This window comes from Macaca nemestrina, chromosome 8, assembly GCF_043159975.1.
Source record: "Macaca nemestrina isolate mMacNem1 chromosome 8, mMacNem.hap1, whole genome shotgun sequence".
Lineage (NCBI taxonomy): Eukaryota > Metazoa > Chordata > Mammalia > Primates > Cercopithecidae > Macaca > Macaca nemestrina.
This window is the reverse complement of record NC_092132.1, coordinates 113,894,303-113,966,391: the sequence shown is the minus strand read 5'-3', so window position 1 is coordinate 113,966,391 and position 72,089 is coordinate 113,894,303. Positions and strand designations below refer to the sequence as shown.

General features: G+C 39.2%; 1 long non-coding RNA gene across 2 annotated transcripts; it reads left to right on the top strand.

The window, feature by feature from the left end:
* Positions 1-35,045: 35,045 nt before the first annotated feature.
* LOC139355684 (uncharacterized) lies at positions 35,046-62,728 on the top strand. 2 transcript variants are annotated; one of them, XR_011606541.1, is made up of 3 exons: positions 35,046-35,614; positions 41,835-41,992; positions 62,343-62,728. It is a non-coding gene; the product is annotated as an uncharacterized lncRNA (long non-coding RNA). The 2 variants fall into 2 exon arrangements; XR_011606542.1 differs by lacking the exon at positions 62,343-62,728 and adding an exon at positions 61,971-62,104.
* Positions 62,729-72,089: the final 9,361 nt, after the last annotated feature.

Here is a 72,089-nt window from a genome sequence, read left to right as displayed (position 1 = left end):
CGGTAGGTAAACCAAAATGATCAACCACCTGCTTTAGGACTTTTTGTTAGGAGAGAAAAATACATCCCAATTTGTTTGAGCCACCGTAGTTAGCATATACTGTTATGCTCAGGCAGTTGAAATCCTAGCTAATCCAGATAATTATGACAAAAACAGGAACCAGAGGCCAGCATTAGGAGGAATAAGGAAAGTCTGGTAACCGTAAATGATGCATTGCTCTTGCTGTTTTCTCTGAATCTTATAGATTAGTACTTAAAATTTAACCAACTTGAGCATCTTTGCTCCCTTTTAGGAGCCTAACATAGAAGAAGAGAATTATGTAAGCAGGTTGCAGTGGCTGCGTCTTGCATGCTTTCTTTGGACTATAGCTAGTGTCTGAGCAGAGGAAAACATCCTCTCGCCTCTGTCCTCTCTTTGCCTTCTTCATAAGAGCCTCGGAAATCCTGTAAGAGTGGTTAAGTGAAGTGGGTAATCACACTGCTTTGTTTTACTTAGAGCCAAGAGGATCATTTATAACTCTTATCAGGCCTTAAGACAAGCTCTTTTGCTGAAAAGCTGGAGGCCTAGCAGGGAGGAAAATTATACAGAAATACATATAAACTGTTTCCTGGGGACCACTGCGCAAAGTGTAGGATAAATGGAAAACACGTGACCTATGTAAAATTACCCTCTGCTAGCCCTGTCCCGGCAAGAAGCAGCTCAGAGGAGAGACTGGCTCCCCACTAGGGACATAAATGGGCTTTCCAGGTGATGCCGTGTCAGACCTTAAAGATTCTTGTCTGTTACAATAAAGCAAAATAAAAGCAGTTCATAATTTTTCATGCTCCAGTAAAAGAAATGCAAAAGTCCAATTTTTTTTTTTTTTTTTTTTTTGAGACAGAGTCTTGCTTTGTTGCCTAGGCTGGAGTGCAGTGGTATGATCTCAGCTCACCACAACCTCCACCTCCCAGGTTCAATCAATTCTCCTGCCTCAGCCACCCGAGTAGCTGGGACTCCAGGTGTGTGCCACTATGCCCAGATAATTTTTGTATTTTTAGTACAGATGGAGTTTTGCCATGTTGGCCAGGCTGGTCTTGAACTCCTGACCTCAAGTGATTAGCCTACCTCGGCCTCCCAAAGTGCTGGGATTACAGGCTTCAGACACTACACTCAGCCCAAAAGTCCTATTTTTTTGAAGTCACAAATCTATGACTTTAAAAGGCCCTCTCTACCCATGCCCCTACCACCACCCAAATCCGTGTACCCTTGTGGCTGAAATGTAATCTTTTGGTAACTTTCTTTTGTATTAGCCATTACCTTCCTCAAGACATCCTCTTTTAGGATCCAAAGACTCCTGGAAAAGTAAAAAGAGGGAAAGAGGAAGGAAAGGAGTTAATAACATTTATGCAGGGCCTGTAGTGAACCAGGTAGTGTAGTAAGCACTTTATTAAACTGTGCGCTGGGTGTGGTGCAGTGGGACAAATATGTGTGTATCTGTGTGTGGTTGGGGATACGCTGGGTGGGGAATGTGGGAGGGGAAGGATAGAAGAGGGTCTGGCTGAGGTCATGTGACAGGAGAGGTAACAGAGAGTCAGTAGGAAATGTGGAATGGGGGATACGGCAGGTATTGAGTGACAGAGGATGTTACTTACAGGACTCTGTTGGGATGAGTAGACAAAGTCCCAGATCTCTAAGAAAAGAGACATTGACTGAGCATTAAAGAGGCTGAAAAAGAAAGAGAACAAAAATCGAGAAAGTGTCAAAAACATGGACAAATGTTGGCATTTCCCTTTGACCTTGGGGGCAAGTCTTTGTGAATTCCATGACTAGAGTCCAGAGGGCTCTCTCTGAATACCTCCAACACTTTTAAGGGAAACAACAAGCAAGCAAACAAACAAAATGCATAAACATTCCTGGGAGCACATCACTTCAACTTGGCAGCAACTATCTTCACTCCCAATGGGCCATGCTGTTGGGCATATTTAGCTAAAGAAGCAAATCACCGTGGAATAGTTTCTGCTCCAGGAGAAATAGCGATTAGGAGCAGGATCAGTGTTAACTGTCAAAAAGCTTGAAAAATACCTTTACTTAAATCCTACCCTGTGCTGACTTTACACTATTCCCCTCCACCACCAAAAAAAGTTGAAAGAAGTATTTTCACTAACACCCCACCAAGGAAACTAAAATTACAGTAGGCAAATAGCTGCACAAGAAAAACAAAAACACAAAGGATTTGAATGGAAAGCCCAAGTGTCTTCCATTCTTCCAAAGAATACCATCAGAAATGCAAATATCGGCCGGGCGCGGTGGCTCACGCCTGTAATCCCAGCACTTTGGGAGGCCGAGGCGGGCGGATCACAAGGTCAGAAGATCGAGATCACGGTGAAACCCCGTCTCTACTAAAAATACAAAAAATTAGCCGGGCGCGGTTGTGGGCGCCTGTAGTCCCAGCTACTCGGGAGGCTGAGGCAGGAGAATGGCGTGAACCCGGGAGGCGGAGCTTGCAGTGAGCTGAGATCCGGCCACTGCACTCCAGCCTGGGCGACAGAGCGAGACTCCGTCTCAAAAAAAAAAAAAAAAAAAAAAAGAAATGCAAATATCAGGACTTGTAGGGTTATAGATCATAGCTGAGGTTAGCTAATCTTCATAATAAAGAGGCGATCACAAATTTTTTGTTACCTCTGTGGAGCTTCAAGCCTTTTGTTTGTACCATAGAGGTCGTCTTTGGAAATGGATCAACATGGGAAAAGGTAAGTCTTATGATATGGTTAGACTGCGTCCCCACCCAAATCTCATCTTGAACTCTAACTTCTATAATTTCCATGTGTCATGGGAGAGCCCAATGGGAAGTAACTGAATCATGGGGGTGGGTCTTTCCTGTGCTGTTCTCGTGATAGTAAATAAGTCTCATGAGATCTGATGGTTTTACAGTGGGGAGTTCCCTTACACATGCCCTCTTGCCAGCCCTCATGTAAGACGTGACTTTGTCCTCGTTCTCCTTCAGCCATGACTGTGAGGCCTCCCCAGCCATGTGAAACTAAGTCAATTAAACTTCTTTCTTTTATAAATTACCCAGTCTCAGGTATGTCTTTATTAGCAGTGTGACAACAGACTAATACACCTTACTAAGTGTTTTTCTAGTACTTATAAAACACCTTTTGTTTGTTTGTTTTTTCCTGCAACTCAGCTATGGAATTTACAAATCATATCAGGGTAATGTTTAATTCTTCTCCTCTTAAGATAAACATGAAACTATGTTTAGGAATCATGAACAAAATAATAATTATGAAGCATGACATATTTGGATGACTTTGTTTTGGGCAGAGAATAGTATCTTGTAACTGTTAGGACTCTGAAAGACAGAAGTAAAAATGGAGACTTGAATATCTTCTAACATGACTTTTTGCTCTTAGCTATTCATCCCCCAATCTTCTGGAGGCTGTACCCTATGTTATATGTTACAGAGAGAAAATAATCATGTAGAACAAATGTAATGACTTGAAATATAAAAGTGATTTATGGTGAGGAAATTCTTTCATAGGAAACCATTTTCTCAGGAGCTTTCCTGAAAGTCTCTGGGAATTTATGAAACGATTTTGCTGATGAAGCTTATTTTTAGCTGTACCCCATGGCAGTCTCCTTGCAAAAGAAATGGGGATTCTGTTTATGCTACAGAAATTGAAGTTCTGCACAGCAGTCAATAGAAAATAATGGATATCAATTTCACAGCTGGAACTGCTGTGTAACTCTCTTCTCTAGGGGGTCTTTTTAATAAATCCATGGAGAGTGGTGTCATGTATTTAATGAGAAAGCTTCAGTCTTTTATTATATACATAGAAACGAGTAACTAAAGGGAGCTTGACCACCTTACAGTAACTCACATTCCTAAATACATAAAAATTAATGAAAAACAGACAAGGGATGCTAGATCTTTATTGTATCTGGAAGTAGTTGTCTCTTTCTAGGACTTGAAGGGCACTCTCATTCCCATTTTTATCTTTTTTTTTTTTTTTTTTGAGATGGAGATTTACTCTTGTTGCCCAGGCTGGAGTGCAATGGCGCAATCTCGGTTCACCACAACTTCCACCTCCCAGGTTCAGGAGATTCTCCTGCCTCAGCCTCCCAAATAGCTGGGGTTATAGGCATGCACCACCACACGCAGCTAATTTTGTATTTTTGATAGAGACGGGGTTTCTCCATGTTGGTCAAGCTGGTCTCAAACTCCCTACCTCAGGTGATCCACCCACCTTGGCCTCCCAAAGTGCTGGGATTACGGGCATGAGCCACTACACTCAGCCTTTATCTGACTTTTTAAAAGCTTATATTGTTCATCTCTCTTCTCAGAGAGAAGTTAGCCAGATGTGTTGCTTTGACCAAGGTGCATTCCCCTTTCATTTTCTCTTTGATTTGTCTTCTCCCTGGTGTAATTTGCACTGGGCAGGATCTGACTTAGGAAATCTCATCTAATTTTCTACCTTTTCACTGGGGAATAATAAAAGCACCTACGCTCCAGATAAAATTGCCATAAGGATTAAATGAGATAATAAATGGAAAGAATTTAGAGCAATGCCCAATGCATAGAATGTTCTTAAAGATGTTGGCAACAAATCAGCAATCCAAGCCCTACTTGTTCTGCCCCATCTGATCAATTTAGAGGACAATGTTAGTAAAAGCAATCACTAAAGCAGATGTCTTCAATTCTTACAGGAAAAGGTTACTGTGAAATCCAGAGAAGAGAATACACTGCTATCCTTTCCTTTTTTAAAACTTAACTTTCCAGATTTCTCCTGGAGTGCTTCTCTGACTGTGTATACATGAGAATTCTCTGGAAGATAGAGTTGGGGGTGGTGGATGCTGTTAAAAAGGAGATTCTCAAGGTTTTCCCATTCTCAGGAGATTCTTGTTCAAACTTGAGATGAAGCTTATGAGATTGCATTATCAACAACCTTCTCCACTCTGGAATTTCATGCAGGTGGTGCACAGACCTCACTTAGGGAAGCACAGTCTTGGCATCTCGCTTAAGACCTGCCGTTAGGCTCACTGAGCTCATTGAAATGCTGCTGAATTTCATTTTCTCAGCACATAGATAGAATGAGAACTCTCTGCAGTTGAAAAAGTTCCTTAAAGAGATCTCAAAAACGTCTACCTTAGATGTGGACAGTTTTCAGTTCTACCTGATTTTCCTGGAAGAATCCCAAATGGAATACTTACGTCATCATTTCCAGATCCACAGGTTTTCTTCCAAAATGCCCAGGTGGTGTCAACAACTCGCCAGAACCTACTGATCAGAGTTTTGCACCTGCTGGATTGGGTCCTGGGATGACTTCATCCTATAGAAAGCATTTGGATGCTCTAAGTCGATTTTTTTTGGCACCCACAACAGGTGTAGAAATGATTACAGGGTGTCTAACCATGTTTCCTATGTGGGAAATGACTCACAAATTATTCCTTCCACATGCTCCTCTTTTATGCCTGCCTCTCTAAAAGAAGGTTTTAGCCTCTTTATAGGGCAACAGATTAAAAACAAACATGCCTGGGTCTGTTCAGTTTTCAGCCTCTGAAGTGCTAGGGGAGAGTGGTCTTCAGGACGTATTACTGGTTCCCTCAGTCATAGAGACCATCTACTACTTCTCCAGCTTCTGGGGGGCATGTCTACATTTTTTTCTTAGCGGAGATAAAACTGCCTTCTCTTCTCATTCAACAAAAAGTGGAATCAATTGAAAATCTTTCCTGGAGATATGCTGCCAGCTCATAAAATATAAAACATGGCAAGTAACCCTCCTCTCCATATGCACCGTCAACTCCCATAAGCAATAAAGGCACTTAGACTTTTGCACTGCAGGAGAACAGCACCATATGTATTTAAACTGTAAGGAGAAAGGGAAGAGAAATCACTGCTGTGATCTTTGCAATGTTTCATTTTCTGTTCATTTTTTATTTATTCATGTCATCATATAGGTTTCTAAATACAGAAGCATTGCATCTCCTGTGTGACATCTTCCCCGTGGTAAATCTAATTAAACTGCCATTAAAGTCTGTGTTCACTCAATTATGCCAAGGTGACCGCAGCGGCTACTACATGTTAACAGTATCTTTCTTTGCTCACTGCCAGGCATTTAGAGAGAAACCAGTAGCAGTAGTTTTTATAGAAATAGATTTTAACAACGATTTTTTCTTTCTTTGTTACAATAAATATTTGCTGATTTTGAAATCAGTAGAGACAATGAATTCCAACAGGGAAAAATGATATATTTAGGAAACTTTCTTATATTTAATAGAGTTTGATGGATAGTTGAAGCCAGTGTTTTTTCTGGCTTTAGATTTAGTGCTCCAGCCTGTATTTCCAAGATATCCTTGTCTGGGCACCCTTTTTTCCAGGCCTGTTTGCCTGCCTCTGAGAGCACTGCTCCTGGCTTTTGAAAATAGCAAGTATGCTTTCACCATCACGTTTTTGTTCATGCTCATTTCCATTCTTTTTTTTCATCTTAATCCCACTCATCTTCAGGACTAAGCTTGAAATGAAGCTTGTCTTGGCCTCAGCAGCCCAAAGGAATTTTTCCTTCCTCTTAACTCATTTGACAACCCATAGGATCCTTGTCACAGTTCATCTTGCATTGTCATTCATCGTCTGTTCATCAAAAGCATTGTCCGGAACACCGACCTGAGGAAGAAACAAGGGATTTGATCATTCCTGTGCATGTACTTTTTCCATTGCAACGGCGTGCTGTTTTCTTCACAGGTTACTGGAACACAGAGTTTTTACTAAAGTCTTGACTCTCCCAGAAACCAAGAAGGCTGGGGTTTTTCAGCAGCAGGCCTTCTTCCTCTGGTTATTCTCAGTTATTATTATTATTATTTTCAGACAAGGTCTCACTCTGTCACCCAGGCCCAGATTGTGGCGCAGTCTCTGCTCACTGCAGCCTCTGTCTCCAGGGTTCAAGCGATTCTCGTGCCTCAGCTCCCCCAGTAGCTGGGACTACAGGCTCGCGCCACCATGCCCAGCTAATTTTTGTATTTTTTAGTAGAGACGGGGTTTCACCATGTTGGCCAGGATGGTCTCAAACTCCTGACCTTAGGTGATCTGCCTGCCTCAGCCTCCCAAAATACTGGGATTAGGTTATATATATTTTTAACCTTCATTGTCACTTCTCTATTATTGTCATGTTGGGGCTCTACTTGCACTATGCTGCTCTGAACCAGCAGGCTGTTATTCTCCATGACACTTTGCTCCACTCCCAACACAGACACACAGGCACACAGACACACACACACACGCACACACACACACACGCAATGCTGCAGGCCCTCCTGACACAACGTCTGCTCTGTCAGTTCATGCCCACCCTGGCAGTCCCCTCCCTCAGGATGCAGGGCACACAGGACCTGTGGCTCACCAGGGGGGCCGCTGCTAGACTTGATCCCAGCTCGATTCTTCTCTGAGCATCGTTGCACGTCCTTGCCCCTGCTCTTGAGATACTGTTGAAGCTCAGTTCTATTTCTCTTCTTAAATACCTTGGGTACTTGCTGAGCTAGACAGAGAAGCATGGGTTTCTTCCTCTTCCCTTTTTGTCCTTGCCTTCTCTTTTTTGAGCAGTTTTTAAAAAATCTATCCCTACCCCATGGCTAGATTTCCTTCCACCTGGATGTGAAGATTCATGCATATGTCTGTGGCCCCAGAGATGGCAGGAAGAAAGGTTATGTGGAAAAACATTTATCTCACCAATTAGCCTACTCACTTAGCTCTGTGGAAGTCCCTGGGTCTACTGGACTCTAAATAAATATGAGTTCAAGTCAATTATTTCAAAGCTGTCTTGCCCTTACAGCAATTAGAGCTGCTATTTATCCAGCTTCTATTAGGCTGCCAGCTTCTTACCTTGAATTATCTCATTAAATACTTACAGTGTTACCATGTGGCAGGTATCCCTATTTTCCATGTTACAGGTAATGAAACTGAGACTCAGAGAAAGGAAGTCACTTTCCCTAGCCACTCAGTTACTAAGAGTCAGAGAAGGGATTCACATCCAGGTCTTCTGATTCCATAGTGCACAGGATGTGCTTGTTTCTCAGTGAAGAACAAAATCTCTAGGAAAGTTTAAATTTGTAACTCTCAATTTACAAGGCCAGTAGACACTACCCAGTTATTTGCACACTGATCAAAATGTTAACAATAACAGAAAGGAGAGGTGTTTTATTGTTGATTAGCATATATATTTATTTATTTGAAAATTACTTGCATATTTTGGAAAACTTAAGCCATCCTGAGATATTTCCTTCTCTGAGTCCCAGATTTGAGTTTTTATCCATAGATCTGGCTTTTGACCCAGATACATGGAGTACACCACCCCCTCCAACAGTTTAAATTGAAATGTATCTCTCCTAAGTAGGTAATTTGTCAGCTGAAGGTTAATGACAAGGAAATGCTAATGATCAAATGGCAATTAAATGTATCATATTTTTAAACCAAACTCCCTTAAGAAGCATTACTGTATAATTACACTCTAGGAAACCTGTGTCATCTACTAAATTAAAGCAAGGGAAACCTTCCTTCTTAGCAGCAGCATGTTTGTCTTCTATCTTTCTTGATTTGATTTCACAAGTTTCATAAATCATTTAGCAGCTGCAATTGTTGTCAAAATGTTTTGGTTTCAAATGTAAATATTTATAACTATTGTTTTATTTCCCAAAACAAAGAGGAAGAACTGTGTTGAAAACAGCAACTAGAACCGCCCAGGCGTTTAGCTTAACTGGAGCTGAACTGCCAATGCAGGACTGGGTCCTGTTGAAAGCTCTACCCCAAGGCTTCCTTGAGAATACATAGTGGTCTTTGCCAGAATGCCAGGTCAAAAACTGGCGTGCCCATTAGAGGTCAAGGATTTCTGACCCTAACTGAATTGGATGGACTTCGTCCAGCTCTGACAGTACCCTTAATAAGTGGTCTTCAAATGAAAGACTCAAGAGCATTCTTTCAAGGCATTTTACTTTCCAAGATTTCAAGGACATTGAGCATTATTATCATTCCAGTGTTACAATGGAACAGGATTCATACTGGAAAGACACTCAAGAAACCAACAGGCTCGTACTGGACCCTCATTTCTGTTGCCCTCCCAAAGTCTCTCTTCCAGCTGGGACACTTGACTGAGGATGTCCCCTTGTCAAAGGCAAGCTGTGACAGTACAAAGTAGTCACGGGCTCTAAGTGTCCCTCCTTCCACCTTCAGACGAATCAATACATTAAGAAGAATTAATTCAATCAGATTTGTCTGAAAAGTTTGTTTCAAAAAGAATCCAAGGTGACTTGTAATGAAAGTGTACAAATTACAATGATCACTTAAAAAATGAAAACTATAGATGGGAAGGAGAGAAATTGATGTATGTGGGCTAATACAGCTACTATATATGAGCGTTAAATGTTATTCTAAGTTTCCAGAAGGCTCAGAAGAAGAATCACAATGTCATGCCAGTATTCATGTCATCACTTTTAATAGTAAAAGCAACATAAAGACCTTTTTTTAAAATTTGAAGATGAGAAAAGCATAATTCCCTAGACTTTAAAAGCTATATTTTTCCTTCTTTTTTCATATTCAATTTGTCTTTATTTTTGTGAGAATGGCCTTACATTGTTCTTTTCATGTTGTTTATAAAATTTCATATTCTTTTTCTTCTCTCTTCTTCAAAACCCATGTAACCATATGTCAGATGAATTTTGACAGAAACTAGATGACCAAGAGTTCAATATTATCCCTAAGGAATGCCTGGGGTATGTTTAGTGTGTAGCATGGAAGCAGGGGCAGGGCCAGCTCCAGGCTCTCTGGTTAGAGCTGTGGTCCCTGACCTGAATAGGTCACTAAGTCCTTTGAGGCTTAACAGAACTAGGGAAATTCTCTCTAGAAAATGTGCAGTTACACAATCACAGATTTTTTTTCATGCAATTTTAGAAAATTGTAGAGCCAAGACCGAAGGTCTTAGGTACAGAATTAGCTGGAGTGGGGCCTACAAACAAACTGAAATTCTTCTCAAGGCACTGCTCAAAAATAATAGGTAAGACCAGAGATAACTCTTGGGACAGCAGAAAGGGTGACTCTTAGGCCCAGTGCTTTGGGTGTCAAGACGCAATGACTAGAGATATTCTCGAACTGTGGGTCTCAAATGTTTTGGTTATAGGACTTCTTTACACTCTTTAAAATAACTGAGAACCCCAAAAAGGTTTTATTTATATGGGTTATATCCATCAGTGTTTACCATATTAGAAATTAAAGCTGAAAAAAATTTTAATTATGTGTACTTTTTAACATAATAGTAAATTCATGTTAACATAAATAACATGTCTTAATGAAAAAATAACTTTTTCAAAAATGTTGAGAAAGTGGTATTGCCTTACATGTGTACCAATCTCTTTAATGTCTATGTTAATAGAAGACAGCGGGATGCTTATATGTGCTTCTGCATTCAATCTCTTGTGTTATGTTGTTTTGGTTGAAGAAAATCCAGCCTCACAGTGATATGTAATCAGAAAAAGGATTAATATATTAGCAATATTTTCAGATAATTTAGAATATTCCTCTTTGATACTACCCCCAAAATGTGACAAGTGGTAGTTTCTTAAAAGGAACTTACCAGTGATTAATGAAAGTGCAATCTGAAACAATTTAAATGCACTTTTTTCTTTACTCCATTGTATTAAAATCCACTGCTCTATCTTGGACTTTCAATGCTTATTTTACCCAGAAATAGTTTTGACCTCTCAGACCTTCTGAAAAAGTCCCTGAGACTGGAGGCCTACAGAGATCCAATCCCACAGCACCCTTTCCCTTCAGCCTATGCACACAGCAAGTTCTACTTCTGTAAAGAATATGCAGAAAGCACAGGGTGATTATTCTCATGGTCTTTAGCCCCACAGGTTTGCCTGTGCAAGTCCTAGAGGTAATGGGACAGGGTTGGAGACATGGTTTGGAGTGAAGAAGAGAGAGAGGGAAAAGAAAATGAGAAGGAAGGCATATTTAAGGATCAACCATAGCAGAAGGGACTCTGCCTTGAATGTGTATGTTGGTATGTTTTCCTGGGGATGAGGGTGCAGGTGTCACGACAAGTGGGACACAAAGTTTTGAGAGAGAAGCACTAACAACAGAGCTTGCCTAATGCCAATCTGGGTGGGAAATGCTACACAGAGTTAAAAGCAATGCTTATAACTATTTTATGTGTCCCAACTCCCAGTTAATTGCAAGGCAATGGGATAATTATTAGAACAATAACACTACCATACTACCTGGATAAATGTTAAGCAAAGCTCTTTCAACGAGATTTAGATTCTTTTCTGCCATGAAAATTCCTTTCATCTTAAACATTAAAAAAAAAAAAATACTTGGGTTGATAGTCTCTGTTGAAGACAGGACAATCCCTAATTTCCACAAATTAATTCAGCACTGGCATTTTCTCTTTCCTAGATGTAGTTACAATACTGGATTTTCAAATCTGGTCTTATAGAATCTGGAAGGTTTTCATCCCATTACACTTAGTAACAATCTCTGATAAGATATTAGGAAGCTTAAGCCATGCTTGTCAGATTATTTTTTAAAAGATCCTTTTAGGAGAGTCTTACCCGTCAGTCACAGAAGACAGGGTGGTGACTGAGCTAATCAGAAACCAGGTATTAGGTGGATTGAGAACACCTGATTCAATGTTCCTGCTCCAGACCTGCTTCTGTGCTTCTGTATCACTTTATTCCAAGAAATTAACCCCTCTCAACATCAACACAGATCAGGCCTGGCCAGGAAGTCCCTGGATTTTTAGAGCTGAGGTCTCTAGTCTTTAAGTGGCCTTGTTACTTCTTTGGTTTTTTTAAAATTCTTTTAACAAGAAAAAAAAAATTGTATGGAGACAGGGGTCTTCCTATGTTGCCCAGGCTGGTCTTGCACTCTTGGCCTCAAGAGATCCTCCCACGGTGTTGGAATTACAGGTGTGTGCCACTGCACCTGGCCATGTTACTTCTGTAAAAGAAAAGCTGTTTTCACAATGAGGCTGATGATCATTCTTGCCAAAGCCTTCTGAGGCAGAGCTACTTATTAGTAAATGACGAGTTGATGGGTGCAGCACACCAACATGGCACAAGTATACATATGTAACAAACCGGCAAGTTATGCACATGTACCCTACAACTTAAAGTATAATAATAATAAATAAATTTTAAAAAAAAGAAAATAGTTAAAAAAAAAAAAAAAAAAAGAAAGTCAGATTAAAGGAAAAACCTATTGTGAGATGGTATCTACAGCCACATCCATAGTGCGGAGAATCTCAGCGTGTGTTGCGTAGGTGCCGTTATGACTTTGCCTTCAAATGCCGCACTCTAGCTCCAGGAGACAGGAGGACCCAGGCTGGGTACACCGCAGGCTCAGTTCTGATTGGTGGGAAAGTGGAACACAGCCGGTCTCTTGAGATTTAAGCACCTTACTCACTAAGCTCGCCATCCCTTCACTTTTCAAGGAAGCGGGTACTAGCTACTGGCACTTTATATACAAATGAACTACTTCAAATTCCTCTCCAGTACCTTCCATATCCCTGTTATGCAACTAATTTCCCCAAAGGAAACATAGCTTGAAGTGTCTGGGGCACCTGAAGAAACAAGACAGAAAAGCACATTCCATGTGAAAGCCAAACTGGCTCCTGTTCAACAGCATCCAGGCGCGGGGAAATCTTGTGTTTCTTCCAGATGGCTCCAGGCTCCAGGGACACATTTTTGGTCTCTGCCTCTGTCGAGTTCTCCTGTATTTTTACTGTTAATGACTCAAGGAGGGGGCAGGGGGTGATGTGTTGGCAAAAAAACATGATGATAAATCCTGCTGAGGCACCTTTTCTGGAAAGAGCGGGCAGCTGTCTTCTGCTTCATATTCCAGGCATGCCTGGTACCTGTGCTTTTCTCGCTTCCCCAGTTCCCTGGTGGGAAGGAGTTGGCGGCATATGCAGGGCTCCCAAACACCTTAATGAGAAGAATGCTATTGCAGGGCAATCGTTATTGTGAACATCTGTGAACTGTAGCGTTTAATTGCGCTATAGCTAATGCTTATCGTGTGTAGAAAGAGTAGGGGATTAATGGTGGTTTGATTTTCTTTAGATGGTTTCTTATTATCTTTTTCTTTGTCTTGTGATGTTTTGGCAGAAGTTACAAGGAGAATTCAAAGCCCCAAGACCAGGCATTCAAATTGTCCAAAAGTCTTTGGATTTATAAACAAAGCAATAAGGGGAGTGGGGTTGCTCTTGCAGCCTTCCTTAGGAATATATAGTATAAAATTTAGAATCTGGTTGAAAAAGCAGGTAATTGGTTAAGAAAAACACTCCTGTCCCTATAGCAAAGACAGACTTTTAGGAAAATTTATTATCATTCTCCAAGTAATAGCAACTTTATACTTTTATTTCCAAATATACTTATCAGAAACAAACTGAATTGAACTGGGGATATGAAAATATGTGAAGGATTTTTCGGACTAAATGGCAAGGCTCAAAAAACTTTTTGAAGACAAAATAATAAATCTTTCTTTCTTTCTTTCTTTCTTTCTTTCTTTCTTTCTTTCTTTCTTTCTTTCTTTCTTTCTTTCTTTCTTCTTTCTTTCTAGATGGAGTCTCACTCTTGTTGCCCAGGCTGGAGTGCAATGGCGTGATCTCGGCTCACTGCCACCTCCACCTCCCGGGTTCATGTGATTCTCCTGCCTCAGCCTCCCGAGTAGCTGGGATTACAGGCACACGCCACCATGCCCAGCTAATTTTTGTCTTTTTAGTAGAGATGGGTTTTCACCATGTTGGCCAAGCTGGTCTTGAACTCCTGACCTAGGTGATCCACCCACCTGGGCGTCCCAAAGTGCTGGGATTACAGGCAGAGCCTCCATGCCCGACCTGTTTAATTTTGACAAACCTGAATACAAATAAAGTATCCATGATCTTGGCTTCCTCTGGGTCCTTCTTCTTCTGCTGTCCTCTGGGTTTGCAGAATGCCATTCTCTGTATTCCTCTGTCCCTGAAAAATGTCTCAAGGCTTAATCCCACAGAACAGGCTTTTCCTACTACCTCCTGAATTCCATACTGAATCCTTTGTATGTCTTAAACCTGGAGCTCAGGAGAACAATTTCTGAGTTGCTTTTCAGTAAGAGCATTCCACGCATCTGGCATTTTAACTTCATTTTCATAAGGAATTTGGGTGTATATAAATGTTCCAATTCTATACGGGAGGCCACTCCTCTGTGACATCAACCTCTGCTCACAGCTGCAGAGAAAGAAATTTCAGTGTTCTTGGCAATTAATCTTCTAAGAGCTACCTTCTGGAAGAAGTCTGTGGAAAACATGCCTACAGATGTGTGCATGAGACTTTGCTTCTTGCCAGGTGAAAAATACCCTGCAAGGAGTATGCCAAGGTAAACAGCTCTGCACAGGGCTAAAAGACCTGGTTAACATCCACATCTTGCTCTCATGAGTGATTGGGAGCAGCGGCCTCCATCCACATCCATGGCAGCCCTAATTCAGTCCCTTCGGACCGTCACTCTGTTCCTCCTCCAGGTATTTCCTGCAGATCAGAAATAGCACCTTTCTCAATGAGGCCAGGTGATTCCTCCATGTTTCACCCCAATCACAGGACACTCAAACAAAAAGAAAACACAAAAAGAAAAGTAAGATAAAATCCTTTAGGATTAAATCCCTTTGGTCAAACTACATATTTTTTCCTTTTGTCCTAGCAAGCAACTTTCTTAGAAAAACCTGAAAGAGAAAAAAGTGCTGAAAAAGACATATGTGATTGAAATTAGCTTTTATCTTCAGGATGCCACTGGATTGCACATGGGATAATGAATTAAATGAAGTAGAAACCATGGCCTGAACTGGAAATGTGCTTTGTGCCTAATGTAATTAATCTCTATTGAAACAGCTAAGCCATTTAATTTGTGTTGCATGAATAATGAAATGAAAGGGGCACGTATGAATTAACTTCTTAACCAGCAAAGAAGATGAAACTTCCAGGTTTATAAATTGATTGGGATTTGCCTTACAACTCTTTAGGTCTATGTTTATCAGTTGCAGTTCCTTTCTCCCTTGGTTGGTCAAAGATTGATCTTGCTTTTTAAACCATTTCCATTTTGTCTAGACATTTTGCAAATCTATATCAGAAGGACATTTTTAGACTGTGATCTAAAGGGTATGTATATAATCCAGAAAGCTACTAGCTGCATAGTCTTTTCTTACAAAGTATTTAGCCTTCACCTTTCAAGATTTCCCTCCTCTCAACATTTGGAGAGGACAGAAGAATAGATATTCTAATGCTATTTTCATATTGGTCTGTGCTTTTGAGATCACCATTCTCCTTTGAAAATCCTGATGGGCACCCTGGCCTCTGTAGAATAGCAATGCCAGGAAGGCCTTTATCTCCTGATGGCTCATGCTAACCATAGAAAAACAGACCCACCCCTCTAAATTTCTTTAGCTTTTGACACAATTGTGCTAAAGACTTAGCAATAGCACATGATGACTAAACAGCTGACCCTGGAACAACACAGGTTTTAATTACGTGGGCCCACTTATATGCAGATTCTCTTTTATCTCTGCCACCCCTGAGACAGCAAAACCAACTTCTCCTCTTCCTCCTCCTCCTCAGCCTACTCAAGATGATGAGGATGAAGACCTTTATGATGATCCACTTCCACTTGATGAATAGTGAATATGTTTTCATTTCCTTATGTTTTTCATAATAACATTTTCTTCTCTGGCCTACTTTAATGTAAGAATACAGTATATAATACATACAACATTTAAAAAAATATGTTAATCAACTATGTTATTGTTAAGGCTTCCAGTCAGTCATAGGTTATTAGTAGTTGCATTTTTGAGAAAAGATATGCATGGATTTTTGACTGCATGGGAGATCAGTGCTCCTCACCTTTCTATTGTTCAAAAGTTGACTGTAAATAAGGGCTTAGTACTAAATACCCCGGAACCTACCTACTATGCTCCTCCACCGACTCCCCTGGTGCTATTTCCTTTTCTTAGCCTCCCACCATGTTGCCGGCACTAGTTCCAACATATCCTGTGTCCACATATTTGGGCAGAGGTGGGAGGATCAGGAACTGAATAATATTTCTCAAAAACAAATAAGAATTTTCTAGGACAATTCAGTCCAAATTCATATTTACAAATTTAGAGAAAAGGTTATCTGAAAGGACACTGTTAATGTTTGTAACTTATATAGAAATATGCCCTTTTTAGATAACCTTTGTTTCTTTTAGCCATCCATCTCTTTTCTTGTCTTTTTCTTCCGTCATCACCAAGACAAAGACTCACTCACTGCTGAATCAGTGAACAGAACAGAGCTCTGACTATCACAGTCCAGAAAAAGTATAATCGTAAAGTGAAAGCAATAGAGGTCAGAGGCAAAAAAACAAGCAAACAAACAAAACAGAGAAAAAGGGAATAATTTTGTGAATAATTTTATAAGCACAAGTAAAATTGCTATCCATTATAGTTCCAGAGTACAAGTTATTGAGTGGCTTTAGCTAAATAAAGAAAGCAACTTTTGAAGGTATAATCTGTCAGCATTAGTCAGAAATCTGCATTCTAGCTGAAAAAGATTTTTTGCTTGGCTAAACTATAGTCAACTTTCTGAAACTTCTAGGCCCATCTGTGCACTTCCTGGTAAAATCTAGTTTTAGCAAAATGACCTTGCTAAGTCAGTTTAGCCAGAACCCCCTATCCTTGATATCTGATCATCCTCAATATCTGAGGATGTCTGTCTTCAGCAAGAATCCTGTTATGTTGGTTTAGCCAGAATCCCCCTTATCCCTCATGTTTCCTCTTAGTAATTTTCCATGCACTGACCTCCACCCTGCTCCTTGGCTATCAACTCCCACTTGCTTATGCTGTATTGGGAGTTGAGCCCGATGTTTTTCCTCTATTGCAAGACCTCCTTACAGTGGCTCCTATACCTATGGCAACAGCTATGAATAAGTTCTTCTCTACCGGGCTTTAACAAGTATCACTGAATAATTGTTTTCTTTAGGAATTACTGTGCCGTGACTTGGTTAAGATCAAATTCATTATTGGATCCCCAGGCCTCTTACTCAGGACCCTAAATATGTACCTTTGAAGCCTTTGTCCTCACTCCTAACTGACTGATTGGAGGTTCACTAGTGAGCAGGCTCCTGAACCATTGCTCCAGACAAATGCCCTTGAAGTTGGTCAGGACAGATTTTGATCCTTAAGGTATGAGTATGTGTATTTGATCCTTAAGGTACGAGTATATGCTCTGAAGCCAGGCTTCATGTGAAAGTTTTCCCTGCCTGGAAGGTCATTTTTCTGGCTCCTTGTTCTGAGTTGGGATTATTTCCTGATTCCCTAGGCTGGAAGTCCTTCTTCCTAGCTGGCTATGAGGTCACTCTATTGCCTCTGCTGTCTCTACTGGATCCTGCTTCTCCCATGGGTACATCTCTGTCATGTAAAGCATTTCTTTTGAACCCCTACTGATGACACGCTCTGCCAACTCTGTCTACTCCTTGTTATGATTTTGCTTTCCAGTTCTCTTGAATCCTTTGGCATGTCCCCCTTCAAACCCCTACCTCCTCCATCTCTCCATCCACCCCTACCAGATCATTTCTTTACCCACTCCAGCCCCTCAGATTGTTGAACTTAAGGCCCTCCTCCTCTCCATTGTGGGCTTTCAAGGGACTCAGGGTCCCTCTCATAAACAAACATCTAAACTAAAAAGAGAGGGAAACTGGGAAAATTAAAAATCTGAAAAGGCTTCTTCACAAATGTTGGTAAAAAGCTTTAGCCCTTGTTGCGTAGGTAACTTCAACCTGTGCCATTTTCATCAGAAACACAGTTTGGATAAAAATGTAAGTGAAGATGAACCAGTGAGTTTACATTACTGTGGTTTACTGCCTCATGACTAAAATTTTTAAAATGAAAAGCCATAAGATTTCATTGCATCTATCTGTATGATTAAGTATATGTATGTATGTATGTTTGTAGCTTATGTGGATGTTATTTTTTCTACCTACAATGATATTACCAAATGAAAATACTCAAATTGATTTAGGGATAAGTGAGTACTTAAACAAATTAAGTATTCATAAAATTCTCAGAAACAGAGAAACTGACCCTTTTTTTTAACATTCATGTGATATGGAATAATGTTGGGTAAATAAAAGATGATTTTAAAATTGTTGGTAAAATAAAATAGGAGTGTCTTTAGAATTGACAGTATGAAATATAATACAGACATACATTTTTACCTGGGTGTGTTGGTCAAATAGCTTTGTATTGTCTCTGTTAGATGATTAAGGCCATAAAACCATGAATTCAACCTAAAATCAGAATGCACAATGAAAATGAATTGTTTAATTGCTTGATTCATGTAAGTTGCAAAAGAAAAATAAAGAAAAAAATGAGGTTGTAAAAGGGTGAAAATCTTGTCTTCAGTGGGCAAAGTTGATTGCGATCAGATAGACTCATTTATAATATTTTATTAAAATTTGTTTTAGTAGTACATTGATGCAAAAGTAAAATTTGGTCTTCTCTGTTAAGATAACAAGGTTATTTTGGAGTATTGGTCTAAGAATGTGAGTTTTTTGTTTGTTTGTTTTAAGGAATTGGCCTTGGAAACAAAGATTTTGTGTTTTATCAAGATGGCTTCTTGTGCATAATGTTGTCTTCTATTAAGCCTTTGATTACTTAAGAAAACTGAGTCTTCTCAACATTAAAAATCTTCTTAACATTAAAAGAACTAAATTTTTGTTCACAACTGTGAACCCTACTGTATTTGCCTTTAAAATCTTTTATTGTCATTTTGATTAATTAGGTACCCAAGATAATATTTAATTATTTTAAATTTTTTGACATTTTTGACATATTTCCCAAAATCTAATTCTAAATTAAGTCTTTTTAACCTTGAATTAACTTTGAGATTTTTCAATTAGGCCCCTAAGAAGATCAAAGGATGTATCTCTAAGCTTGTAAAAGAGAGATATTAAACAATTAAACATATTTATTATGCTAAATTATATAAAAAGCATTGTCAAATAAGTGGTGCTAAACCTTTTTAAGGTTATATTTACGGGCATATTATTGATATCAGTGTTCCAAAATTGTATGTGATTCCTAAATATATATTAGTGATCATTTTGGTTATTATGTTAAGAGGTATACCACAGAAATAGCCAGATTTTTTTGTCAGTTGCATCATTATTATAATGAACTCATCAGATTTTAACCATGGACATTTTAAGTCTTTTTCTTTCATAGACGGTAATTGTTTCACTTTAATTTTTCTCTAAAAGCATTTGCAATTAGCTATAGTCCAAAATGCTTCTTCTTCAAGAATATAATTGGAAAACACTCTGACAAGTATTCTTGAATACAGATTTCTGATACCTCTAACCACTGGATTGGGTAAGAATTTCCAGATCTCTAATGAAGAAACTGATGATTTCATAAAACTTCAAACAGAACAAGAATTAATTATGGGATTGAATGAAATGATGAAGAGAATTATTTAAATGACTTTTTGTTTGAAACATTGCTGTTTCTTCAAATGTTTTGTTTTCCTGATTTAAGGAATTTCTTTTCCTTTTAAGCTATCTATTTGCTTATAGCAGTTTGGTAAAGTATACTTTTGTGAAAAAATTTGAAGCATTTACTTTTTCTCCTTACCAGATACCTTCAGAATTTAGGAACTATTCAGAGTATTCTTGTTTTTATGGCAGTGCAGTTATTTGCATAAATTCAATAAGTATATCTTTTTCTTGTAATAGTAAATTGGAAACACTGGTTATATTATGAGATATATATACACACATATATATGTGTGCGTGTATATATATATATATATATATATATATATATATGTATATAAACTGGGATATCATATTTTCAGATATTACCAAACATTTTTAAGAAACAAAGGTTGACAGCCAATAAACCTCTTCTTGGAAAAACTTTTCTGAGAGTTTCCAGTCTCATAGGTGAGTAAGGAATGTCACTTCCTGGCAGGCTCACTAAACAGGATATTTTGGGGATCTTATGAAGACAAAAATTGACTCAAATCTATAGATGTTACAGACACAGTCTCATGGCAAATCCTTGGTTTGATCTTCTAGCCTCAAGAGGCTTTTATAAGTCCAATTTAAGATTTCTGATAAAAAATCCCAGCCAAACAAACTTTACAAGAGCCAGTATGGCCAATCACTATTCTTGTCTCACCTATGTAAATGAGGAGGCCAAGATTAATGAGATAAACTTATTTTGAAAACAAATGAGTCTGACTTTATTATCTTAATTAGAAATGGGAGTGACTGTAGAGAGAAAAAATGTCTTTCAGAACAAAACTATAGTGTACTCCCATGTGTTACTGGGAGTGGATCCCAATCTCTCTCCCCAGCTGCAAGACCGTGTTGCAGTGGTCCCTATACCTATCACAATAGTCCTGAATAAACCATTTTCATTGTGCTTTAACAAGTATTATTAAATAATTTATTCTTGACACTCAGGAAAGTCAGGATATTTGGGGGATCTTAAGAAGAAAATAATTTACCCAAATCGATAGGTGTTACAGACACAGGCTCATGACAAGTCCTTGGTTTGATCTAGTCTCAAGAGGCTTTCCCAAATCCAATCTAGATTCGTTATCAAAAATCCCAGGAAAACAAACTTAAAAACAGCTGATATGGCCAATCATTATTCTTGTCTCGCCTGTGTAAATGAGGAGTAATTCAATTCAGTGTAATGGATATAAAAAAGGCTGAGACAATCACCAACTGGATTTCTGGACCAGAGTGAGAGTCTATTGTTTCCAGGGTTCAGAGAGTTTCTTCACACCTTTTTAATATTTTCTCTTTTCTCACCAACAGCTTCAGAGAAGAGAAATCACTTTAGCACTTTCTGTCCAATTTCCTTTTTAGTACCATTCGTAGCTTCTAGGCATCCATCCTAGGAAACCAAAGTGCCCTAATGCGCTTCCTTAACTGCCTTAGAGTCCCACACTGTGTCCTTACCAGCATCCACTTCCTCATCAAATATGATTTCTTTTCAACTAGCTATTGAGCAGAATAAGACGGAAATAAATGTATCAATACTACGGTGTAATTTTTTTTTTTTTTTTTTTGGTTTTGGTTTTGTTTTGTTTTTTTAGAGACCAAGTCTCCTATCTCCCAGGCTAAAGTGTAGGGGTGCAATCTTGGCTCATTAAAGCCTCAATCTCCTGGGTTTAAGTGATTTTTCTGCCTCTCCCTCCTGAGTAACTAGGACTGAAGGCACACACCACCATTCCCAACTACCTTTTTAATTTTTTTTTTAATTTTTATTTTTGAGATAGAGTCTCACTCTGTCACCAGGCTGGAATGCAGCGGTATGATCTTGGCTCACTGCAACCTCTGCCTCCTGGGTTCAAGTAATTCTCCTGCCTCAGCCTCCCGAGTAGCTGGGATTACATGCCCTTGCCATTACACCCAGCTAATTTTTGTATGTTTAGTAAAGACAAGGTTTCACCATGTTGGTCAGAATGGTCTCGATCTCTTGACCTTATGATCCGTCCGCTTTGACCTCCCAAAGTGCTGGGATTACAGGTGTTAGCCACTGTGCCCAGCCCCAGCTATCTTAAAATTTTTTTTTTTTTTTTTTTTTTTTTTTTTTTGTGAAGACAGGGTCTCGCTATGTTGTCCTGGCTGGTCTGAAACTCCTGGCCTCAAGTGATCCTCCCACTTTGGCCTCCCAAAGTGCTGGGATTACAGGTGTGAGCCACCGCACATGCCTTAAGCCATTTTAAAGATAATTCTCCTTAGTCAAAAGAAATGAGTTACCAAATGCAGCATATCAGGCACTAAGACTGGTTGATAAGGGAGAAGGTTTGAAAGGAAAACAGGAAAGAGCTTTGTATCCTATCTCACTGCTCAGGCAGGTGATCAGCCAAGTATCCTCAGTCCTAGACATACACTTGTGTCAGTCTGTTTTCATGCTGCTGATAAAAACATACCAGATAATGGGAAATGTATTAAAGAAGTTTAATGGACTCACAGTTCCATGTGACTGAGGAGGCCTCACGATCATGGTGGACGGTGAAAGGCATATCTTGCATGGAGGTAGGCAAGAGAGAAGTGAGAGCTAAGTGAAAGGGGTTTCCCCTTATAAAACCATCAGGTCTCATGGGACTTACTCACTACCATAAGAACAATATGGTGGAAATCGCCTTCATGATTCAATTATCTTCCACTGGGTTCCTCCCACAACACATGAGAATTATGGGAGCTACAGTTCAAGATGAGATTTAGGTCGGGACACAGACAAACCGTATCAATACTCTTCATCAGAAATCCACCTGTGGAAGGAAGTCTCTGGCCTTCTCAACACACTTAGTTCTGTTCTTTCTTCATCATCGAATGTATAGCTTTTAAGAAGAGGTCGTAAAAGACAAAAACGTGTTTTTTAAGTTGCTGAATAACTAAGAAAAATACCAAAAAAATAAAAAATACATAATATTATGCAAAATTATACAAATGCAAATATTCTTTCTTATTTTGAAAGGATTTGAGGCAGCATTATGATTCATTTTATTTGTTCTAGGAATGACTAAATTTGGTATGGCACTTTTAAACAGTATATTTAGTTGTCATTTTATGTCACATTGTGACACAACAAACTTTGAGTTTTCTTTAGATTTAAAAAATGAAACATATATTTTTACCTTCACATTTTTTGCCTGCTTCTTCTAAACAAGAAAAAGCTATCAATGTTATATTAAAACAGAACTTACTAATAGCGTGGAATATTAGATTAAATAAAGTAAGTTACATGTGACTGAAGTTTATTAAATAAAGTTTATTCTCCTTTACTTTTTCGGTTTCTTTTCTAAAAATGAGTGTTTTGTGTAGTTATTCAGAACAACGGAAAGCACTAATAGTGGTTTGGCTTCATCAGAACACTGAAACCTTGCTTGAATTATAAAGCAAATTTTCTCCCCTTCAATTATGGTGTGTTTCCAGATTTGGACTAAATAATTTAATTATCCCTAATTTTATTCCTCATTTGGAGAAAATGAGGAAACTGCAGCAAAAATAAATCAAGTGAAGTCAAGAACTGGAAGCATCCAAAGCTGTCCTGCTATGTCAATAGGAGGCACTGGAGCAGTGAAGCCCATTCTGTTCCTGGGGATTCCACACATTACCAGTCTGTGCACTGTTTAGTAAAATTCAGTCATTCCGTTATTATTGTGTTATTCTGGATTATGCAAAATGTTAAAGTTTCCTCCTAAACAGCATAGTCTAAGTATTCTATTCTTTAAAAATCCTAATTTGCATCTTTATAATAGAATGATGTATATTCCTTTGGGTATATACTCAGTAAAGGGATTGCTAGGTCAAATGGTACTTCTGGTTTTAAATCTTTGGGGAATCACCACATTGTCTTCTGCAATGGTTGAACTAATTTACATTTCCACCAACAGTGTAAAAGCTTTCCTATTTCTCCACAACCTCACCAGCATCTGTTATTTCTTGACTTTTTAGTAATAGCCATTCTGACTGGCGTGAGATGGTATCTCATTGTGGTTTTGATTTGCATTTCTCTGACGATCAGTGATGTTGAGCTTTTTGTCATGTTTGTTAGCTGCACTTATGTCTTCTTTTGAGAAGGGTCTGTGTCCTTTGCCCACTTTTTAATGGAGTTGTTTGTTTTTGCTTGTAAATTTGCTTAAGATCCTTTTAGACTCTGGATATTAGACCTTTGTCAGACGGATGGAGTGTAAACATTTTCTCCCATTATATAGGTTATCTGTTTGCTCTGATAATAGTTTTTGTTTTTGTTTTTCAGGAAAAGAAAACCAAATACCACATGTTCTCACTTATAAGTGGAGCTGAACAAGGAGAACACATGGACACAGGGAGGGGAACAATACACACTGGGTCCTGTCAGGAGAGGTCAGTGGGGCAGAGCATTAGGAAAAATAGCTAATTCATGCTGGGCTTAATACCTAGGTGATGGGTTGATAGGTGCAGCAAACCACTATGGCACATGTTTACCTGTGTAACAAACCTGCACATTCTGCATATGCACCCTGGAATTTAAAATAAAAATAATTTTTAAAAATCTAATTTATATATTCATCCACATTTCTGTTTTTGAATCTTAGAATCAGGTAATTTACAGCAACTTGAAAAAGCTGATGTACTTTTTAATTTATCCAAAACTTAGCAGCTTAAACAATAATACAAGTTTATTCTCTCACGCAGTTTCTTTGGGTCAAAAATTTGGTAGCAGCTCAACTAGTGGCCCTGGCTCCAGGTCTCTCATGAGGTTGCAGTCAATATGTTAGCTGGGGATGCCATCGTCAATGGCTTGACTAGGGCTGAAGGAGCTACTTCCAAGGTAGTTCACTCACATGGCAGTCAGCAAGAGGCCTCAGTTCCAGGCCATTTGGACCTCTCCCTCAAGTGGCTTGTGTGTCTCATGACAAGGCAACTGGCTTCCCACAAGTACTCTGAGAAAGAGGGGTGCAGAGCAGCAATGTTTCTTATGACATCATTTCGGAAGTAACAAACCATCATTTCTGCAGTATCTTATTGTTTACACTGGCCATCTGTATTGAATGTAGATTTTAGAAGCACAATATGTCCATATCTCATTACCACCCCAAAAGGATCTGGTGGTAACACTTATCCTAAATCCATTAAAATTTCTTCTGCAAAGAGAGGAATATTCTTGGTTCAGTTTTAGGATTTTTTATACCTAAGGATTTTGAGATTATGGAGAAGGTATTGCAGGTCTGCACAATTCACATCTCTTTTTCTTTTTCCTGTATATAGGTCCACCTCTGAGTTATCAAGCTACTTATTTTACCCTAAGTCACTTAGAAAAAAATACAGTCTAGTCCCAATGCCAAGTCTGCTATAGAGTTTTACATAGAATTATTTTATTATGTAAATATTATAAATAACTTAAAGGTATTAATAAATATAAATGTTTAATACATCTTAAATGTTTTAGTCAGCATTATAAAAACATTAAAAATCCAAAAGTATTTAACTATTAAACAAAAAAAAAACCTTAGAAAAACTAGAGCTCTTTGTCTTGACATTTTCCAGGCTATCACACCTTTAATTATAGTCCAAAGATGTATGTCACTAAGTATAGCTATTCAAAGCAAAAACAAAGAAAGTATACACTTGACTTGGAAGCAGTAAAAGCTACTTAGTTACAATTAGGAATGATTCAGGTGAATGATATATTGTTGGACAGTACTGTAGACTTTATAGTAGCAGGTCAGAGTAGAATAATTATGTGCTTTTTGTCACAGGGAGCAACGACTATCTAGGCCTGTGGTTGGGGGGGGGCGGTAAAAGAATTTAACAAGACAGTTGTAGGTAGAGAAAGGGAGATTTGTTAAAGAAAGTGAGAAAGTATGTTGCGAGTAGGCAACGGGTTGGGTCAGCAGAAGAGAAGTGGAGATTGTATAGAACAGTGTTTATGATGCATGCTGAAGAGGGCTTTGTGCAGAACGGATAATGCCAAGGTGGCAGTGAGCTAACATGCAGGTGTTTGGTGATACTTGGGTGCAGGAAGACTGTTAAGTTATTTGTGGAAAAGGGCTATGTGTCCTGGACCATGAAGAAAGGTCAAACATATAGCTTATCTGCTTCTTCTTTTCACTTTTCTGTGTCCCTGCCAGCCTGACTTTCTTTCTGTAATTAGGACTCCACACTTTGGAGTCAAGTGGGTACAGCTATGAATACTTAGTTATGTCTGACCTTCGACAAGTGACAACTTCCTTGAACTTTCTCTATAGACAGGAGATGACGTTTAACTTTCTGGTTAATTAGAAGAAATAGAAAGAATTTTAGTAGTGTTCGTAATGCAGGTTCTGCCAGCTTGTATGGACTCAAAAAGTTAGCTTTTATTGTTATTTACATAATAATATTCCTGAAAATTTGGGTATATGTTAAGTTTCTAGATACTGAATCATATCTAAAATACATTTAGCAATTTGCCTGTAATAAAATTCTTTGTTAATTTTTATTTGGAAACAGGACAATCCTTCAAGTGACCAATGAGTTGGTCTAGAAATTTTAAAATATTAGGATGAACTTCAGTGGGGGACAACACACCCATGCCAGCCATGGGTATCTGTGGTCCTCATGAAAGAATAAAATAAAAGTTTTCCTAGCCTTTTGCTCTGCCCTTTCAGATTCAGTTACAGATAGAAGGGAATCTGGGCTAGTGCCAGTGACAATAAACATGAATTTATCCTTAGATACAGTGCAGTGTGTACAAGGTTAGATGTCTAGCACAGGATTTTGACATTATGTGATACAACTTTTGCTATGCTAATGGACCTCATTCATATGCTGATAAGAGTTCCATGGCTGGTGGCAGAAGAATGCCTTTAAATTAATATAAAGAGCTGCCGTAAGTTTTAATTTACTACGACCTGCTCAGCCCAATGTATGTGCTATTCTCATCATAAATTTAACTATGGTTACATTGCTTGAGTAGATAATTAGAATGCACACCATTACCCTTACACTGAGTACAATATGCATTTTGTTTTCAGCCATACTTATTTTAACAGTCTAATAAGTAAATGAAATTTACAATGCAGTTTTCATCAAGGTGCATTCAGTGATATTCCATCTCAGCAACAGAGGATGTTGGAGATTATCTGGTTCCACCCCTTCATTTTGCCAATAGGAAAATTGCTCCAAAGAAGAAAGGGGATTTCCCCAAGGTCACACAGCTCCTGAGAAGCAAGCTGAGGCTGGAACTCTTGTGTCCTGCCTCCCAAGTTAATTATCTTTCCTCTTTATTTTATATCAAAATAGAGAAAATGTGATAACATTAAATAGGGGAGCTCAAGTTTCTTTTTCTCATCCACTCACACTTTCTTTTAAATAATTTGAAACATTCTGCCAACTTTCCCATGGAGTATAAATTATCTGCTGAATAACCAAGGGATTGTTGAAGGGCTTTGGGATAGAAATTTCTTCCTTTCTTTTCATGCTCTCTAGGCTAATTCCACATTATCTCATGCAAAGAGTATTACAATGACCTCATCTCCCTACTTCTGGTATCTTCTCCCTCCATCCCAACCTGAAAAATAGCCACGATCAATTCATTCATTCAATTCCATTCCAGCTATCTATACTGGATGAGGTGCTGTTATACTGATGGCCATGCTGCAATGAACAATAAAGAAACCAGGTGCTGTGTTCTCCTTGCAGAATCCCGAAGGCTTCTGTCCACAGCAGCCCAGCCCACTCCTCTTTTGCAATGCAGTAACTACATAATTTTGGTTTTTAAAATTTTTTTCCTAATTATATTCCTGGTTGTCATGTCAAGGCACTGAATCAAAATCATTGGTTTAAAAACTGCATTTTAAACAAGCTGACCCCAGATGATTCTTAGGGAAGTTTGCAATTCACAAGTCTACAAAAATCAATGCCTGTGGCATTCACTGATCACTTACCACACAATACCATTTTACTATTTGTCATTTCACAAGTGAATAAAATATTTTGTATATTGCACAGTTGGCTTCTTCTTCTTTTCTTGACAGACAGGGTTTCACTCCGTCACCCAGGGTGGAGTGCAGTAGTGCTATTGTGCATGGCTCGCTCCAGACTTGACTCCTGGGTTCAAACGATCCTCCCACCTCAGCCTCTCCAGTAGCTGGGACTATAGTTGTGCATCACCATACCCAGCTAAATTTTTATTGTTTGTAGAGAATTTTTATTATTTGTAGAAAAGGAATCTCCCAATGTTGCCCAGGCTGGTCTGGAACTTGTGGGCTCAAGTGATCTTCCTGCGCTGGCGTTCCAAATTGCTAGGATTGCAGGTTTGGGTCACTGCACCCAGCCAACTTCTTAATGATAGTGGCTCTCATTTCACACTTTTCTGTATGTTTCCCTAGCACCTAGCACCACCTATTAAATAGATTAGCTATCTGGTTTATTAAGTGACCTTATCATTAAATGTGAAGGAATATTATTTGTTCTTGATACACATGTTCCCCAGGAAAGCAGCACAAACTTCTATTTTTTTGTTTTTACGGAAGTCTACTTCACAAAGATGTCAAATTTAATCATCAGAAGATCTGTGAGAACACAAATGAGGCTACAGTACCATGGTTATAACTTATCAATATCATCCCTCTTCTCTTCCTATCCACCTGGGTTTATTGGATTGGATAGCTCTGTTCCTTGCCCTCAGTTCATGGGCTTTGTCCTCAGCTGATTATACCCCTGCTCTAGAGTAGTATATGTGCTTCAGGACTAAACTAATCAGCATGATCCTGTCTCCTGGCCTCAGTATATTCAGGGATGCATGTTACTCAGTTACAGACGGTGAGACACAAAGACAGATTGGTTGGGACCTGCCAGCGGGTGAAGCCTTCTGCATACGGAAGAGAAAGCATGTAACCTTGACAGCAACTAGTCTTATCGTTAGCAGATGCTGTGGAAGGCAGAGCAGAGATGGAAAGAGTCCCTGATGATCCCAATGAGTAGATGAATCAAACCATTCCTGAAGCCTACTTTATCCTGGACTTTTCTCATTGTAAGACAATTATCCCCTTTTATTATTTAAGTCACTTTGAGCTGATTGTTCTGTTACGTGACTGAAAGCATCCTGAATGACACAGATAAGGACCGTATTTATCTTTTGCACTGCTATGTCCCCAAGGCCTACATGGTACATATGCAAAGTAGGTAGTTAAGAAATATTTTTGAGTGAATATACATTCTTGTCTTCCTGGTGGAATAAATAACTACAATACATTCAGAACTTGTCATAGTTTGCTAGAGAGTACGGCTCATGGAGTCTCATATACTAAGCTACGTATTCATGTATTGAGTCCATCCTAAACTCCAAGGGCTGTGTTATTTCTGGAAATATAGAGATTTTTAACAGGGAAGATGAAAGGAATTCACACTTGCTGACTAATTTTAAAAGTTCAGGCACTGTGCTAGGTGCATTTATATACATGTTCTCAATTAACCCTCACACACACACACACAAAAAACAAAATTATCTCAGGATGATTAAGTGCTTTGACCAAAAGTTACCTAGCACTATGTGAGGAAGTTGACATTCAAACTCAGGTTCCTGCCCTTTCTCCTATGCCACAGTTTGGTGTCTGTGTCCAAGAACCTCAAGGGCTTGTCAACCCTCACAGGGGGGCTGGCGAGAGAGAGAGCACTGTGAAAGAGGTTGGAAGCTTCACAGTTTATCCTCTGCAGCAGGAGCTCAGTCATTCTTTGTTCCAAGGTCGTTGAAGGGGAAAATATAAGCCTTTGCCTCAGAGAAATAATGATGTTTGTTAGTCACAATGCTTTTGTCCTTCTTTTAAATTTTAATTGGAGCTAGTTTTTAGCTTCTGTGACTGCCAAATGACCATGAGGTCAGTTGCCCTGCTGTGGGGTTTTCAGCCAATTCATGAGGGTTATCTTACCTGACACGGGTTCCGTTATAATGGGAAGGGTTGTCACATCCTATTCATATCCTGTTTTTGAGCTCACTGAAGCAAATTTGGTGAAACTACTCCCCTGCCCTCAATACTGTCCCTTCCCAGATTTTTCTTTCAGCAGCCCCACTTTGATATGCAGAGAGAGCTTGTCCTGGTCAAGCTGTTTCCTGCCTCATTGGATTCCCCCCAACACCGGAATGTGCTCTTCAGCATCCGTCAGCATGGGGAGTGCCAGATTCCGCAGCAGCTGCACAGCCAGCTGCTGAAGGATTGCAGGCAATATGGGTGAGGACCTTGTCAGACCTGGCTTCACAGCCATCACCACCAAACACCCTCTCGTGTTCCACGAGGCTGTTATGTGCTGTGCTGCTCTACTTAGCAGTCGCTTTAATTTCTTCTCAGCAGCAGACACCACTGTTCAGTGGCAGATAAATGTCTTGAAATGAGTCTCCGGGCAGCCCTGCTCTTGAGCGAGAAGGCATATCCGCTTGGAGTTCTTTTACCGGGGGGGAAGCAGGGCTTGATAACTTCATTAGCACTTAGAAGCGACCACAGAGCTTGGGGATCAGAGCTGGGTGAAGGCATGGACAAAGAAAAAGAATGAATGGAAGTGGGGATATTCAAAAAGAAAGGAGAAAACTAAAGAGCAAGGAGGGCGGTAAAGAAGTCATGTGACTTGCAGAGGTATAGGAGCATGACCTCCATGTGCGTAGGGTCTCTTATTCTCTCTCTCAATTGCAATCATTCACGGCCTTTTCACTCATGTTTGCCACCCAGTCTGTTTTCCGCACTAATCCTGAGGCTTACATCACAATTAGAAACCTCATTATCATTGCAGCTGAGGGCTGGAATTGGTCTCAATTTTGTAGGGCCATGTTCCAGAGATGAGCCTAGGACTTCCCAACACTCTTTTTCCCATTTTTGAAATTAATTAATTTATTTTAGGGTGTTTGTAAAAAGTTCAGACATGTAATAATTGTAAATGTTTATGGGGTCCAGAGTGATGTTTCAATACATGTGTACATTTGATGCTCTAGCTTCCCCCAGACCCTCACCAAGTGTCTCAGTTCAATGTCTAGGTTTCCACCTTAGCTGCCTCTTCTGAGCTCAGCTACTGAACGGCACTGAGGTCCTATTTAGATTCCTGGATTAGTAGCGCACACAGCACTACACAGTTCCCGTTTAGATTCCTGGATTAGTGGTGCACACAGCACTGCGCAATTCCACATGGTGCCCTTCGTGCTGCAGTGCATGTGAATGTTGTTTTTGAGAGTTGCACTTGCACCAACTAAGTGATCTTCAGTGACAGCCCTCTTGCCAATATCCCAATAGTCCTATTGTAGGAGGGGGGTTATGCTTCTTCATCCCAGAACTTGGCTAGGTCCTGTTGCAACAAATCACATGTCTACCTCACTTATTCATAGAAGTGCTGTATTGGGCCTCTCAGATTAAAACCTTGCTTCCAGATTATGGAGCTTAGCCTGAACCAGGCAAAATCCTCTAATATCCTTGGACTGCTGCTCCCCACACCTGGACCTCCCATTAGGAACATGATACTATAGCTAAGTTCTCCTCTCAGCTTTGCCCCATCCAACTGTGAGTCACTCTTGCCCAACAGCTGGGTCCTGGAGGCTGCAGTAGGACCCGGAGCCCAGTCTGGCCATGATGTTCTCTTCTCCACCCCAAGGCCCCTCAGTGGGCAGAGCATCCTTCGCAGCACAGATGTCCTCAGGCCGCTCCTCTGCTTCAGATTATTCAGTGGCTTCCTACTGCCCTCAGAAGGAAAACAAATTAAAAAGATGAAATCAGAGCAAATTTAAAAACTGATCAATTCCAATCAAAAGTAGATGCTCTAACAAATAAAAGTGAAAAATATCTGGCTAATTTACTTAAGAAAAATAAGAAAGTACAAATATAGAAAAATTTTAATATGTATCATGCTATTATAAAGACACATGAACACATACACTTATTGCAGCACTATTCATAATAGCAAAGACTTAGAATCAGCGCAAATGCCCATCAGTATTAGTCTGGATAAAGAAAATGTGGCACATATACACCATGGAATACTATGCAGCCATAAAGAAGAATGAGTTCATGTCCTTCGCAGGGACATGGATGAAGCTGGAAACCATCATTCTCAGCAAACTTACACAGGAATGGAAAACGAAACACCACATGTTCTCACTCATAAGTGGGAGCTGAACAATGAGATCACGTGGACACAGGTAGGGGAACATCGCACACCAGGGCCTGTCATGAGGTGAGCGGATAGAGGAGGCATAGCATTAGGAGAAAGAGCTAATGTAGATGATGGGTGGATGGGTGCAGCAAATCACCATGGCACGTGTATACCTATGTAACAAACCTGCACGTTCTGCAAATGTATCCAAGAACTTAAAGTATAATAAAAATAAATAAATAAATAAATAAAGTGATGCTAAATAAGAGCTAATAAACTTATAAATATATTAAAGGAATAATACCCTTTGTCAGGTAAGGTTTAATCTAAGAATATATGGATAATTAAATATTAGAAGACTTATGAACATAATGTATGATATTAGTAAATTAAAAGAAAAAGTATACATTTGATAGAGTTTTATTCCAGTTTTTTTAAAATTATTAAAATAGGAGTCAGTAAATGTATCCTTAATATGATAGAAAACAATCATAAAACAATGGTGAACATCTGAAAACAATCATAAAACAATGGTGAACATCTAACCTGGCAGTGAGAATTCTAGTCATATTCTAAGTCAGATATAAAATGAAAAAAGCTCCTTTTACTGCTGCTATTATTATGGACATTTTAGCTACTGTAAAAAGATAAAATAAATCTAGATTTCTTTAAAAGAGAGCAATATTATCAATTCTTATGTTGAGTTTTCTAGAGTAAGGAATCGAGCACTTTTATTATCTGGTAATAAGAAAGTTTATGATAAAACATTTCAGACAGTTTGGTAATGGATATCAAAAACCTTGGAAATACATATAAAATTCTTCAATTTCAAACCAGCCAAAGTATATGTGAGCATTTACTTAATTCAGTGTTTTCAATATTTACATAGGTAGAAATTGAGATGCTAGAGCTATGTATGTGGATATGTGGGTTGGGTTATAGAGAGACAGTAGAATACGGTGACATGTTAATAGTGGTTGCAAGTAGTGGAACTGCTGAAGTAGAATTTTCAACAAGATGAAAGCCATGACTCATGAAAATACAAAATAAACACATGTCCAAGATTTCGTTCCAATTGTTAAGCAATGAGGGCGCCAGTAATCTATTAAGACTGGTTCAAAGAACATTTGAGGAGCTAGGTATTCTTTATAGGTAATTGAATAAAGGAATTCTAGTATATTATTGCTGGGCTGATACAAAATTGGCTAATAATGTATAACCCAAAATGATTATTGGTATTTCTCTTTCCTGCTGGACAGACCTTATTTGTATCTCTACTGGGAAAAAAATCAACAAGTTAACTTGTTACTTCACTAGTCTGAGGACCATAGTGAACAGTGAGTGGAACAAAGTTCTTTCCCTTGGATTTATGTTGTCCATCATGGCAGCCACTAGTAATATGCAGCTTTGGAACATATGGAGTAGCACTAGCCTAAGCTGAGCTGTGCTGTAACTATAAAATACATATGGGATTTTAAAGACTTGGTACCATTAGGAAATATAAAATATCTCATTAACAATTTATTCTCTCTCATATATTAAATTGATAACATTTGGGATATATTGGGTTTCATAAATTACATTATAAAAAATTTGTTTTACTTGCTTCTTTTTATGTTTTTAATATGCCAATTAAGGAATTTTGGAATTATGTGTTTTTCTCTTATGTTTCACATTATATTTTTATTGGTTTATTATAGCACCATTCACAATAGCCAAGATATGGAATCAACCTATATGTCCATCAACAGATGAACAGATAAAGAAAATGTCATATATATATATGTGTGTGTGTATGTGTGTGTGTGTGTATATACATACACACACACACACTGTGGAATACTATTTAGCCATGAAGAAAGAATGAAACCCTATCATTCAGAGCAACATGGATGAACCTGGAGGACGTTTCAATATGTTAAGTGAAATGAGTCTGGCACAGAAAGAGAAATACAACATATTCTCATTCACATGTGGGAGCTAAAAACAATTGAGCTCATAGAAGTAGAAAGTAGAACTGTAGTCATTAAGGGCTGTGAAGAATAGGAGAGAGGAAGATAGGAAACAGTTGGTTAAGGGATACTAAATTATCACAAGAAGGGAAGTATAAGCTCTAGTGTCCTGCAACACTAGAGCTGAGTGAGTGTGGTTAATAATAATTGATTGTATGCTTTGGCTGGGCGTGGTGGCTCACATCTGATCCCAGCACTTTGTGAGGCCAAGGTGGGTGAATCACCTGAGGTCAGGAGTTCAAGACCAGCCTGGCCAACATGGAGAAAACCTGTTTCTACTAAGAAAATACAGAAATTAGCTGGGTGTGGTGGTGGGCGCCTGTTGTCCCAGCTACTTGGGAAGCTGAGACAAGAGAATCACTTGAACCCAGGAGGCGGAGGTTGCAGTGAACTGAGATCGTACCACTGTACTCCAGCCTCTGCAACAGAGCAAGACTCCATCTCAAAAATAGTAATAATGATGATAATTTATTATATGTTTTAAAAAAGGTAAAAGAGAGGATTCTGAATGTTTACCATGCTAAGAAATGATAAATATTTGAGGTGATGGTAATGCTAATTACCTTGATTTGATCATTACACATTGTATACATGTATAAAATATCATTCTGTGTTTCATAAATGTGGACACATTATGAATTATGAAGTGTCAACTAAAAATAAAAGGAAACTAATACATTTCAGATTTGAAAGAGCTAGTTCAACAAAAAAATAAAATAGCTCATTATTAATTTCTTCTATCTCTTACATATTAAATTGATAACATTTGGCATATATTGGGTTAAGTAAGTTATTGCATAAATATTAGTTTTACTTGAATCCTTTTACATTTTGAATATGGCTATCATAAAATTTTAAATTATGGACCAGACACAGTGGCTCATGTCTGTAATCCCAGCACTTTGGGAAGCCAAGGTGGGCAGATCATTTAAAGACATGAGTTCAAGACCAGCCTGGTCAACATGGGGAAATCCACCTCTACTAAAAATACAAAAATTAGCTGAGTGCAGTGGCACACACCTGTAGTCCCAGCTACATGGGAGGTTGGGGCAGGAGAATTGCTTGAACCTATTATGCAGTTTCTCAAGTCGTCCTGTGTTTCACATGATACTTGTACTGGTTCTAGAGAAACCTTGAGTGAGCTGTCTCCCTCACATAATGTTGGAAAGATATGCCACCTGGATTTCTGGCCCATTTTAAAGTTTTGAATATTTTGTTCTTCACAGAAATAGATAATTTTAATTTTCTTTATTTTTTATAATTTTACACAATTTCTAAAGCAAATAAGCATTCATTTTATAATCTGAAAAAGATTATTTTTCAAGTCCTTCTGAATATTGGAACAAAGCACCTAAGTCAGGTTAGGAGATAAAACGCACATAAAGCAGGATTGTGAAAAGGACTCAGGGCCTGGTGTGGTGGCTCATGCCTGTAATCTGAGCACTTTGGGAGGCCGAGGCAGGCAGATCACCTGAGGTCTGGAGTTTGAGACCAGCCTGGCCAACATGGTGAAACCTCATCTCTACTAAAAATACAAAAAATTAGCCGGGCATGGTGGCGGGCACCTGTAATCCCAGCTACTCGGGAGGCCGAGGCAGGAGAATTGCTTGAACTTTTTGAGGGTGTGAGGGCAGAAGTTGCAGTGAGCTGAGATGGCGCCGTTCTACTCCAGCCTGGGCAACAAGAGCGAAACTCTGTCTCAAAAAAAAAAAAAAAAAGAAAAGTAAAAGAAAAGGATTCAATGGCACTTTCAGCTATGTTAGCTCAAAAGTCCTCCTGTGAGTTATTTTCACTAATGATGTTTTGCAGCCAAGCATCTCTTAAAGTCTATTTCAGAGAAAATGAGAGAAGCCCCAGGCGTGAACTGTAAAAGCATTGTCTGGATGAAAAGGAGCTTCACTGTATGTCTCTGAGGAAAACACCCTCCCAACTAGTTATCAAACTGGACAGCCTAGGACTAATCCTGCAGGTAAGTCAGGGAACCATGTGAGCTTGAGTGGCAGAGTTGTGGAGAAGGTGGAGAGATCCACAGATGCTAAACAAGGTTCCTGTAACGTTGGAGGCCGCCTGAGATTCCTAAGGGTCCTCAGATCCCAGAGTTGTTGTATCTCTATCTGGTTCTACAGTCTATACATAACAGACCTTGCAGATTCTGACCAACTTCTATGGGTAACACCTGTCCCAGAGGTAGCCTCTTTAAGGGTAATTTCATTTTGTTGGTATTTGGGTGAAATTCAGGTATACAAAAGCCAAGACACTGAGATTTGTGTTCTAGCCTCCTGCACTTGTGTTCCCTATGATTGACAATGTAAAACTTCTCCATACATGAAAATAAATGTTACACATTTAGAAGTCAAGGTCACTCATCATCTCAAATCTAATCCATTAGATTTCCCGAGCTATGAGCATTTTCTCTAAAGTAGGTAACATACAAATAAGTAATAGGATCCCTAACCACTTGGGTCTTCAGGAGGGAGGACATAACTCAGGCAGAAAAAATAGTATTTATATGAATTGTAAAACTAAAGTGGCAATTTCTTTGAAAAATAAATGATCGTCTCTATTTTTTTTTTAAAGGGAGAGTACAAATTCTTTAGTTAGACATAATGGCAAAAGTAATTTATTCATGTGTCTTCTCTTTGATTTTTGAACTTGAATCAACTGCCAAGATTTTCAAGTTCACTTAGCAAAATGTAGACTAGCTGAAGTTGAAACTACTTCACCAAGATGTGTTTAATAAACAAACTAAAAGGACGGTGTTCTCTCTGTCCATGCCCCTGTTCTTGGGAGCAGAACAGAGTAGCTCAAGCAGCAGTTTTTGAATTGCATAAGCTCAGCTCCACGCAGATTGGTTGAACACGCTTTGCTTCCTCTTACTTCTATTTTCACTAGCCTAACTCCATTAGTCCTGTGGGCCTCTTCCTTTCTCCTAGCCTTTTATGGAGCCTCTATCTTCCAGTGTTCTATTTCTGTGGTTCTCAAAGTATGGCCTAAAGACTTTTAGAGTACCCCAAATCCTTTTAAGGACCTTTGAGAGATTAAAAAAATTATAATAATATTAAGATCTTACTTACTTTATCCACTGTGCTAAAATTTGCCCTGAAAGTGCAAAAACAGTAGGAGTGAAACTGCTACCTATCATGAATCAAAGTAGTGGTCCCAAACCATGCCAATAGTCATTGCATTTCTCACTACCATGCATTCCACTTAAGAATGTTCTGGATGAAACAGTAAAAATTATTAATTCAATGAATGTTGACCCTTAAGTACATTTCTTTTAAATATTTCATGTGAGGAAATAGGAAGTGCACCAAAGCACTTCTGCTGCATAACAAAGTACTACGGTGGTCTCAAGAAAAAATATATGCACCGAATATTTTGTCCTGGTATATGAAAATCCATTAGTTTATACAGACCGAAATGTAGTAGTCTACTTTGAGTGGGTCTTTGACTCACGTTCCACATTTTGTAAAAGCATGCATTTGTCATTTGGAAAATATTGGTTCACAGAGTTTTACAAGTCTTCAAAATGTTGACTCATTAAACTTGAGATTCCGTGAGTTTATCTATCACTGATAGAATTTTTGTGGAACAATGAGAGAGAAAATTCACAATTATATGAAAGGGTATTAAAATCCCACTACCTTTGCAAGCTATATATTTGTGTACATCCTCATTTTCTTCATATATGTCAACCAAAAGAACATAACACAACAGATTGAATGCTGAAGCAGATATGATCATCCAGATGTCTTATATTGTTAAGCATCAGGCAGATAAAACTCATAAACAAATGACTCTAAGTCCTCAATCATTTTTAAAATTGTAGAGTGGTCTTTAGACCAAAATGTTTGAAAACTTATGATCTGGTCTAATCCTGTCTCATTCTGGAGACCGTTGTTCTTGCCTCCTCTGATGTTATCCAGCACAATGCTTTTTGAACTTCAATGTGCATGCTGTCTACCTGTGGAAAATGCTAAATAAAATGTGGATTCTGATGCAGTCCCTCTGGGCTGAGGCCTGAGCTCCTGCTTTTCTAACAGCTGCCCCAAAGATTCCAATGCTGCATGGCCATAGGTCCTACCTTAAGTAGCAAGGGTCTAACACATGCTGCCTGCATCCCTCACATAATCCTATCATTTCCAGCCTTGTGACATTTGAGTTACCTTACTTCTATTATTATTATTGTTGTTGTCATTACCACCATTATTATTGTATCTTATGAAAATATTATCAAATTGTTGTCAGAAACTGGGCTAAGAACCTTATATGTATTTTCTCATTAGTGCTTACAGCATTCCTGTGACATAGGTTCCATTGCTATCTACAGCTCAGGAGACTGAGGAAAGGTAATTTGTCAAGATCTGATACTACGCCCATTTGACTCCATGGCCAATGCTACTAACCACTACATTATAGGAACTTACATCATTTTAATTCCTGTAATTTACTTTCATTTGTATATACCTTGCTTGCCTTTCAGTTTAGATTATATGCTCCATGGGATCAAAACATAAGTATTATCTCAGCCATCTCTACATTTTGCCCAGTGGTCTGTTCAAATGGTGATGAACAAATAAATCATCATGAATGCTCATGTAACCCTGGGAATCCAAAGTTGTTCCTGTTTATCTATCTTTAGTAGGATATAAACTCTGGATTATTTATTTATTTATTTTCAAATTTTATCTGTTTTTTGAGACGGAGTCTTGCTCTGTCGCCCAGGCTGGAGTGCAGTGGCGCGATCTCAGCTCATTGCATGCTCCGCCTCCCGGGTTCACACGATTCTCCTGCCTCAGCCTCACTAGTAGCTGGGACTACAGGCGCCCGTCACCACTCCCGACTAATTTTTTGTATTTTTAGTAGAGACAGGGTTTCACCATGTTAACCAGGATGGTCTCGATCTCCTGACCTCATGATCTGCCCCCCTCGGCCTCCCCAAGTGCTGGCATTACAGGGGTGAGCCACTGTGCCCGGCCTGGATTATTTAAATATTCAGTAGTGATGCTGGATCTGATGAATTTCTATCCTTTTTCTCTAGCTCCTTTGGCCCAAAATGTAGGTCCATGATGTCTTATAAAGGTATTTCCTGAGTACACAGCATGGTTGAACATTTACATTTCTTCTTAACTAATTAATTAATTGGTAATATGTAAAAATGAGGAAATTTTACAAAAAATCCAGATCAATCACTGTGGCTGAAATGGAGTCTCAATTCCATTTCAGATGAGTTGACTGTAAATGAGAAGCAGTAGCTCTCTTTAGCAGGTTCATGCTCTCCTGCTTGGTACAGGGCCTGGTTTCACCATCCTTGCCTCCACTCCTCAAGTGTCTTCAGTCATTTAAATTTGTGTCCCCAATTTTAGGACACAGGCATGCTTTCATAAATATTTTTCTTTTCACCACCAGACAAAACATAAGTCAAAGAAGCAGTTATTATATTAAAGTCATTTCTACAAAATTCCTGACAGTATTTTTTTTAAAGATCAGCTTAAATCTTTTCTTGTTGAAGTTTCACAATCGCCATGTTCTTCAAGGTCTCTGCAGAGGATCCCTAGCAGCCAATTCTCCTCTCGAGGTTTTGCCTTGAGAGGGAAGGAAAATGAAAGCAGAAAGAAAATTATCACCAGGAAGACTTAAGAAGGGACTAAAGTTTGGGAAATGGCATGGAATGACAATGGGAGATGAATGAATGAAGGAGAATAGACAGAGTGTTTCAAAACTGGGTATTTTTGAAAGTTATCCCTTCTTTTCTTTTGAAGTTCAAAATCATGATTTGTAGTTTGTACCTGAAAGAACAGTTTTTTGAAGGCCCAGGGTCAACTTTGCCTTTCTCTTAAAAGCTTCATCAGGAGAGCCAAGTGTACCCTTAAGGGGGAAGAAAATAGCAACAATTAGCATTTGTATGGGCTTCTTAAAGTTTATAGAGCTCTTTTACTTACCTTAACTCATTTGATCCTCACTACAATCTAGTGAGTAGGTATTATTACCTTTCTATTATAGATAAAGACACCAAGGTTTGAAGCTACGTCTCACTGGCTCAAGGACACTTATCTATTAAGTAGATAGAATAATCTAACCACATCCCTTGCTCGTTCAATTCTCCACAGTAGGTTATTGGCATAAAACCACGATGAATGCATACAGTTAAGCTGCATATTGGACTAGAGCTCATTGAGATTAAGAACACTAACTTTTAACTCTGAATCTCCATGAAAACACTTAGTAAATATTTAATTAATTTAATCTAGGTATTACATTTAACGTAATTCTTTTTGTCACTGCAGTTAACTGTACTTAGGGAGGCTTGCTTATTCTCAGTCCATCTTTGCTTGAAGTTATGTTTATTTCTTCTATACTTATGTTTATTAAATAAATGATATATAAGTGGAGAACCAATGGCAACTTCGTTGCCTTCTAGTTTTTAGTCCTGTTTCTAATGAGGGTGTGTGTATTGTGTGTGTGTGTATATTGTGTGTGTGCATATGTATGGGGTAGAGGGAGATTGAAGCCAAAAATCAAGCTTTATAGATATGCATGCATTTACCCTTATTAGAATTTGGCCTATAGCGTTTCTTTTTCATGATTAAAGTTCGAGACTACCCTAGCCAGCGTGGCGAAACGCCATCTCTACTAAACATATAAAAATTAGCCAGGCATGGTGGTGGGCACCTGTAATCCCAGCCTCTTGGGAGGCTGAGGCAGGAGAATTGCTTGAACCCAGGAGGTGGAGGTTGCTCTGAGAGGAGATCGTGCCATTGCATTCCAGCCTGGGGGACAAGAGCGAAACTCCTCAAAAAAACAAAAACAAAAATGAAGGAAATTCTGGGGTAAGATAAAGGATTGTGGAGACTCAAGTTCTTATTTGCAGAGGAAGCCTTCAGGTAGTAGGGCTTCAGGGAGAAGAGGCTGTAAAATGTTTCTATCAGACTTAAAGTCTGTGTTGATGTTAATCCTGGAGAGGTATAATGAGGCATCATATCCAACCCCACTTCCCATGATGACCTGAAACAGTCTTTCAGGTTAAATTTTAAAAGAGCCTTGGCTTAGGAAGAAGCTCTTTCAGATGGTTGGGGGGTCTTAGAATTTTATTTGTGGTTCACAGTGAGGAGAGGGCCTTGCCTCCCCACCCTTATTCAATCTGTGTCTTCTATTCCTTCATATGGACAATTAATACTTTCTAATAATTCATAAATTTATGTGCACACTTAATGGCAATTTCTTAGATCCCATTTCTTACTAAATTGCCATCCTTAGGGCTCTTCTGTAGAAATTTTGGAGTCCAAATTTTCTTTAGTCCCAAATGGAAGCTCAGAGACATAACTGTGCATCTTCCTACGGCTGCCACCCAGGCTTCCTGAGAAATTGCCCCTTTCATATGGCTGTGTCAAGGACCTCATTACAAAACCACACACGGATCTAGACGTAACCTTAGAAGGTCTGAGTCTGGCAAAATCACATTGTACCTGTGCTACTCTTTGGGCTTAAATTTTTTCCCCTTTCCCACACCTCGTTGATAAAATTGCATAACATTTAGCAAATGTTTACCATGTGACAAACGTTTTGCGTACTTTGTCTCTAATCCTCATAAAACCCATGCAAAAATATAATTATCCCTGAGTTATAATGACAGAATTTAGATTCAGAAAGGATGAATAGTTAGTTCCAGAACACGATTTGACTCCAGTTCTGCTCCATTCCCAATCATGTGTTTTTCCTAATATATCATGCTATTGCAGCTTTCTGGTCTTTTTCTGGCTACAATTAACATCTGTGGACCCAAAGCAATTCATCACCAGTAAAATCCAGAGCAATCAGCAGATGCTTCTTCCCCAGAATCAAGGTCTATCTAGCTTGCTTACTGACTATCCTGCCTCAGGCCTCCCTGCCTCTCTCTGCTTTACATGAAGAGACCCAACCTATTCCTGGGCATGGTGCTTGGATCCTCTGCAAAAGCTGGAATTCTGGCATTGGCTAGCATGAGTTCATTCTGAACACACTTTGCATAATGATGATCAGTATGATTGATAACCAGCAGTTAACAGGAATTTCCTAGGACACTGCACTTCACTCATGTTTCATCACACAGGTCCTCACATAAAAAATGCCAGTCTTTTTCCATGAGATTCCAGATTTTTGAACAGGAGTAAACCCTACAAAATTATTTCTTCTGACCCTTTACTCTGTAGATGACTAAACCAAGGCTTAGCGAGGTGACTTGACTTTATTCACATGTGCTGAGTAGACAGTGGAGGAGGACTAGAATGCAGGTCTCCCAGCTCACCATACAGACCTCTTTCCAGAAACCACACTGAATCCAGAGGACTCCTGTGCAGCCTTCGCCCCGGTGAGTCATCTCTGCCTCTCTCCTAGTCCTCGCTGAACAGTCAACATGGCCATGAGATTTTTCCCAGTCTGAGTGGAAAGCCTGGTGAATGATGAATGTTGATCTAGAGCCCACTGTCCCTGATGAAACTGGAAGGTACCCTGCTGTCAGACAACCTGGTTAGCAATCCAAACAGCAGGGGATACAGGGTCCTGTCAGCTAGAGACTGTCCTCCTGCTGGCAAGCTAAGAGCCTGGAGGCAGTTACATTGTATTTTGTCTCAGAAACAAACTTCCAAATGATCTGAAGCCAAAACTTACTGAACTGCAGAGCGAACAGTGCAGGGCTCTAGTTTAGACATTTTTCTTCTCTTGTCACTGAGAATTTTGAGGTTGGTTTAAAACAAACAAACAAACAAATCTGGAGGAGCAGGAGTGACAGTAGCTGGGACTCATTTTGAAGAAAGTTGGGTGAGAGAAGAGCCCAGTGGAAGACTTGCTTTTCATCTGTGACTGGGGACTTGGGCTGTATTCAGGTGGCCCTCATTTTAACTGCGGGATGCTGGAGAGTCAGGTCACCTCTTCAGGCTGTAACTTTTTCAGTGACAGAACGAGGAGCTCAGGCCAAGCCATCACTAAGATCTTTTCAGATCTTTGGACATAAACCAGATAAATTAAAAAATTTAGCCATATAACCCAAAATGTATCTGAGACATGTCTCCATCAATTTAGAGGTTTATTTTGCCAAGGTTAGGGTTCACTTGGCAAGGTCAGTGACACACTCTTAGGAGGTCCTGAGCACATGTGCCCAAGGTGGTTGGGTTACAGCTTGGTTTTATACATTTTAGGGAGACAGAAGTTACAGACAAACACATAAATTAATATATTTAAGGTATAGTATGTATTGGTTTGGCCCAGGAAAGTTGGATATCTAAAAGTAGGTGGGGGGATAGGGGTGGACAGGGGGCTTCCATCATAGATGGATTAGAAGATTTCCTGATTGGCAATTGGTTGAAAGAGTTAAGCTCTGCTTGAAGAATTGAATTCAGAATAGAAAAATGCTTGTGTTTAGACAAGGCGGTGGTGGAAGCCAGGGTTCTTGTCATGTAGATGAAGCCTCCAGGTAGCAAGTTTCAGAGAGAAGAGATAGTGAATGTCTCTTATCAGACCTTAAATGTGTCAGACTCTCTGGGAAAGACTGGTAAAGGAAGGAGATTCTTACAGAATGCAAATTTCCCCCACAAGAGATAATTTGCAGGGTCATTTCAGAATATGTCAAAGAAGTATGTTTTGGGGTAAAATACTTCTATTTTCTTCAGGGCCTACCATCTGTCACATGATCCTAGACCAGAGTCAGGTTGGAACTCAGTGTCTTATTGCTACAAAGAGTCTGTTTTGTTCATTTTAAGATATCTGTTTTAATGTTAATGCTGGTCAGTTGTGTCTAAACTCCAAAAGGAAGAGGCTATAATGCTGTATATTTGACCCCTAATTCCTGTCATGGCCTGAACTAATTTTTCAGGCTTCTTTGGGGAAGCTTTTGCAAAAAGAGGGGTCCATTCAGTTGGTTGGGGGGCTTAGAAATTTATCTTTGGTTTACGACCAGTATCTTCCACTTGCATTTCATTTTCACTCGCACCCTGCATGTGCCCCTTCAAACCTCCAGACCTTTGTAGCTTCCTATCCTCTCTCACCTTCCTGACCAACCTAAACAACTCATCAATATTCTCAGACACCTTACCGTAACATCATCCTTATGTCCCAACAACTTCATTATTATCTGACTAGTTTAGTCACCCATTCCTGAAAAGCTAAGTCTCAATGGAAAAAAAAGATTTGTCTGGGTGCTGTGGCTCACGCCTGTAATTCCAGCACTTTGGGAGGCTGAGGCAGGTGGATCATGAGGTCAAGAGATCGAGACCACCCTGGCCAACATGGCAAAAATCCATCTCTACTGAAAATACAAAACTTAGCTGAGCGTGGTGGCATGCACCTGTAGTCCCAGCTACTTGGGAGGCTGAGGCAGGAGAATTGCTTTAAGCCGGGAGGCAGAGGTTGCAGTGAGCCAAGATTGTGCCACTTTTGTTCAACATAGTACTGAAAGTTCTAGCCAGACTATTAAGCAGGGAATAAAAAGTCATCCAAATTGGAAAGAAAGAGTAAAATTATTTCTGTTCACTGGTGATATGATCTGATAAGTAGAAAACTCTAAAGGCACCACTAAAAATTGCTAGAACTAATAAATTCAGTAAAGTAGCAGGATAAGAAGTCAGCACACAGAAATCAGTTGCATTTTTATACACTCACAATAATCTAATGTCAATCAAGAATCTGTTTTGAAAATGTTAAGTTTGAAATTCTTACCCTATAACCAAGTAGTGATGATGATAATTTACATAAATATACAGCCTATGATTCTAAGAAAAGGGTCTGTTTAAAGACATAGATTTGGAAGTCATTGAGGTATAGCTTGTAGTTAAGGCTCTTTGTGTCAAATTCTATCAATTTCCTTTCCTTCCATGTAAAATGTAACCTAATTTTCACCCATCCTAACTTTCTTTGTACTAGTCTAATAAGCCTTTTTCCTTTCCAGTATTGCATATATTCACAACCCGTATTTTCCAATGCAGCCTCTATAGCCACATTTAACTCACATCTCATCTTCAATATGTCAACCCTATGTCTAAATTTTCTCTTGTGTCTGATTTCTTATTACAGGTGTAGACATCACTATTTTACTGCTTTTCCTCAGCTAAAAGCTCATTCATTATTGATTCTTTCATTGCTTCCACCTGTAGCATTCAACTGGTTGTCAACTTTTGCCATATATGGCCTTATAGTGATTCTCATATCTAACCTCCTCTGTGCTTCTCATGACCTCCCAAATCTTAAGCTTGAGTCTGGTGCCTTAGACCAATCAGCCCTCCTGACACTTGACCTCCCAAATCTTATTCAGAATTATATAGCTAACAGTTGACTCTACCAGTCTCCCATCCACCCTAAATTGCAATTCTGTTAGCCTGTGTTCCGTTCCAGAAGCATTCCACTTTCCAGGTATTTAAAATTCCCTAGCCTCAAGTATGTTTAAATTCCATGGTACTTCATGAATTATCTCCAGTATTACCTCTTCTGGGGTACCTTCCTTGACTCCAACTCAAAATTAATTTCCGCTATCCACTACTTTTATAGTACTCTGTTTATCTATGTTTGCGTTTGGCATAGCCTGACTTTATATCCTGGTATGCATACTTGTGTGTTTCCTTCTCTCTTTGGTGTAAGATCTTTAAGGATAGAAACTATTCTTACTCATCATTGTCTCTTCAAGAACCAACAAGGTAGCTGGCAACTAGGTATCCATTAAATATTGATCCAATTTAAGTTATATATGTGATATGGCTTGGCTGTGTCCCTACCCAAATTTATCTTGAATTGTAGTTTGTGTAATCCCTGCATGTCATGGGAGAAACCAGGTGGAGATAATTGAATCATTGGGGCAGTTTCACCCATTCTGTTTTCATGATAGTGAGTTAGTTCTTACGAGATCTGATGGTTTTATGGGAGCTTCCCCCCTCACTAGACACTCATTCTTCTCCTTCCTACTGCCATGTGAAGAAGGATGTGTTTGCTTCCCTGTTTGCCATGATCGTAAGTTTCCTGAGGCCTCCCCAACCCTGCAGAAAGGTGAGTCAGTTAAACCTCTTTCCTTTATAAATTACCCAGTCAGTCTCAGGCATGTCCTTACAGCAGCATGAGATCAGACTAACACAATATGTAATTTGGGTTTTTGTAACAGATATTTCCTAAATAACAAATGACATTCCCAATTCCTTACTAAGTTGTTCTTTCTCATAGTTTAAGTAAGGTTTATCCATCTGACTCCATGCTGGGAAAGAAAACACGAATCCTGGCCAGAGGCCCCTTTAGTGTCTAGAATAGCTTGATGGATGTACTTTTCCACCATCTATGAGAAAAGAGGGCTCTCTCTTTTGCTTTGAAGAGGTGTCTTATCAAAAACATTTCTGAGGGATTACCCATTAACTTCAGAATGTTTTATTATTTCCTCTGTGGACTGATTCCAAATTATCCCCCCCACAATTTTCTTGTAGTTTTTTCACCTGATAATCTCTAGGTATTCTACAGTCACCCTCACTATGAGAAGAATAAGTGCTGAAAGTAAGACAGAGGTCACACTCCCAGAAGTGAGGACTTATTCATGCAATATGCATTGATTAAGTGCTCATTGTATATAGAGTAGAATACTAAATGCTGTGGAGGACCACAGAAGAAATAAAAGATGAGGGTTCTGTCTTCATTTATTTTAAAAAATGGATTTGTAGGGGAGACAAAGATAACATAGATTAAAAACTTGAGAATGACATTGTATTAGTAAATTACAAAATGTACTTATAATGTAAGTAATGCAAATGATGGTATTTGAAAGGATGATCCCATCTCAAGGTGATTTGTTGTTTTTTCTTATGTCTTATGCTATGCCCATTTGTCTGCCTGTCCCAGTGCTTCTCCCTTTTACCAACATTAAGTTTATTTTAGATTCTTCCAGAAGACTTCTTTGGCTATTCCAGCCAACAGTTGTGTTCCACTTTTCACCACTATAGTACTTATTGCCTGTTACTCTCAGTTGGCTGTCATCGTATAATTCCTTATTATCTTATCCATATGCCAGTAAAAATCGTCACTGTATACCGAGGTCCTATTGTGAGGGCTACTGTGCGTTAAGCATGGCAGATGGATTATTTCTTGTAAATGCCACAAGACCCTGTGAGGTGTAATTGTTTTGACTGTTATTTTACAAATGGAGAAACAAAACTATTTAATGTACCCCAAACTTCACAGATCTGAATTCCAGTCAATCTAAATCCTAAAAACATACCCTAAATGTACTTCTCTGGAATAGTTCTCAGCATTTTTTGGTGGGTGATGGTAAGGGGAGTGTGTCACTCATCCCACTGAAAATTTAATAAGTTTGATTGCCATTTCTCTCAACATATGATTGCATCTTTTGGGCATAAGAAACCCAGAATAAACTCAACTAAAATCAAAAGAAAATAAGTAATAAAGATGAGGACAGAAATAAATGAATTAGAAAATAGATACAATAAGGTATATAAACAAAGACAAAAGTTGGGTCTTCAAAATTTGAAAAACAAACACATGTACACACACAAAAGACCCTGGATAAATTGATTAAGAAAACAAGAAAAAAAAGCAAAAATTAAGAATTTTTGAAATGCAAAGGAGGATGAAATTATAAAAATTTAGAAGAAACATCAGAAATTTAAAAGAAAAGTAAGCCTACTATAAATAATAATTTAAGTAAATGATTTTGAACATAAATAAAATGCACACATCCATAGGAAAAAATCTAGGCTCAGCATCATGGTTCATACCTGTAATTCCAGCCCTTTGGAAAGCTGAGGTGGGAGGCTTGCTTGAGACCAGGAGTTCAAGACTGGCCTGGGCAACATAGGGAGACCTCATCTCTACAAATAATTTAAAAAATTAGCCACATGTGGTAGTGCCTGTAGTCTCAGCTACATTGGAGGCTGAGGTGGGAGGATTGCTTGAACCTGGGAGGTCAAGGTTGCAGTGAGCCATGATTGTGTCACTGCATACAAGCCTAAGTGACAGAGCAAGACCCTGTCTCCAAAAAAAAAAAAAAATTAAAATAAAAAATCTAACCAAAATTGACTCAAGAAAGAATAATAATTCTATAATCACTACATATATTGAACCCTGAATTTAAAAAATTTCCACCAAGAAAACATCACAGTATCTAACCAGTGTGGTAAAATGCCATCTTTAAGGAATATATTCCAATCCCATAAAATTCTTTCAGAGGAAAGTATGTAATCCTCCCAAACTTATTTTATGACGCTATTACTATCATAATGTAAACCAGTGAAGGACAGTCCAAAGGAGAGAAAATGAGATGCCAATTTCTCTCAAGAATACAGGTTCAAATGTCCTAAACAAAACACTAGCAAACCTGATCCAGCAATGTTTAAAAGAAATGCATCTTGACCAAGTTAGTCATGATGTCAATTGATTTGACATTAGAAAATATATCTATATAAATTCTTACATTAATATATTAAAAAAGAAAAATGATGTAACTCAATTGAAGCCAAAAATTAAATGTCATAGCCATTCATGAATAAAAAAACAATCACTAAACCCAGAGCAGAAAGAAAGAAACTTCTTTAATCTGATAGTTTTAATTAAAAAACACTACAACAAAGATCATATTTAATTTTGAAATGATTAAAACATTTCCTTTTAAAAAAAGAATAAAACGCAAGAATGTCTAGCAGCACTGCTGTTCAGCATGATGTCTCATCACCCACGTGAAAACCCAGTTCCCAGTCCCCACTGCCTTTAAGGTAAAATTCAAGCAGAGATGTCTGAGTGACATGAGCTCTCACAGACCTACCCATGCTCATTCCTGGGTCCTTTCAATCTTTCTCTATGCCCCTTCCCAATTTTTCCCTGAGCAATACCCTAAATAATCCACTGGCATCAGCTCTAACTTAGTGGATCTGCTAGGTAGGTCAGGAAGGACCACTCAAACTCACCAGAAGACCGTCTTCTTCATCTCTAAGTGCCAACCCTCTAGACTTGTTTGGAAGTCTCCTAACATGGCATGTGGTTTCAGTCACCACTCTGTACCTCTGCCTGTGCCGTCTCCTTCACCTCCTGCCTTCTCTCCTCCCTTCTGCATCATGAATCTGCCACACCCTTCTAAAATGCAATTGGGAAAGTGATCTCCTGAGTGACTGTGTCAATGACTGTGGGGGCAGTTACCAACAGCAGGGAGGAGCAAGCTCTCTGGTGACTCTTCTTTTTTTTTTTTTTTTGTCTGAGACAGAGTCTTGCCCTGTTGCCCAGGCTGAAGTGCAGTGGTGCGATCTGAGCTCACTGCAACCTCCACCACCTGGATTCAAGCAATTCTCCTGCTTCAGTCTCCCGAGCAGCTGGAATTACAGGCAACTGCTACTATGCCCGGCTGATTTTTTGTATTTATAGTAGAGATGGGGTTTCTCCGTGTTGGCCAGGCTGGTCTTGAGCCCCCAACCTCAGGGGATGCACCCACCTTGGCCTCCCAAAATGTTAGGGTTACAGGCATGAGCCACCACGCCCAGCTGACTCTTCTTACAAGGGCACTAATCCTAGCTGACTTGGGCTTCACCCTCATGACATCATCTAACTGTAATTTCCTCCCCAAAGCCCCGCTCCCAAATGTAATTTGACTATTAACTGAAGAATCACTTCATAAATATACAGCCTCCCAGAGTGACTGAAGGATAGCAAGTATTTGGTTGCTTTTTTCCTGGCATGTTTATTTTTGAAATAATCCATCATTTCCTCAAAGCCATTTCCAATTATACACATAAAATAAATTTATCTTTTTTCTTAATGACCATAGTACTTCATCTATGCCTGACTGAAAACCCTGACTGCTCTTTATCTTTTATTATAAATTTTTGTCTGTAAATCTTATCTTTCCTATTAAGCAGTAAGCCCCTTATCTAATCTACCTTTATATATCTCAAATAATCTTAACAAATATGTCAGTCTCTCCTGAAAGAAATGAACGAAAATGAACAAAACAACAGATAACATATCAGATACTTAATATGTTCTCTGTGTTATGATAAGCACTTTGCATGTATTATTTAATACACACATGCAAAGCATTCTAAATGGATTCCATTAGTAACCCCTCTACACAAATGAGGAAACAGAGACTCTGAGAGGTTTTGAAAAAAAAAAAAAATATGTCCAAAGTCACATGACTGTAATGATCAAAACCAGTTTTGCAGGTGGGGGTATCACACAGCCAGTAAGCTTAACTTCTGTGCTCTTATGTCTCCCTACAAACAGTCCTGTAAGAGACAGCAATGAATATAGGAAAGCCTCTGGTTTGGCAATGAACTCTTGCTTTCTTAGTCTGCTTAGGCTATCATAAAAAAATACCATAGATTAGGTGTCTTAAACAACAGAAATTTATCTCTCACAATTCTTGAGGCTGGGAAGAAAGTCCAAGATCAAGGTGCTGGCCAAATGGTTTTCATTCTGGGGCCTCTTCTTTCGACTTGTAGGCAGCCACCATCTCTCTGTGCACTCATGTGACTTCTCTGTGCATGTGGGGCTGGTGGGGACAGCGGGAGGAGCAAGCTCCCTGGTGACCCATCTTATAAGGGCACGAATCCTAGTTGACTTGTGCTTCACCCTCATGACGTCATCTAACTGTAATTTCCTCCCCAAACCCCACCTCCAAATACCATTATATTAGACGTTGAAGCTTCAACAAATAAATTTTGGGATTTTGAAGGGACACAAACATTCAGTCAATAACCTCCCTTCCTTATTTTATTTATTTATTTATTTATTTATTTATTTATTTATTTTGAGACCAAGTCTTGCTCTGTTGCCCAGGCTGGAATGCAATGGTGGGATCTCGGCTCACTCCCACCTCTGCCTCCTGGGTTCAAGCGATTGTCCTGCCTCAGCCTCCCGAGTAGCTGGGATTGCAGGTGCCCACCACCATGCATGGCTAATTTTGTGTGTGTGTGTGTTTTTAGTAGAGACAAGGTTTTACTATGTTGGTCAGGCTGGTTTCAAACTCCTGACCTCAGATGATCCACCCACCTTTTTTTAAACAATCAACATTTACTTTCTTACAGTTCTGGAGGCTGGAAATCTCAGATCAAGGTGTCAGCAGGTCAGGTTTCTCTGGAGACTTCTTTCCTTGGTTTGCAGACAGCCGTCTTCTCACTGTGTCCTCACAAAGCCTTTTCTCTATGCATGAGCACCGCTGGTCCCATAACACTTGCAATTAAAATAAAAAAATAAACAAACAAAAACCTGAATGTTTAACCCAGTTCTTCCTGCTGAGAAAACTCAGGAAATCATTTGCGTCTCAGCCTCAGTCTTCCAAACTGTAAAATAGATGTTATAGGTGGGTTTGAAGGTTGCTTTTACTCTGTGATTTTGTGTGCTATCAAACTTGTTTACCATATTTCCTTAATACAAACACCCTCTTGCAGAGATTCTTTACCGAACTTCCTATGTGATCTAGTTCAACTCATCTCTATGCCTTTACATTCTGTCTTTCCAATTCAAAGCACCTTGTCCCTTGCTCTTGGCTGGTCCAGTCCTACTCTCCTTAAAGACACCACTTCCATCCTGCCTTTCCACGAAGGCCATGCCAGCCCACACTAATTACCATCCGCCCAGAGGAGCATAGCACTTTCTCTTTTACATTGTTCATTAGTCATTTATTGCATGTTGTTTTGCTGTGGCATTTGATAGAAGTTCCTTAAGTTTAAAAATTGTGCCCTTTTTAAATGTTCTACAGCATGTACCACAACCATGGATGCACTATAAAAACATTTTATTATTTACTTGGGGAAAAAAATGTCCAATGCTTAACGAAGAGAGAACACTGTGGGAAAATCTAAAGAGTTTACAGGATTAGTTAGAAGCTTTGGTATGACATTGTCCAAGGTCACGGTATATCAGGAAATCAGAATGAGTTATATTGAAATCATAAGCATAGGGTAGACCTCTGTAAAGGTCTTCTGTTGACACAGCTGCATAATACAAGACAGAATGAGATTCATGTCTATTAAAATCAGCATTCGTTACTACACAGGCATACAAAAGAGCGAGATCATGTTCTTTGCAGGAACACGGATGGAGCTGGATGCCATCACCCTTAGCAAACTAACCTAGGAACAGAAATCCAAATACCACATGTTCTCACTTATAAGTGGGAGCTAAACTATGAGAACACATGGACACATAAAAGGGAAAAACACACACTGGGGCCTACTTGAGGGTGGTGGGTGGGAGGAGGAAGATCAGAAAAAATAACTATTGGGTACTAGGCTTAGTATCTGGGTAATGAAATAATTAGTACAACAAGTCCCCATGACATGAGTTCACTTATATAATAAACCTGCACATGTACCTCTGAACCTAAAATAAAAGTTAAAAAAAAAAAATCAGCATTCCTTGAAAAAAAAAACTGGCTTTTTTTTTTAAAGGAAAAAAACAACATCAAAACCCCAAAAACAAGTAAACTACAAGCAATAACACAACAATGACAAAGCCTGTCAACCATCAAAAATGTCAGGAAAATTATAGTTAAAGCAGTGATGAGCACAGATTTTCTTTCCCAAGCATGATCACTGGTGAGAGCTGGAGAGAACTGACAGACTGGGCTGTTTGAACAAGCTGGTGATTGGGTCATTTCTCTTTAGCCCTGTCCGGTTGGATACTTGCCCATGATTCGTAGTCTCCTCTCAAAATACAATCATCTCCATCTCCTCCTCTCTTCAATTTATTCCTGTATGTTAGCCTCACTTCCTGCTTCACCAAGAAAAAAGAAACTAAGAGAAAGGAGCTCACTCAACTTACGTAGTTCTCCTTTCTCTGCTGCCTCATCAGGGACTCCCTCCCTAATTATTCCCCAGATCTCAGGTATGGTCACCTCTACCATCCTATTCTCTCTCCTAACAGCACTTAAAGAATTTCAAAATCTCTTCTATGTGAATAGAAAAAAAAAAAAAAATCCCTGCATCTCATTTTTCCTACCCCACCTCTTCTGACCTTCAGCGCCAAACTGCATTAAAAATTGAACTCTCTGCTATCTCTCTCCTTACCTCCCATTATCTAGTTAACCAGTTGCAGTCTGCTTCATAACATCATGAACCCTGAAATAATAAACAGTGCTCTCAAGGTCATTAAGCACCTAATTTGTTGTCAGATTCTGTAGAGTTTAGAAGTGGCTTTGAGCTCAGAGGATCTCGGGTGTGACGCCTAGCTCCTCTGTTTACCAGCTGCTTGACTCTTTGCAGTTGCTTAACTTTAAACCTCATTTCCCACCTATGTAAAATGAATATAACAAATTCTTCATCAGAGAACTGTCCTGATAATTAGGTGAGGAAATGTGTCTGATGACCTTGACCTGATTCCTGTCTACTGTTGATTTCTCTACACCTTTGATCCTGTTGTTGCCCTCCTCCTTCTTGACCTCCTGTCTCTTCTTAGCTTTTAATGTCATGGGTTGTTTTTGCAATGCTAATCATATCCTTCTCCAATGGTTCCCAAAAAAATTTAGAAATGTAATAGAAATCATATCAGAGTCGGCTGGACACGGTGGCTGGTGCCTGTAATCCCAGCACTTTGGGAGGCCAAAGCAGGTGGATCACCTGAGGTCAGAAGTTCGAGACCAGCCTGGCCAGCATGGTGAAACCCTGTCTCTAATAAAATACAAAAATTAGGCCGGGCGTGGTGGCTCATGCCTGTAATCCCAGCACTTTGGGAGGCCGAGGCGGGCAGATCACGAGGTCAGGAGATCGAGACCATCCTGGATAACACGGTGAAACCCCGTCTCTACTAAAAAATACACAAAATTAGCTGGGCACGGTGGCGGGCACCTGTAGTCCCAGCTACTAGGGAGGCTGAGGCAGGAGAATAGCATGAACCTGGGAGGCGGTGCTTGCAGTGAGCCAAGATCACACCACTGCACTCCAGTCTGGGCGACAGAGCGAGACTCTGTCTCAAAAAAATAAATACATAAAAAATAAAAATAAATAAAAATAAATAAATATAAATAAAAATTAGCTGGATGTGGTGGCAGACGCCTGTAATCCCAGCTACTCGGGAGGCTGAGGCAGGAGAATTCTTTGAACCCTGGAGGCGGAGCTTGCAGTGAGCCAAGATTGCAAGGCTGCACTGCAGACTGACGACAGAGAAAGACTCTGTCTCAAAAAAAAAAAAAAAAAAGGAAAAAGAAAAGAAATCAAATTAGAGTGAATATGTTAGCTTAATTGCAGGTTGAACTGTATTAGAGACTTCTTGTATGGCAAAACTGAGATTTCTGTCACTTTCCTCAAAGTCTAAAGGAGTTTGGACCCACATGAAATCATAGCTACATCTGACCCAGCCAGTTACACTTTTCAGTGCAGACCTCGCCACCTTCATCCCTCTTCCTCATCACAGGCAGCTGGCACTTACCTTTTTTTCTTGGAATCTTTTTACTAAATCACTTTGTTTAGTTGTTTAAGAAATATTTTACATATGCACAACCTGCCAAGGCAGATTTTCCCACAAGTTTTATGTTGTGCAAAAATTCCGTAAACACCTTTACACTAGGTTTTCACGGCTGAAATGCAATACATTTTGACCTCTATTCTCTTGTTTTGTTTTTGCAAGTCATGGGAAAATACTTATGTAACAGCTTGTTCTTTATAGAAATTATGCTGATGGAGCTCTGATCTTCCAGCCATAGGCTGGGTCTGGCTCCAGCCAATGTACAGTAGCTTCCCCTTACCCACAGGGGATACTTCCAAGGCCCCCAGTAGATACTGAAACTGTGAATGACATCGAGCCCTATATATACTATGTTTTTTACTATACATACATATTTATTGCTGTGGTTTGGATATGGTTTGTTAGGCTTGATCAAGTCTCATGTCACAATTTGATCCGCCATGTTGGAGGTGGGACCAGATATGAAGTGTTTGGATCCTGGCGGAGGATTCTTCATGAATGGCTTGGTGCCTTTCTCCTGGAAGCGAGTGAGTTCTCACTCAGTTCTCATGATAACTGATTTTTTCAGAGTCTGACACCTCCTCTTGTCTTTTTATTTTTTCTCGAGCAGAACGCCTTTTCTCCTTCTGCCTTCGAACATCAGACTTCAGGTTCTTCAGCCTTTGGACTCTGGGACTTGCACCAGCGGCCTCTGTGGGGCTGTCAGGCATTTGGCCTCAGGCTGGGGGCTGCTCTGCCAGCTTCCCTGCTTCTCAGGTTCCACCCTTGGGCTGGCTCACTAAGTTTGTGGGGCTTTTCATGTTCAGAACATCATGATGCTCATCACATCATGAACCCTGAAATAATAAACAGTGTTCTCAAGATTGTTAAACACCTATTCTGTTGTCAGATTCCGTAGATATTGGAAGTGGCTTTGGATTCATATACTCTCGGATGTGATCCTAGCTCCTCTGTTTAGCAGCAGTTGGCTTCTATCATTCCCCACTTGCAGAAATCATTTAAATCTATCTGGTGGTGGGATCTTACCTTTACGGTCATGTGAGCCAATTCTCTTTAATAAATTCCCTTTCAAATATATGTTTTCTATGAATTCTGTCCCTCTGGAGAAGGAAGCCTGACTAATACACCTACGATAAAGTATAATTTATAAATTAGGCATAGTAAGAGTAACAACAATAAAAAATAATAAAATAGAACATTATAACAATACACTGTAATAAAGTTACATGAATGTCTCTCTCTCACGACATCTGATTGCACTATGCTCACCCTTCTTGTGCTGATGTGAGAAGATACAATGCCTTTGTGGTGAGATGAAGTGAGACAAATACTTAGAAATTGTGACGTAGCATTATTAAATAAAATAAGGGTGACGTGAATACAAGCACATCATAGTTCATGATAAGCACTGCCGTATCATGACCATTGATCTGATAACCGAGACAGTTGCTAGTTGACTCATGACATCTGATGACATCTATAGTGTGGATTTGCTGGACAAAGGGATGATTCATATCTTGGGTGTGACGGAGCTGGACTGGGAAAGATTTTATCACTCTACTGAGAACAGTGCACAATGTAAAACTTACGAATTGTTGATTTCTGGAATTTTCCAATTAATATTTTCAGTCTGTGGTTGACCTTGAGTAAATAAAACTGTGGAAAAGAGACAACTGTATTAGCTGGCGGAGAGAAAAATGAGACTTGCTTCCCTGAACAGCCCCCACAAACTTAGCGGAAACCATAAAATTTCTATGTTGCCCATTCATGGACACTCACATGTTGGGTAAGGGTGTGAGGCTTCTGGAGTTTCCACATATACAGGATAGTCCAGGAGCTACCTCTACAGGACATGGCAAGACAAAGGCAGGAGCAAGTAAGTGTCCTGTGCAGGACCTTTGCAAGCAGTGGGCACTTGCTTAAATTTTACCATGTGATTTCAAAGCCAGTCCCACATTCCAATTGTACTGTTTGTTGTTGTTGTTGTTGTTGTTGTTTCATTTTGCTTTCAATAGCTTCTAAGCAGGATACTAATTCTGTAATGAACCAATTCTTAGGCTATACAATAATAGAAATAGTTTCTATTAGAGGGATGCCTCACTGGCTGTGCTCCAAAGAAGTTCTGTTTGTATCAGAATTTTTCAATTTGAAATATGTTTTATTTTATTATAGATTCAGGAGGTACACGTGCAGGTTTGTTACATGGGTGTGCTGTGTCATGCTGGGGTTTCAGCTTCTAGTGAACCCATCACCAAAATAGTAAACCCAATAGGTGGTTTTTCTAACCCTGGTCCCCCTCCCTCCCTCCCTCCCTCACTGTTTTTGGAGTCCCTGATGTCTATTGTTTCTATCTTTATGATAGTACTTACCCATTGTTTAGTTCCTGCATGTAAGTGAGAACATTTGGGCTTTTTATCTTGCATGATTTCTCTGAGGATGATAGCCTCCAGCTGCGTCCATATTGCTGCTAAGGACATGAACGTGTTCTTTTTTATGCCCGTGTAGTATCCGCTGGTATATTTGTTACACATTTACTTTATCCAATCCACTGTTGGCAGACACTTAGGTTGATTCCATGCTTTTGCTCTTGTGAATAATGCTGTGATGAACCTATGAGTGTGTGTGTCTTTTTTATAAAACAATTCTTTTCCTTTGTACCCATTAATAGGATTACTGGGTCAAATGATAGTTCCATTTTTAGTTCTTTGAGAAATCTCCGTACCCTTTTCCATAGGGGTTGAACTAATTTGCATTCCCACCAACAGTATAAGCGTTCCCTTTTCTACATAACCTCACTGACATCTGTTATTTTGTGACTTTTTATTTTTATTTATTATTATTATTATTATTTTTTTTTTGAGACAGAGTCTCGCTCTGTTGCCCAGGCTGGAGTGCAGTAGCATGATCTTGGTGATCTCGGCTCACTGCGAGCTCCGCCTCCCAGGTTCACACCATTCTCCTGCCTCAGCCTCCCGTGTAGCTGGGACTACAAGCTCCTGCCACCACGTCCGGCTAATTTTTTTTTTTTTTTTTTTTTTTGTATTTTTATTAGAGACAGGGTTTCACCATGTTAGCCAGGATGGTCTTGATCTCCTGACCTCGTAATCCACCCGCCTTGGCCTCCCAAAGTGCTGGCATTACAGGGGTGAGCCATCACGCCCGGCCTACTTTTTGACTTTTTAACAATAATCATTCTGGTTGGTGTGAGATGGTATTTCATTGTGGTTTTAATTTGCATTTTTCTGATGATTCGTGATGTTGAACATTTTTTCATGTTTGTTGACCACTTGTATGTCTTCTTTTGAGAAGTGTCTGTGAGATGGCATATTCTATAAGCAGTTGAGAATATCAGAGTACTAAGAAAACAGTTCTGGAATAAGAATTATAAGGCCTCTCGTGGCTGTAATCCCAGCATTTTGGGAGGCCGAGGCAGGCAGATCACGAGGTTGGGAGTTCAAGACCAGCCTGGCCAATATGGTGAAACCCCATCTCTACCAAAAAAATACAAAAATTAGCTGAGCATGGTGGCATGTGTCTATAGTCCCAGCTACTCGGGAGGCTGAGGCAGGAGAATCACTTGACCTGGGAGGCAGAGGTTGCAGTGAGCGAGATTGCACCACTCCAATCCAGCCTGGGTGACAAAGCAAGACTCCATATCAAAAAGAAAAAAAAAAATTATAAGGCATCTATTTTACTACCCAGTGTGACACTACCTACCTAGGTAGTCACAGCTTTGGACAAGTCACACAGGTCTATAAAAACCTTTGTTTAATTAACAGTAAAATGGGAAGTTTTGATAACTAGATTCCATTCAGTTCTATAAATTCTTTGACATAGAATTCAATGTGTACCTATTTAGACAGTTTGGGTTTGGGAATGTTAAACTGTGTTAGAGCCAAGACTCAACTCCATTCCCTTTGCCATATATTCTGGAATTGGTGCCTTACCTATTTCTTTGCAATGAGCAGAAATATTGGCAAAGCTATGTTTCTTAATGCTGGAGAGCTGCTTTATATAACCCTATCTAGAAGATAATGCCTTTTCCTCTACTAAAAATCTTGACAGAAACAAATCTTTTGACTGTAAGGAAACCCAGAGCTGCAATAACCTTTGATCAGTTGGGTTAGATTCTAAGACGAAGATTCTCGTAGCATGCAGTTGGCCAGAGGAACCCTAACTGTTGCGGCATTGGTGTCAATATGCAATTATGAAATAAAGCAGTAGGATGTATATAGTTTGGTTTGAAAGTGAGCTCTTAATCCAAAATCAAATTTCTCCTGGAGGAGTAGAGTACTAGGAGGTGGCTTTCTTCTACTAAGTGAGCTGGGCTGTGTGGCCATCCAACCACATGCATGGAGAAAGAGCATATCTCAGTGGCCATGAGATTCCAGCTAAGGATTGCACCTTAGCTTAACATTAAATTTAATCTTCTTTGGTAAATTCAAAATCATATATCATATGTAATAGTTCAGTTAACCCAAAAACATGCCTCTGGCAGGTACTATATGCCTGGCACTATGGGAAGTTTCAGAGGTATAGCTATAGTTGCAAAACTACAAGCTACTGCCCCTGCCCAGGAATAACCGATTACACAGAACTTCTCATGTAAAACAACATTGCTACGAGTGACTATTTCATAACTGTAGAAAAAAGTGGATGAATTTACCTAATTGTAGATGACCTAGGAAAAGTTTCTTACACTTTCTTTGTGTCCACTACTTTATCTGATAAAATGGAAATAACAATAATAATAATACACACTTTTAGTGTTTATTAGGAAGATTAAATGAATTGATACAGGAAAGTGTTCAATAAATATTAGCCTTTATTATTAGTTGGGGGATAAAATATGCATGCACATAAAAATCAAAAGATAAAATTCTATGATGAAATAATAAATGATCCAAATTGGGATTTCCTGGGGTGAAATAGATAAAGCACAAAGACAATCTGAGTAAGAGAAGCATCAGTATGGGGGGAGCCTATGCTTGGATGGGGCCTGGAAGGATGAGTGGGATGTGGCTGGGCAGATGGAGGGGATGGCAAGATGGTAAGCTGTGAATGATTGAAACTTCAGTATCAGTTTACTACACACATGAATATTTAAGAATTCAACTTTCAGGGTGCTATAGACATCTACATATAGAATGTTGAGATAAATATAGGCCTGTATAAGTTAAATTATTGGAGAGACTCTATCTTCATGTTATTGTGTGCACTCACATACACGCACGTGCTTCACTTTTCAAATGCATAGCATGGAGCAGGCACGAATCACATCTTCCCCAGTGATTCAGGAACAAGGGATAAATACAATCTAATAATTTTGTACATTTGTTTTTAATAATACTAGATTGCATCCTAAAATTTGTCTGGCTAATCTCAAATATAATCAAGTATACTAAAATAAGTAAGGTAAGATAAATTATAATTTATTAATTATATCAAACAGTATTTTTCTAGGTAATTGCATACCCAGTAAGGGGATCACCTATGAGAGTATCAACAGTGATACAGGAAGGGTGCACATGAAAGGGAGGAGGGACTGTGGTAAGATGACTATAATACCCTAAGGGTTAACATGAAGAATAAGAGGATCTGAAGTACTAAGGCTTCCTTCAAGTATCATGACAATGCATTACATCTTTATTTACTCAACACCTATCAGTTGTTGACTATATTACATGATGAAAATGCAGCACAGATTAGAAATAAACATGTTCTGCCTAGCTGCTTAATCAATATTGTATGATTAAGTTGTCTAATCACAGTATATAATTATACATCTTTGTAGAGCATAAAAGAAATATACAAAGAGTACATTTCAGGGTCTCTGTAGCTACTTGGGGGAAGGAAGATCAGAGTTTGTTAGTATAACAGCTACAACTGGAACCCATCTAGCATACAACTGGGAAATTTCTCTGCTGTTTTCAGAGAGGAAGACAGAAATTCTAGTCATCTTCGGACAAGATGAGGGATAAGTTGGCTGACTGGGCTCTGGCTACCATGAGCTCATGTTAACAAAGGGCCTCCATGGTCAGGTGCATTGGCTTAAGCCTGTAATCCCAGCACTTTGGAAGGCCAAGGCAGGCAGATTGCTTGAGCTCAGGAGCAGATTGCTTGAGCTCAGGAGTTTGAGACTAGCCTGGGCAACATGGTAAAACCCCATCTCTACCAAATACAAATAAATTAGCTAGACATGGTGGTGCATGTCTGTGGTCCCAGCTACTCAGGAGTTGAGGTGGGAGGATCACTTGAGGTCAGGACGGGGAGGTTGCAGTGAGCCAAGATCACGCCACTGCACTCCAGCATGGGCGACAGAGTGAGACCTCGTCTCCAACAAAACAAAACAAAACAAAACAAACAAAACAAAACCACAAAGGACCTCCTCAAATCATTCACATGTATCCTCAGGGTGAAAGATGTGCGGGATTATTTGGCCAAGCCACACTCTCTAACACCTCCTTCTTATGTCCATCTGTGTGCACAAATAGACACACACACACACATGTGCATGTACGCACACACACTCATCAAAGCCATTTCTGTTGCCTGTGCATCGAGAAATAATTGCAAGTGTTGCCCCCTGCCCTTCTTCATTACCCATGCAAAAGGTAGAAGAGCTCAAATTCATTACAAAAGCCTGGGACTGGGCAAGAAGTCTTGAATTTGTCCAAGTCTCCCCAACATTGCCCAGGGCAGAGAAACCAGGTCTGCTGCTTGAGTCTCTCACATATCAGTTTTCAGGATTAAGTAGAAATAATCCTCCAGGCTGAAATGAAGTATTCCACGGGACAACTCAGTTGTCAATGCATATATTCCACGTACCCCAAACTGTGGGCAATTGAGCAATTTCTATTTTGCGATGATAAATACAAACAAATACTAATTGAATGTCTGATAGGTCTCTGTGCTATATTTGCATTGAGCATTGCTGAAATAAAAAAGGTTGTGAAGGTGCATACAGCCTAATGTAAAATGCCCATTAATTAGGTAAATTACAGGGTGCTGAGTGTTTCCCGGGGGGTACCTTGAGAACATATTGCAGGGAATCTGCTCAAATCAGTTCTCTACATGGACGTGATTCTTAGGCTGAAGGATGAGAAGGGCTTAGGTGAGAGAAGGGTAGTGGGCAGGAATATCATCATGTTCCAAACCAAGGGAACACAGGTGCATAAGAACAAATTAGGGAAGAAAGGCTGTTAAAAAATTTGAGTCCTGTAAAGGATGTGTCTGCTTGATTCTGAATCCACTTCCTGTGAGTTTGTTGTCAGCCTCAAGGTACTGACCCATAGGGATGACATAACAAGGTTCATTTGCCCTAGGCTTCTGTTTGGCCAATAGGGAGCTTTGGCAGATATAAGAGGGAGGGTGGAAAGTGAGTGCAGGCTATTAGTACCTTTTCTCTTTCTAGGTTGCCTTGGGTTGGTTGTGTCCTTTGATCAAAGGTCACTACTCCTTTCAAAGTGGCATTCTCTGCCTACTTCCGCCTTTCCTGGTGGGATTGCTCATTCTCTCTTCATCCCTTCTGGCCTAACTAATAGCCTGTTACTGGTCCCAGGTAACTGTATGGATCTTCGGAGATGTCCTACACCTAGCTACACCATTGTCTATGGCCCATTTATCATCTAATATTTTAATTTGGATGTGCCATCTGTTTCCCATTAGGATGCTAACTGATGCAGTTACAGAGCTGAATTCTGTTCAGAATAGCTATGTAATGATCTCAAAACCAAAGAAACCTCAGTTTATCTGAACCCCTTTTAACCAGGAGTGGTCATACAACATAATTCAGGCCAGTGAGATGCAATCAAGCATTGCAAAGGGGAGATTTCTAGAAATGTTCTTTAAAAAGGGGACCATCCCAGATGGTTTGTCTCTCTGTTTCTTTAGCTCTTTTCTCTTTTTTTCTTGGACAGTGGACACAGCACCCACATTTTGAGCCTCAAATGAAAACAACCAACTAAGGATGGAGCAGAGAGCCAAGAAGGAGTCCGTGAGCATTAAGGCACTGAATGGTCACGATACTAGCCGTGACCTGTTAATTTCCAGATTACAGTCACACAAGGAAAGTAAAGCCACATTTGAATCAGTCACTGTGATTGGGTTATTGTCCACAAGCAGCCGATACAATTGTAACTGATAGTACTTTCCTCCAGTTCTGCTTGCCTTATACTGGCTGTATATATAATTTTCCTGGTTTCTTTCTGTTTCAATGTCTCAAGTCTGGAACTCTGTTTATTGGCTTCTTTAGCTTTTGATAACACTTTCTTCTTGCTTCCCATTTCCAGGTTCCTCAATCTCGTACCTTTTAAGGCTACCCATCTAGAAGAGATCGGGAACAGGCATTTCTCAAAAGAGGACAGACAAGCGGCCAAGAAACATATGAAAAAATACTGAACATCACTGATCAGCAGAGAAATACAAATCAAAACCACAGTAAGAAACCATCTCATACCAGTCAGTCTCATACCATCATCATTAAAACATCAAAAAATAATAAATTTTGGCTAGGTTGCAGAGAAACAGGAAAGCTTATACACTGTTGGTGGGAATGTAAATTGGTTTAGCCACTGTGGACAGCAGTTTGGATATTCCTCAAAGAACTAAAAATAGAACTACCGTTTGACCCAGCAATTCTCTTACTGGATGTATACCCAAAGGAAAATAAATTGTTCTATCAAAAAGACACATGCGCACGAATGTTTATTGCAGCACTATTCACAATAGCAAAGAATGGAATCAATCTATGTGCTCATCAATGGCAAATTGGATTTTAAAAAAGTGGTACATATACATCATGGAATACTATGCAGCCATAAAAAAAACCCCCAAATTATGTCCTTTGCAGCAGCATGGATGCAGCTGGAGGCCATTATCCTAAATGAATTAATGCAGAAACAGAAAACCTAATACTGCATTTTCTCACTTATAAGTAGGAGCTAAACATTGGGTACACATGGATATAAAAATGGAAATGATAGACACTGGAGACTCCAAGGGGGAGGAAGGTGGGAGAAGGGGAAGGGTTGAAAAATTACCTATTAGGTTTTCTTGTTTGTTTGTTTGTTGTTTTTTGAGACAGAGTCTCGCTTTGTCTCCCAGGCTGGAGTGCAGTGGTGCAATCTCAGCTCCCTGCAACCTCCACTTCAAGAGTTCCAGTGCTTCTCCTGCCTCAGTCTCCCGAATAGCTGGGATTATAGGCGCATGCCACCATGCTGGGCTAATTTTTTGTATTTTTAGTAGGGATGGGGTTTCACCTGGTTGGCCAGGCTGGTCTTGAACTCCTGACCTCAAGCGATCTGCCTGCCTCGGCCTCCCAAAGTGCTGGGATTACAAGAGTGAGCCACCATGCCCGTATTAGGTGTTATGCCCACTATTTGGGTGACGGGATCAATAGAAACCCAAAGCTCAGCATGGTGCAGTATACCCTTGTAAGAAACCTACACATGTGGCCCTTGAATCTAAAATTAAAAATAGGAAAAGGACTACCCGTCTAGAAACTAGACTCTTTTACTGAACTCCAGGATATTTTCTGGTAAACCTTTGTGTGGAGCTCTCTGAAACAGCTCCAGAATTCTTGACTCTAGGAAGAAAATGATATGTAGCAAGTTAATGTAGTAGAATACTTATTGCAGTTGAAATCAGAGGATCTGGCTTTATTTCTCTATTATTTTCTGCTTTGTGACCAGGGGCAAGTTTAGTCATCTCTCTTAGACTAAGGTTTTATCATTAAAAATGTGATAAATTGGCTTTACCTATGACATAAAGTTGTTGTGAGATTAAAAATCAAATAAAAAATGTTTTTCAGCTTTGAAAACAGCCCCACAGCATCATAATGCAAGCACTATTAATAAAATCTGGGAGTGATGGTGCTAGGACATTGGGTAAGAGCCAGGACATCTGGACGATTATGAGCCTAGAGGAGTCATTTAACCTTCTGATACTTCAGGGTTTCCAGTAGCTAAATAGTGATATTATTAACATCATCTGCCTCACAGGGTTTTAGGATATTTATTATCCCAAAAAAGGCTGCCTTTGGACATTTGATTTTTTTTTCTCGTTGTTGAGGTCTTAGCTAGTGGCATAATAAGAAGTGAGGGATCCACAAATAAATCAGGTCAGAAATTACCTTATTATTGTAAGATACAGGAATCTGGATATTTCTTGAAATCCTGTTTATTTTCTCCTCTGGAGCTGAAGAAAGGAGGCATTTGGCAGATATTTCCTTTTGTCTGAATCTGGCTTTCTCTCTATTTCATTTGGCACTTTCTCTACCTTACAAAAGTAGTGGGAAGCTAACCTCCATTTACTAAGTCATTGAGGTCCTCTGCACTACTTCCTCAAGAATTAATTCAAAAATGAATCTCCAGCTAGGTTTTCCTGCACTTAAGCAGTAAATTCCTGCAAGCTACCTGCCAAGAGAACATGGTAGAAGGGGGTATTGCACACACACCCCCAATGTGTATAGCACCAAAAATGGGCTGGTTAACATGAAAGATGGGGGGGCACAGCCATTTTAGAGCACAATGCTGGAGCTGGACTTCGTGGATTTGAACCCCATCTTCTGATTGCATGACCTTGGTCAAGTTACCTGATCTTCTTGTACATCTATTTTCTCTTCTAAAAAATAGGAATGATAAGAGTACCATTTACATAAGTTTGTTGTAAAGATCAAATCACATTATAGACAAAATGCTTAGAACAGTACCTGGCACATGGTAAGATTATATGGGGTTTTCCTATCCTGGTCATCAGATTAGAGATCCAGGCTTGCAAACTCAGATCCCTCCAGGAGCCAGACAGGTGATAATAGCAGATGTGGGTATTCTGGAAATTGCAGTAACCAGAGACTGCAGATCCCATCCAGAGCAGGCAGCGGATACTCAGCTCCACTCCATTATTACCAAGGTGAGAATGTGGGCCAAGTGTGTCAGAGGATTCAATTACTTAAGCAAAGCTAGAGGCTGGCTGCAGTGGCTCACACCTGTAATCCTAGCACTTTGGGAGGCCAAGGCAGGTGGCTCCCTTGAGCCCAGGAGTTCAAGACCAGCCTTGGTGACAGAGCAGGATCCCCTCTCAAAAGAAAAGAAAAGAAAGAGAAAAGCTAGAAATTTTATTTTCGCTGTGATTTCAAATATTAACTAATTTAAAAACCTTTAACACTGTACATACACCAAACAAAACATAGCTGAGGGCTGAATTCAGCCTACAAGCCTCTGGTTTACAGTATTTGCATTAGAAAACCTAGAGTAAATGGGCATCTATATAACTCAGCTCTGTAATTTCATGTACTGATTCCCAACCGCTGAGTTCCTAATCTTGGAAAATTCTGCTTGAGCCAGAACTGCACCTGCATCTTGAATTGAATAAACTGATACTGGAAAGAGGAACACAAGCAACTGTTGTGTGCCAGCTTGTGCCAACAACTGAAAAATGTGATCTTACTACTGTTTCATAAAGAGGTGCAAGGTGGGCACACCCATCCTGGTTTCATAGATGAGATAACCCAGACTCAGAGAGATTCAGCAAATGTACCCAAGTTTATGAGGCCACAGTTGACAGAGCAGAGATTCATATCCAGATCTGTCTCACACCAAACCCCATGTACTTGAGCACTTCATAAAATGGCTTGTCAATTCAGTTAAAGATATGCAGGTAATGTTAGCCACTGATACAATACATACGTTCCAAAGTCTTCATGGCTTAATCCAGTTGTAGGTTATTTCTCACTTACCTAACACCCAGAAGTATGTACCTGAGCAGCAGGCAGCCTCTCGCCAATCATTCAGGAACCATCTTCTAGCTTGGCTCTCTTTTACTGTGGTTGTCAACAGGAGAGTGTGGGGAAGAACATGGAGTATATCACACCAGAGGGATTTATGGGTGGGGCTTGGGAGTGGTGCCTGTCCCTTCCGAGCACATGCCACGTCTCTGAATCAGGCATGGACCACATAAGACAGGGCAAGGGAGGCTGGGAAATGTCATCAGGATATGACCCAGAAGGAAGAGAAAACCAGGGTTAGTGAACATCTAGACATTTCCGGCAAAGAAGTTTGGCTGTCAATATTCTTATCTAAAAGGCAATAATTTTTTTTTTTTTTTTTTTTTTTTTTTGGTGGAGACAGAGTTTCACTCTTGCTGCCCAGGCTAGAGTGCAATGGCACGATCTCGGCTCACCACAACCTCCACCTCCTGGGTTCAAGCAATTCTTCTGTCTCAGCCTCCCGAGTAACTGGGATTACAGGCATGCGCCACCACGGTTGGCTAATTTTGTATTTTTAGTAGAGACTAAAGTTTTCTCCATGTTGGTCAGGCTGGTCTCAAACTCCCAACCTCAGGTGATCCACCCACCTTGGCTTCCCAAAGTGCTGAGATTACAGGTGTGAGCCACCGTGCCTGGCCAGCAATAATTTTTTTTTACCACCTAGATCCAGTACATTCTTCCTTGGGGAGTCTTTGTAATTAGATCACGGGATTTTCAGCCGATTTTGTCCAAGAGATGATGATGAAGTCCCATTGATAGCTATATTCCCATGAACATGTTTAGCTCTTTCTGTATTAGCATATTACAGAGGCCTTTTCTTTCTGATAGTTTATAACCTCAAAAAAGTTATGATGTGGACAGTCCCTTTAAATCCCATAATCCATCATCAATGATAGTATTATGGAGTAACTCCCACTTTTAAATTGAATTTTAGTGCTCTCCATTAACAGTTCACTAGAGAGAAATGACAAATAATTTCATGGCTCAAGAGCAAAAGACATATGAATTCAGCAAAAACCCACAGGGTCTGGCAGCAGTGATCAGTGGGGGGTGAACAAAATGTGTAGTCTTCAAATTAAGGCTATTTGCTTTCCATCTTTCTAATTGCACAATTGAGTATCACAAAGGGTCATTAGCACATCTTTTTTAGAAGAGTGTTTTGCTATTGTCCTGTGTCAAGAGTGTGTCTTCTTGCTGGTATTGTTTCTCATTGCCCCATGTTTGTTTACAGACAGAGGAGACTGGAGCCTTAAAAGCCGAAAATCTTTGCTTCAATGTATGAACCAATTTCCCATTCTCATTGAAAAGGAAGATATTCCAGGGTGCCTCATTTTTTCTTTCCTTGAGGTTTTATTTATTTATTTATTTATTTATTTATTTATTTATTTATTTTCTTTTAAACTCTTCAAGAAAGAATAGCACTTTAGGCTCAGTTTATTGTAAAGATTTGTAAACACATCCAGAACTTGGCTTCCTCATACAATGTCTTTTTTAAATGCAAGGAACATCCCCCAGAACGTTGTATGCACTCAGCACAGCTCCTTCTGCACTAACCACATCAGGAAAAGAGGGCAGGATGACTGTCTTATGTAACCTCCACCTCTGGGCCTCTGCAGAAAGAAGAAGCTAGTAACTTTATTGAGATTTATCCCTTGTCTATAGGAACAATTCCCTACCCACACTACAGGGATGTCACTCCATAGCTTGCCGTTCTTTGACCTCCAAATACTCTGGGCACCATGTATGAAAGGGAAATCTAACGATGATGTAGGAAAAACTAACAGCATTATTTGTTCATTGTTAGGAAGTGAAGAAATTTCAAGTCCTGATGTTCCTGTCAACCTCATAAGAAGCTATTCTCCATTCAGCCCCTGGAGAGATTATAATTCCATCAGAGTCCACAGAGGTTTGATGGTGGTCTGAATACCATCTTACTACGTCATTTCTCGAAAATCAGATCACTCACCTGTTTCAGAGAGCCCCAGATATGATCATAGAAAGCTTCAGAACGGTCTTGTTCTGCTACTCTTACCCTGAGAAGATCCGCAGTCTGACTCCTGGCAACGTGGTAACACAGCTCGGAGAACCCAAAGGTTAAAGTCTTCACATCCCCATCTAGAGCTCGTCTGCTTCAAAATAAGCTGCACCTCCCAGACACTATATCCCCTCTTATTTTTAGAAATAATTTGACCATCGGTACCATTTTACAGAACACTTACTATGTGCCAGGCATTGTTCCAAGTTTCCTATAAATATTACAAAACCAAAATATCTTTTATGTAATCATGTTGTATATTAAAGACTCATATCTGTTAATTAATTAATTAATTAATCTTTTTAAAAATTGGAGATAGAGTCTCACTCTGTCTCTCAGGTTGGAGTGCAATGGCACAATCTTGGCTCACTGCAACCTCTGCTTCGTGAGTTCAAGCGAGTCTCCTGTCTCAGCCTCCTAGTAGCTGGGACTATAGGCATGCACCACTATGCCCAGCTAATTTTTGTATTTTTAATAGGGATGGGGTTTCACCATGTTGGCCAGGCTGGTCTCAAACTCTAGACCTCAGGTGATCTAGCAACCTTGGCCACCCAAAGTGCTGGGATTACAGGCGTGAGCCACTGTGCCCAGTCTCTGTTAATTTATTAAATCTTTTGTTCCTTTATTCACCAGGGCACTTCATTCACAGTAGTGACAGCTGCCATAGGGTTTCAGTGTTTCAGAGTCTTACCAAACATTAGCAAGCTTATTGTCATCATACTATCCATGGACATTATGGAAGCCAGCAATTTGTTGTCTAATGTTCAAGTCAAAATAATGCAATATGTCAAAGCTTTATATGGGCTAATGTTTGTTCCTTGTTTCACAGTATTTTCACGATCTCCACTTCAATGCCTTTCCACAGACCAAAAGAAACAACAACAACAACAACAACAAAAAAATCTTACGACAAGTGAATCTTTATTCCAAGACGTGAAAGAAAGGAAATGTACAAATATAATATTTACCTATGCAATTAAAGATGTTTTATCCTTGAAGGTCTCAATATAGAGACTGTATCTTTTCCTTGCTGGCTCTTACAGACTTGCAATAGGCAGCTACAGTTCATAAATACAACAAAATTATTCAGCTTTTTAAGGTGCTGCTCCCAAGATACTATTACTTACTTCTGTTACCTATATTTCTTCCCAAATGCCTGGCATCAATATGACATAAGTACCAACATTATGTAAATTCTATATCTAAAAAGATGGAAAATAAAGAATCTTAGCACCTTTATTAAAAATATTCAGAAATATATTTTGTCTTTGGGCCTAGAAATATTCAGAAGCAAATAAAATGCAGATTAATTAGGAAAATGTAAAATCTTAGAAAACAGACACTGAAGATAAAGAACAAAGGGAAGAAAAATGCAGGCCTGAGTAGGTTGAAAACTCATTTGATGACTTGAGACATCTTTTTCTTTAACACACCAGTACAGCCTGATGTAATTGATAACCAATTTGTTATGCCTAATCCCAGCAGAAACCTATCATCCACATCTACTATGTAATTGCTTTGAGAGTAGGAACAATTTCATTTCAGCTGGAGACCTAGACATAGAAACACATCATTTTAGTACACATGACATAGTACAGTAGTGATGTAATTCAGCCAGTAGGAGAGAATTTTTTTAAATACCTGAGGGGTAATCCTTAACCTCATTACTATTAACAGATGCAAGCTTCTCCTCCATCTAAATTCTTGGCAAAGTTGTCAATAAGTTATCAAATTGCTGGTCACAGTCTTTGTTGATTCTATTTCTCTTCCCATTGGAAGAATTGGTGTTAGTTGTCATCTCCATTCCCTTTTTCTTAAAAACCTGTACAGTTCATGATGTTAAAAATCTGTACAGTTCATGATGGCTTCCATACCTATCACCACCAAAGAGTTCTTCGTGTTGCTGATTCCAATTGGTGTTGTTAGTACTGTTTTTCTCAACCTTTCATAAAGATGACTGGCTTGTATGGTTATCCTCCCAATCTTCTAGAATTGGGTTATCTTTTTCTTGTTGAGGTGTAGGAGTTCTTTATTATTCTAAATATAAGTCCCTTATTTTATATATGTATATATGTATATATATAAGGGGTGTGTGTGTGTGTATATATATAGTAAGTTTTATATGTATGGTGTGTCTGTGTGTATATATATATACAATTTGCATATAATTCCTCTCATTCTCTGAGTTGCTTTTTTACTTTCTTCATAATGTCCTCTGAAGCACAAAAGTATTACTAATGTATCCATTTTTTTTTTTTTTGTCACTTATGCTTTTGTCTAAGCTGGCTTTGACTAACCCAATATCACAAAATTTTACTGCTATGTTTTCCTGGAAACTTGTATAGCTTTAACTCCTATATGTATGTCTATGACCCATTCTGAGTTATTTCTGTGTATGGTGTGGGGAAGGGATTCGACTTCATTCTTTTGCATTGGTGTATCCACCTATCCCAGCACAATTTGTTTAAAGTAGCTATTCTTTTCACCATTGAATTATTTTGGCACCCTTGCTGAAAATCAACTAACTATAAATGTAAGGGCTCATTTCTGAACTCCCAATTCTGTTTTGTTACTCTATAAGTCTATACTTATGCCAACACCACACTATCTTGATTACTGTATGTTTGTGTTAATGTTGACACTGGGAAGTTTTTAGTCTGTTGAGCTAACAAAATATCATCGATTGATTGCCTAATAAACAACACAGGTTTGTTTCTCACAGTCCCAGAGGCTTGGAAATCCAAGGTGCCAGCAGATTCAGTGTTTGATGATGGCTGGATTTCTTATAGATAGCTGCCTTCTCCCTGTAACCACACATTGTGGAAGGGGCAAGGGAGCTCTTTGGGGTATCTTTTATAAGGCTGCTAATCTCATCTGTGAGGACTCTGCCTCATAACCTAATCACCTCTCAAAGGCTCCATCTATTACTATTATCTTAGTGATCAGGACATCAATCTATGAATTTGAGGAAGATATAAGCATTCAGTATATTGTAGGAAGTATGAATCCTTTAATTTTGTTCTTCTTTTTCCAGATTATTTTGGCTAGTCTGGGCCCCTTGAATTGTCATATGAATATTAGGATAACTTGTCATTTTCTGCAAAAAAAATTTTTTTTGGAATTTTAACTAGTATTGCATTGTATCTATAGATAAACTTGGGAAGTATTACCATTTAACAATAGGAAGTCTTTTAACTGATGGACACAGGGCACCTTTCCATTTATTTACATCTTTCATGTGTTACAGCAATTTTATTGTTTTCAGAGTAAAAGCCTTATGCATCTTTTGTTAAATTTATTTCTAAGCATTTTAATCTTTTGGATGCTATTGTAAATTGAATCTATTTAAAGTTTCATTTTTGAATTGTTTGTTGCTAAGGTAAAGAAATACTATTTGACTTCTGTATGTTGATCTTATATCTCTCAACCTTGATGAACATATTTATAAATTCTAACAGGTGTTGGATGGATTCCTTAGGATTTTTAAATATACACGTTCATATCATATGCAAATGGAGGTAGTTTTACTTTTTTGTCTCATTTTATTGCCAAGTTTCCCAGGCTAGAACTTCCAGTACAATGTTGAATGGAAGTATTGAGAGTAAACATCTTTGTTTTGTAACTGATCATAGCGGGAAAGCATTCACTCTTTCACTTTCGAGTATGATGTCATCTGTGAGTTTCTCACACATAGACTTCATCAGTTTGAAGTAGTTCCTTTCTGTTCCCACTTATAGAGTGCTGTTGTTTTTATCTCGAAAGGGTGTTAGATTTTTGTCAGATACTTTTTTTTGGCACCTCAGATTATCATTGTGGATTTTGTCCTTTATCTTATTTATATGGTATATTATATTTATTGATTTTTGGATATTGAACCAATCTTCATTATTAGGATAAATCCAACTTGGTCATGGTGTATAAGTCCTTTTTTACATGTTTCTAGATTCCATTATCTAGTATATTGTTGAGAATTGTTATGTCTATAATCATAAAGGATAGTGATCTCCAGTTTTCTTTCCTTATGATAGCTTTATTTAGTTTTGAAAGTTTTTTATTTTTAAAGTGAACTGGTTTGCTACCCCATTTTCAACTTTCCTGTTAACTTCTCAGAGAATAGTATCCAGAATTTTTAACCTGGTCTGCAAAATGCTGCAAAGCCATACTCCATTATCTCTGACTTCCTCACCTCTTTTTCCTTTCACATTTTGGAATGTTCTTTCTTTCCTATATGTCTGA